The sequence below is a fragment of the Abramis brama genome (genome assembly GCF_963993115.1).
Source record: "Abramis brama genome assembly, chromosome: 20".
Lineage (NCBI taxonomy): Eukaryota > Metazoa > Chordata > Actinopteri > Cypriniformes > Leuciscidae > Abramis > Abramis brama.
Window position 1 is genome coordinate 23,450,135 of NC_139982.1, and position 61,430 is coordinate 23,511,564.

The 61,430-nt window shown below is 37.6% G+C and overlaps 3 protein-coding genes across 5 annotated transcripts; 1 reads left to right on the plus strand and 2 right to left on the minus strand.

The window, feature by feature from the left end:
* Window positions 1-373: 373 nt before the first annotated feature.
* On the minus strand, window positions 374-38,071 carry hipk3a (homeodomain interacting protein kinase 3a). 2 transcript variants are annotated; one of them, XM_084095535.1, is made up of 16 exons: window positions 37,674-38,071; window positions 33,367-34,549; window positions 15,335-15,458; window positions 11,897-12,016; window positions 11,714-11,800; window positions 11,092-11,273; window positions 10,842-11,001; window positions 10,623-10,746; window positions 10,070-10,191; window positions 9,806-9,924; window positions 9,553-9,714; window positions 8,943-9,239; window positions 8,340-8,486; window positions 7,989-8,245; window positions 5,739-5,869; window positions 374-4,920 (listed from the first exon to the last, which is right to left on the minus strand). In XM_084095535.1, the coding sequence occupies exons 2-16, from the start codon at window positions 34,545-34,547 to the stop codon at window positions 4,492-4,494; spliced, it is 3,642 nt and encodes a 1,213-aa protein (XP_083951661.1). In that variant the 5' UTR covers window positions 34,548-34,549; window positions 37,674-38,071; the 3' UTR covers window positions 374-4,491. The 2 variants fall into 2 exon arrangements, with proteins under 2 accessions (XP_083951661.1, XP_083951662.1); XM_084095536.1 differs by having other exon boundaries at window positions 9,806-9,921; window positions 37,674-38,023.
* Window positions 38,072-39,260: 1,189 nt separating this feature from the next.
* On the minus strand, window positions 39,261-45,144 carry tcp11l1 (t-complex 11, testis-specific-like 1). Of its 2 annotated transcripts, none has more exons than XM_084095919.1 (10): window positions 45,001-45,144; window positions 44,435-44,585; window positions 44,219-44,351; window positions 43,886-44,006; window positions 42,339-42,559; window positions 42,123-42,259; window positions 41,841-42,004; window positions 40,705-40,886; window positions 40,376-40,548; window positions 39,261-40,289 (listed from the first exon to the last, which is right to left on the minus strand). In XM_084095919.1, exons 2-10 carry the CDS (start codon window positions 44,580-44,582, stop codon window positions 40,072-40,074), a joined length of 1,497 nt encoding a protein of 498 aa, XP_083952045.1. In that variant the 5' UTR covers window positions 44,583-44,585; window positions 45,001-45,144; the 3' UTR covers window positions 39,261-40,071. The 2 variants fall into 2 exon arrangements, with proteins under 2 accessions (XP_083952045.1, XP_083952044.1); XM_084095918.1 differs by having other exon boundaries at window positions 44,435-44,588; window positions 45,001-45,140.
* A 2,275-nt stretch (window positions 45,145-47,419) lies between these two features.
* On the plus strand, window positions 47,420-57,340 carry ccdc73 (coiled-coil domain containing 73). Its single transcript, XM_084095223.1, has 18 exons — window positions 47,420-47,469; window positions 47,566-47,703; window positions 49,609-49,680; window positions 49,815-49,886; window positions 49,967-50,002; window positions 50,162-50,236; window positions 51,187-51,225; window positions 51,693-51,828; window positions 52,182-52,261; window positions 52,346-52,474; window positions 52,547-52,606; window positions 53,181-53,285; window positions 53,927-54,037; window positions 54,203-54,343; window positions 54,511-54,664; window positions 54,845-56,128; window positions 56,219-56,337; window positions 57,000-57,340. The coding sequence occupies exons 1-18, from the start codon at window positions 47,428-47,430 to the stop codon at window positions 57,264-57,266; spliced, it is 3,060 nt and encodes a 1,019-aa protein (XP_083951349.1). The 5' UTR covers window positions 47,420-47,427; the 3' UTR covers window positions 57,267-57,340.
* Window positions 57,341-61,430: the final 4,090 nt, after the last annotated feature.

Genomic DNA, 61,430 nt, shown 5'->3' on the forward strand with positions numbered 1-61,430 from the left:
ACCGGGTTTTAAAATACGTGTACTTATTAAAGAGATTTTAGCAGAATAAATGTCCTTGTATAGGCTACTTATAAGCATGTGTTACATAACAACCGGAAGCACCGATATAAAACGTCATAAAAAATTGTGATTCCATCCGCATGATGGCGCACTTTCGTCAGTTTCAAGTTTTTTGGCCTGGTACAAGATTAAATTTTTGTTTATAATATAATATAATGTAAATTTAAATATAATCTTCAGAAGATAATCTTATTTGTGATGAGAAATTTTAAACAAGTGTTTTCAACAAAAAAAGCATTCATCAAGCAAGAACATATCACATTCTTCATGTTCAGTTGTCTTCAAGTTTTCTTTAAATAAAGACAAACAAACATTGTGTGCCCGCAGCAATATATATTTTAATTCAAAGTGAATTTTGACAATACACCATAATTTCTTTAATTTGACACTCACCAATAGTCACCAGGAAAACCCGCTTTCTGTGACAAAGTACATAAGGCTTGGTCACATATAAATCACTGAGAACTAGAGAGAAATACGACCGCAAACTGTAAGAGACATTACATCAAAAAAAAAAAAAAAAAAAAAAGGTTCCCAGTCCTCATATAGTGAATATTGCACAGTGCAGTGGCTACATGGCAAACTAATGTAGCATAGAAATCAAAAGCAAACGGAAATCAGAAAGCCACAAAAAATTTACAAATATGAAAACAGTAACAGTTCAGATTTAGTCAATCAAGTCTGTTTGCTCTTAAGTCTAAATATTATCCGATAACTTGCAGTGAGATTTAACTTTTACTAAAATATAATCTGCAGAGGAGTTAAAAATAGATCTAAAGCAATCCAACCCAAATCCTACGGCAAGTGTTACACAGTAGCACATATGAAAAATACAAGGACCCTGAATTAACTGTACAAGAAGATCTAAAAGAAAAACATGAATCAAAGAAAACAAAAACTGTTTGGTTTGGGAGTTTCAAAGACATTTCGACTTTAGTTTCGTTTGCAGATCCCTCTGTCCTTCACGTTTACGCCAAGTTTCACTCTTATTAGGTTGGGGTTGGTAGACCTTGTTAGAAGTAAACCATTTCGGAAATGTTTACTTGCAGTGAATTAATGAAAAGAATTCATATAATGTGCGCATGAGTAGCAATTCGGTACTCATCTCTAGTGCTACATGCTGAATATAAAATATAGGGTCATAATGCGAGGTACGACACCATATTTTGGACTGTACCTCCATGAAGTCGGCTATGCTAAAGCAAAAATTCTGATCACGTCCTGTGAAACAAAGGGCAATGTTCTTTCTACTTTACAAATGGTGGTTTACATTCACAGTGTATCATGTAAAGCTTCCCAAATACAAGAAAACCGTGTCTTGGGCGTTTAGTCAGCATAATAATAATAATAATAATAATAACAACAATCCCTGATATCATTTCATTATTGTTTTGTTGTTGTTGTTGGTCATAAAAATATAAATTAATCAAGCATGATTGGATTTCCTTTCCACGATTTTGAGAAACAAACATCCATTTTTCACCTTTCAGGTGATTACTGCATTGCATGAGTATAAAGTTACACTCGCTATTGGTTATCAGGTTATCAACATCCAACAGGATTACGATCTACGAGCAACTGGTCGGTAACAGCACTTCAGTTATGACTATCAAACACTGCAGTTACGCTTTCATCCCTCGGTCAAGCATGAAAGCGAGGAAGAGGCTGGCAGGCAGTGTTTGAAAAAGGGATATAAAGGTCTGACGCACATTTCAAAGGCACTAAAGCAGTGTCGCTCGCTTTTAAGAGCAGGGACCGGTGCGAGAATGAACACACCCATGTAGAATCGCCCACAAAATGACAACGGGTGCCCTAATAACTCCTGCTTTTCAGAGTTAGCGAACAGTCCGCCTTAAAACATAAGCAAAACGTGCATTCTGCATCATTTGTTTTTTTCCATTTCTTAACACATGAATATACCTGATACACCTTTTTGTGTGCATTTCAATGTAAAATTATAATAAGGGGGGGAAATGAAATCAAATAAAAATTCTAAGCACTGTAGTTAGAGATGCCCAAATGAGTTTTTTTTGTTGTTGTTGCCCAACCCTAAATTTTGTCTAGCTTATCAAACGTATCAAGTGCTAATAGGATTACTAAAATTAAAATATTCTGAAATGGCGAGATGAGTGGGTCATTGAATACAGAATTTATACCGATACTTAAAACAAAAAAGTTAAATCTATCCTGCAAGCTATGCTTTAACAAAATGCAAATATACGTACTAAGATAGATATACACCAATATGCATCTAATACGTAAGATTAGCCCCAAGATAACAACAGATAAAACACTGATGCAAACAAAACGTAAAATACAAAACCCACGCACACAAAAACCCCAAAATCTCCATTACTTGCAATACAGTAGTTACAATGACACTTCAAAAAAAGAAAGCAAAACAGAAAGAGGCATTAAAATGCTTCTGATGCCAGTCAGTACGGTAAAACCCAAAAACAAACTAACGAAAAAGAAAAAAAACCATCTCACTTCTATTTCAAGGTAATTAGACATATATAAAAATAAGAAGGCTAAGAACAAAGTTAATCATCTAATTTCACAGCTATTATGAAGTGGCAATCAGTATATAGCAGCTTATCTATGATACATTCAAGAATAAATGAAACAAAGTCATAACTTGCCCGAAAAAGCTAAACATCAACCTCAACATTTTTACATAGATTTTTCTGTTAAATACGGCCTCAACTACACTACGTTCGAGGTCTACGCTAAAACAGTAGCTACTCTGCTTAAGAAATTAATTACTGTCTTTGGTGTAGCGAAAGCATAATTACGAAAGAATGCACCTAATGAAAAACTCCAATCTAAAAAAGAAAAGAAATTCACACAGAAAAAAAAAAAGCTATTTCTCCCTGACGGAATGTATGAAATAAAAACAGCCAGCGTCAAAAAAAGCAATTAAATGGTGAGAGAGGGAATACAAAATCCAATCTTTTCACATGCATCTATGAAGAAAATTGCACACGATCAACTCTCGTCTTATAAAGCACTGAATACTCCAGCAATGATAGACTTTACAGTTGGATACTCAATACTGAATAATTCTGCACAAAGCAAACATGAAACCATACAATATCATCAAAGAGCTATCTGCTGATACAAGTCCAACACCGATAACACTTCTAACTCTAAAAATAACAGAACTGATGGAAAGAAAACGAAAAACACACACCGAAAACTATGGATTGTATTGCAGTTTCATTAAACAGTGTAAATACTATTAGATTAGAAACAGATTATCAAATATGAAAGTACTCAAACGTTTCTATACATAGTTCATCGGCCTCTGCTACAGCGAAGCACGTTATACTCGAAAAATCAAACTCTGCTACCACTCAGCGTAATACATCCACCTGTAAATACCACACGCAAAAGGACTGTATCGCTTGCGAATAATGCGCAAATCATCTAAGGCGTTAAACACATTTCGCCCTGTACAAAAGGTCAAATCATGAGCCTGATCGTGCACTCGGCAGGCGTAAATAGCCAATCAGGTGAGATTTTACTGACACCTATTAGGGCGTGTTTGGTTCGACACCCAAGCCGCTTTCCGAACAAAAACTCCTGTCGAGACCCTAAGAGATTAATTAAATAATGATAAATGACACCGAAGTAGAGATTATGTAAGTCAACGAATACGCAAATGCATCAAGCTCGAGAGAGAGAAAAAAAAAAAGATCTATGAAACAGCCCTAATATAAAAATCACAAATAACGATTGAAAATGTTTCAAGTGCTGCAGTCCGGTACACGCATGACTGCACGTAGGACTCGGGGTAACTTGCAACAACATGTATTTTAAGGCACTGTTTATTGAACCCCAAGGATTCAATGCAGCAAGTCTTACAACATATACACAGAGGGTGAAAAGCGACGGTTTGCAGCCCCTCCCCCCCTCCCCCCTTTTGAAGTCCAACATTGGTTTTTGCCCATGCAGAGACATGCAGTGTGACAGAACCTTTTCAACACCGGTCTAAAAAAGAGAGACTTAACACTGAAGAGCATGGGGCTACTACGGAAAAATACAGACGGGTAACATCGGGTCACCACAAGGGGGACTCGCACGCACACTGGAGACAGGGATGGCTTGAACGAGTCACTGTGTCTAACACACACGTCAGAAGGCAATATCGAAAAATAGCATAGGGAAACTGCTGCGGCCCTCTGCCGAGGGTCTTACGACTAGGGATTTTGTTGTATCAAATGTGCAAAAACACATTAAAATTTAGTTTTTGTGTTCAATCCACTCACTCGCTCACGCATCCATTTGTTTGTTTTATTCTCCACGATATCTGTAAAGCTTGATTTGCATCATCATCATCATCGTCAAACTTTATAAGGAAAGGAAATGAAAAGAAAGTTGTCGCGGCTCAGTGCCGGCTGCGTGCGCGTGGCTGCCGCGGGCTCCAGCTCAGATGTATGGGTACTGACTGAGTTTGCTGGGGCTGAGGGGGAAGCCTGCGTAGACGGGCGACGCCACATAGGAGTGTGGGTGAAAGAGGGCTTTGAACTGGCCCTGCGGGAGCAGGGTGGGGGAGGGCAGCAGCCTGTGGTTGATGCCTACGCTGATGCCCTGGTGGTGCACCAGGCTGTAGGCGGGCTGCAAGACGGGCCGAGGGCCCGGTGGTGGGCACGGTGAAGGCAAGAGGTGGGCCACGGGGGCGGAAGGTGGATAGGAGAGGAGGGCGGGAGGTGGTGGGTGGCCGGCCGAGTGTGTGGGGCTGCCGTGGGGAAGCGGGAAGGTGTGGCCGTGCACCGTGGGTGGGATGAAGGCCTGCGGTCGGCGCGGCTGCCGGTAGTTGCCGTTCCACTCCTTGTGGCAAGAGCCGTAATGCTGGACCTGAGCGGGGACGAAACAAAACGATGTCAATTTTGTTCCAAAATTTTAAATATCAACTTAAAACTTCAAAACTTCCCAATTTGGACAATTCCTATTATTGTGGAGGCAGATCTGAATGAAAGCTTGAAGCTGATTGTAAGAAAAGCGGACTAAATTATTAGAGAAGTCTTGCATTTGTCACCAGAGAGAAGTTATTTTTACTGGAAGATTGTGTAGACATTTTGATTGAAAATTACAGTCAAAAAAGAAAACTAAATAAATATGCATGGACAAACATTCACAATAAACATGCATTTACAAAATATATAGGGTAACATTTCATGCTGACTTTAAAATAGGATGTTGGGTGGCTCATAATTTTTTTTAGATTTAATTAACCAATAGCTTTAGTTTACATCATTGTCACAACTATGATCTACTACTTGGTAGTCAATTGCAGGCACTATTAGTGGGTGGGACATGAATGGTGGTTGGAGTCATCAATATTTTTTGGTACATTTAGATATATAAAAATATGCTTTTTTGTTTGTTTAAAAAGTTAACAGACAAACTAAAAGGCACAAAACATCAATTTTGGATTTCATAAGGTCCTTAACTAAATCTTAAATAAAAAGCAAAACATTTGAATCCATGTGCTGTTTGGGAACTAAAAAATTGTTGTGGAACAGACTCAGCATATGGTTTCATTCAACATCAGCACTCACGATGTTTATTTTAATAAAAATAATTAATTTAGTATGATCTACAGAGCTTTTCTCTACGTTTTCAATTTGTACAGCATTACCGAGAGAAGTCAAAGAGAGTTAAACCCGACAGACCTGGCCAAAGCCTGGCGGCTGTGGCTGGAATGAAGAGCTCAGTTTCTGCTGGCGGGGCAGCGTGGGCGTGGAAAGGTGGCTCAGTCGTCCTGGGCCGCAGCGACCTCTGGACTGGCAGGAGGATTCGAAGACTGCAGAAAGCAGAAAAGACCAAAAAATGACTGATCAATAAATAAAAGGGATAAAATGAAAGAAGGATAACTAAACTTAAATGCAAAACTTCAGCTAATAGAAATGAACGCTTGCAGTTTGGCACAAGAACTGCAACTTGTACGAACTGAATTGGCTGACGTTCTGTTCACAAGGAAGTGATTTAAACATCAAAAACAACAAGTACAAACTTAAAATAAAAACTGACGACCTACCAACTTATAAACAAATTTAGATAGCAATGTATCTAAAACATAAACTCTCTTCAAACTTTCCATGGACACCCCAAAAGGGTAACATGCCATGAGAAGCCTTTGAAAGAGTTTACCGCTCCAGCAATATTTCTTTCATAGCATGCGTTGAAAACAAAGCATTGGCTCCATGTAGGAAGCAGGAAAGATATGCTTTGACACGAAAGGGGGAGGCCGGGAATTTCTTTTCCAAAAACAAGTAAAGAAATTTAGGGCAGTCAACACGCAGAGTAAAAATGAATACAGGAATGAAAAGATCACAGGTATGGGAGAGGAAGCTCAAACCGAAAGGGTCACTCAACACTGGGATGTCGCGCACAAGACACAGGGTCGCAGTGCACGTTATACCCATAATCACCTGCGATAGCCTCTGTGACAACTTCCTGTTTCTCTCCTATGACCTGTAAAGTAGACATTGGCTGTGACCACACTAAAAAAACTGGTTGTGCAGAAGGAACTTTGTATTAATAGCCCAACTTTAGACTGGAAAAAAGTCCATTCAGAGAAACCAGTCTGTATACCACACAAAAAAAAAACAATTTCACAAAACAGACACTGTTCAACAGTACGGAATGAAGCAAGTCGGTTTATATTTTTCCCACGCAGCTATGTAAAAATCTGAGCTGTGGATGTAAATGGGATGCAAATAGCACTTCAAGAAACAGCTGTACATTAACCTGCACAAGACAAAGCACCATTACAGGTTTGACAAAAGTTGATCTATTTAGACAGTTTCTTGAGGCATGATGGCACAGAAAATAATTTTGACCATCCTTAATTTAGTAAAAAACTTTTTTGTTGTAATGCACTTACACAACGGAAGGCTATTTAGCATAGCACTAGGATACAAGTTAAAAAAAAAGATATAGCCAGGACATTTAAACATTATCCCCAAGTTTCACAGACAAGGCTTAAGCTAGTCTTCGACTAAAATGCATGTTTGAGCTGTTTTGTCTCAAGATGCACACCAGTAATGTTTTTTTTTTTCCTAGGGCATGTATTTAAAAGCTACTTAAATACCCTAATTGAACTCCGGCCTAATCCTAGTTTAATCTAAGCCATGTCTGTGAAACCAGGCCATTATGTTTTATTACAAAAAATGGTAAGAAAGTGCTTGTCTGTGCAAAGTTATAATCCAATCCAAACTCACGTCATGCAAAGTAAACTTTCACACAATACACACACAAATAACACAAAGGGAGATGAGATACACTACCGTTAATGTTTTTTTTCTTTTTTTTACTCTTTAAATGTAACTTTTATTCAGCAAGGACACATTAAATTACAAAACACTGCTATTTTTTAAAAAATGCTGCTCTTTTGAACTTCCAATTCATTGAAAAATTCAAATTAAAAAAGTATCACGATTTCCACAAAAATATGAAGCTGCACAACTGTTTTCAACATTGACAATAAGAAATGTTTCTTGAGCAGCAAGTCAGCATATTAGAATGATTTCTGAAGGATCATGTGACACTGAAGGCTAGAGTAATAATGTTGAAAATACAGCTTTGCATCACAAAGAGAGAGAGAGAAGCAAACATTGTTTACATGAAGCAAACTCCCAACGGCAGGAATTAGTAGCACTTTAACAGCATGGAAAGATAAAAGGTTGATTTAGATAATGCTTCAGCTCAGATGAATTCAAAGCCCCATAAACTTCCATAGTAACAGTTAAATTTTGTGTTGCTTTTTACAATCTGAAGGACAAGTTGAAATTATTTTCTGTAATAATCGACAGCAAGTATCAAACCCAAAACATTATTTCAAGAAAACAGACAACTACCGTTTCACTTTCATAAAAACTTTATAAAAACTAGTTATTCTTCAACATATGGCCGGTCCATACCTGTGTGGTGCTCACTGTTGGGATGATGGTTATTGTTCAGCACTCTCATGGGCGGCACCACCACGGTCCTCACCGCAGGTTTATTCTGCCTTATGTCAGGGTGTCCACGCCTAGCCTGGGGTTCCTGGTTCTGGTTCTGATTGGTCAGGAAATGTCTTTCGGGGAAGGGGCTGTCATGGGGCCCTAGGGAGGAGTCTGAAGGGGGCGAGCCGTCTACCGTTTCACACCCACTTTCATGGCCGTCATCTTCTGATATACTGCAGTAGGGCAGAGGAGGGAAAGAACATCAAAATACATACAGACTCAACCTCACCTCACAGTTCTACTGGTGTTGAACATAAAATGCCATACCTGCTGGGTCTTTTGCATGGAGAAGGGCTGGATTGTGCCGAGGCTGAGGAGCTGGTGCTGAGACTGCTATCGGGACTGCTGAGGGAACACACTCGCTCCATGTTCAGAGAGCCTGTGCATGCTTCACACTCTGGACTGCCCTTACACCTGTCGAAGACACATGCCACTCAGTTTAGCAACAAGAGCTATATGTATGCAAGCTAAACAGAATTAAAGTCCACTACTGACAATATTTTCTAGTCGAGTTTTATTTAGTAGCATTTTATTTCCCTGAAATCTACTTACAATGTCAGTCAAGATGTTTTACACCAAAACAGTCATAAATTAGCTTTACATAACCATTTAAAACCTCTCACTGAATTAAAAAGGGTGTACTTGCTTATGCGGTTTTAAGAGTTCTAAATGCAAATGACTTATGCTATGATTGGTTAATCTATTTGCAAGTAAAATAAGTCACACCACGCCTGAATACTGAATATACACTACTTTTCTGTTGGAAAGAATTTAATTGTTTTATTTAGCATTAAATTGATTAAACATGACTTTTGGACAGTGATGTATGTTGATTTGTAAACGTAAGTGCATACTGAGGGATAAACTCACTTATTAAGAGAGCACCTCTGTGCTTGTTCCTCTTCATCTGTGCTGCTGCTTATACTAATAACGCTAACCACCGGACTGGGCGACTCTCTGATGATGATAGACTCTCGTTGCTGATTGGCCACTGCTGCCTTATAGCACCCCTCTTCCTCCACCTGCTCCGGTTCCTGCTTCACTTGGGCCTGCACTGTTCTGTCAGGAGAACTCTGCTGTTGCTCCACACTCGCCATCCTGTTCGCCATCTTTGGTGACGGACACACTGAGGGCTGTGTGTCCGTGTAGTGCGAGACATTCATACTCCTAAAAAGCAACAAGAATGAATATATTTATCTCAACTCTGCCTTTCAGCTAAATGTTATGGATCCTTTTCACCTTTCTGGGGTTCTCAGAAGCAGAAGTCACAATAGTAATATTACTAATTATTACTAATAGTCCACTGTAAAATGAATAAATAAAATAATGTTAATAGCTGCGGAAGTGCGTCACAGTCTGTGAAAAGGATCCATTGAATCAAAACCGAATTAAACTCGAATTAAGAGTATCATAAGTTTTGAATAGAGGCCAAGGCATCTCACTTTTGAGACCCTGCCAATGACTGTAGGCTTTTGCTCACCTGTTCTGGCTGGGTTTGTTCCTCTTGTTAGATGCAGGCTGAGGCCAGACCACATGAGCGATGCCAATGTTTATAGGCTGATGGGCTGACACAGCCATTTGGCTGGGAACAATAGCCTGGGTCATCACCGAACTGTAATGGTTGCTGTGTGGCCGCACTTTCCTTTAACAAAGAAAACAACGGTCACCGAAATGCTCAAGAGGTTACGTCAGCGCATGATATTTAAGGGGCAGCTCCTTCTTGATGATCTTACCCCCAGTCTCCTCTCCTCTGCGGTCCAACGACAGTATCGGATGCCAAGCTCGTAGCAGGTGGTGGGACCTGCTGCCAAGCTGGCACTAGGATCTGTGGAGTTCTGTTGGACCACGGCTGCTGAAAGGTCAAGAAAGGACAATGCTGAACCTTTGTAATGTATCTTGCTTCGTGTTAAATATCGAAACTGGTACGTCAAGATGGATAACAACCCTTGGCTGATTTCCATTATTTTTCCACAGTATCTTGTGAAATAGGCACTTACTTGTGCTATAACTCCTGGTCTCATGGGTAAGGGCTGAATAGCTGGGGCTTGGGTCACCAGAGGAAGAGTGTTCTCCATTCTAACCGAATATCCTCCTGGCTGATTTGGGTTTGAAGGGATTCCTGTAGAGTCAAACAACCAAATTAACGTCTCCATGTGGTTTCTGCCAAAATAAAATCCTGATGGTTTTAAAATGAAAAAATTAAGACAGCCATAAATATAAGAATTGACATTTTTATAGTTGTACTGTAAAACTTATTTATTATTATTGTTATTAAATTATATTTATTTTTATTCTACAGTGAAATATTTGTAATATTTCTTTTTACTAAATAATGGTAATTTTATTTTTTAGAGTACAATTATAATTCATCATTGTATAGTCATAATGATATATAAATCTTTTGCCCAAATTGTTGTGCCCTACAATCAAGCATTGTAAACCTTGACCTTTTTTTTTTAAAATACATTTTTTAAAGATCGTGTGCCCTCGTGCATCCCTAGTTCAAATTATTATGTGCATCCCACTAGAAGAATGTGAATATTCCAATACCTTGAAGAGCAGGAGGGCATAGAATGAGCGCCTGCTGAAAGGAGTCGTTACACCCAAACTGGGAACTTCCTGTCTGGATGGGAATTCCAGGATGCACTACAGGTGGAGCAGACGGCGGCAGAGTCTGTAAAGGTAAATAGATTAATCTCAGAAATAATCTGTCGTTGTCTTCTTGCTTGCACTTAAACCCTGAGAACTTTTCAGAGCATGCTGTTTTACCTGAGAGTGGACAGATGGCATTTTGTTGAAGGCGACAGTGATATTTGGAGCACTTGGAAGAGTCACAGGCTTCATGAGTGGGGGTGCTTTGTTGCGGTTGAGAGTATCGTAAATGCTTCTTGAGTGACACACATCCATGATGTGGAAACAGGACTGGACACTGTTGGAGACACGCAAACGATTTCTCGAGAATGACCACACAAATTAGACAACAATCAATGAAATTGCCATTAAAAATGTCAGGACATACTGGTTGCAATGGAAATCCATCAGGTGCTGCATAGTGACAAAAGGGTGAGTAAGTGCATCTGAAGGGGCGATTCTCTGATCGGCATCAATCATCAGCATCATCTTCAGCAGGTCCACGAATTCTCTCCTGTCAGCTTTCTCCGCCAACTGGTCACAGCCCTCCATGTTAAGCACAAGATTCACCTAATAAATACATTAAAACAATAAAAACAATAAAAACAATTATTATCATTACTTCTACCACATACAATCATTTTTATTGCTGTTATTATGCGATTAATAACTGTCATTATTATTATTATTATTGTATAAAATAAATATTATTATTAACAAAACTAATATTATTATTAAATTATTATTATATGCAATATTATATATTACAATACAAATATTATATAATTATGTATTATTTTATATAATTATTAGAACTAATTACTGTTGGTTATTATTGGTCAAAATTATCATTACAAACAGTATTAATCATAGTAATAATTATTGTTAATATCAATAACAACAATTATAAATCAATAACAATAATTCCAAGTTCTCAACACTTTTCTTGATTTCATATGCAAGCAAAAACTCCATAATTTTAAAGCTAAGCATGATTAATGAGGTCTTACATGTCCAATGTCATCCAGACAGCTAAAAATGTACTTCCTCGCCTCCTTGGACTTCAGTCCTGTTTCAGTCTCATGTTCTTCAGTCGTCTGCAGAAACAGGAAGTGTGTTTGAAGTCATTACATAAGAAATTCACATCAAAACTTTATGCGGAGCAGACAATAACTCAATCCATAGACCCTTGCCTTCAATCTCCAGGTGGCGTATGGTGACTCGGACTCCTTGCAGAAGAATCTGGCCGTCTTCGTCCCCACATTCAGAAGCTGCTCACCTGGCAACCCTTGAGTTTGAGAGATGTAACGAATCTGCAGAGATGTTTTCAATATTAGTGGATTTCTGATAAAACAAGTAACGCTAAATCCATCTGAAAATCCCTCATGACATAAATCCTTTGATTTACAAAGCATGACAAGATTGATGATGATGGTACTTTTCCACTATTCCAAGAGGAAGTAATTCAAGATAAGGCTGGTCAGGAATAGGCAGGTCCCTATGAGTGGTATGCAGCAGGGGAATTGTGTGCCAAAATACCAATGAACCATTCAGAATGGTATTTTGTCTTGACAAGTATATTTGTATCACAACCCTAGTGCTTACGAAAGATAAATATGGCTCAAATTTATTCAGAAGGAACAAATATTTTAGATATCACCCAACCATGCATGTTCAGGATGAAACAAGATGTTACAAAGCACAGGGCGATATCAATCGACAAGAACCAGCAAAACCAGCTCTGATATGCACAACAAAAGAGACAAATATAAGCAAATAACTTCTTCAGTTGTTATTTCAAGCTCAGTTTCATCAGCTTCATGAAGGCTAAGCTCGGCGAGCTCAGCGTTTAACTCTCAATACAGAGCGCAGTATGGGGTCTGCTGCTCCTCAGGGCTTTATTAAGATGCCAAGTCAAGATGCTGGCCACTCTTTCTGCCCACAACAGATGTCAAACCTCTCACACCGAACAGACTTAATGCAAGCCAACGCAGGGCAAAATGTGTTCTTTACCATTTGGTTGACGCTTTTAATCCTGATTAATTTATAGTACACCACCTGGCACCTACAGAATAGTACATGGACGGTTCCCATCAAGCAACTTGAGGGAAACGGAAAGTTTAATTGGAAGTGAATGACAACAGGGTCAGAAAATGAACCATGGGTCATCGTAAATGCCACTGGAGGTGATAAAATAATATCCTGAATGTGACAAAAATGCTTAAATTTACAATGTGAGTGTGAAAAGCCCCATATAGTGCATTTCACTGATATTTTGCTATCTAATATTTGATACATTTAATTTAATTCTAGGCGTAAGGTACGCGTTTAGTATTAGTTTAATGTTTCTGAAGTTTTCATTCAGCCTTTTGAACTTTCTAATGATCAAATAATCCTGAAAGGGTTTTAACAGTTTCAACAAAAATTAAGCAGCATAACAGTTTTCAAAATTTACAATAAGAAAAGTTTAATGAGCAGCAAATCAGAATGCTTTCTGAATAATCATGTGACACTGAAGAGTGGCGTAATGATGCAGAAAGTTCTGCTTTGCCATCACAGGAATAAATTACATTTGAAAATATATTAAAATAGAAAATATTTATTTTTAATTCAAATATTATTTCCCAATGCTACCATTTTACTGTGTTTTTAACCAATAAATGCAGCCTTGGTGAGCATTAGAGACTTATTTCAAAAACATAAAAGAAAAAGATCTAACAACCCCAAACCTTTGAAAGGTAGTGTATCTTGTGTATCATTAACAGCTACTTACTGTAATGTGGATGTTATTATGCATTCACTTACAATATTTCATTTAATTGTTCATGCAGAGAATTTGTTTCAAATAATTAATAGAAATTGAAGTATTTAAAATACACAGACAACACAGTGTGTGTTAACAGTTAAAACATTTTTTTTATTAAAGTGCTTGTGAAAATCAATTACAGGGGAAAATATTGCCCTCGGTATTGGTCATTCAGTCAACAAAGCACTGAAAATGCATTTCCAGACATGACCAATGACCTTAAGACAGCCTTGTTTTTCATTTGAATAGGTTTAAATAAGTTGTCTGACTAGACTTTGTAGTAATAGTCTCTTTGGTTTTCATCTTTAAACATTATACTACATCACTCCCTTTTAACTACCTAGATTTGTTTGCCAAAGCACGCTTTTATAAATCTATGACAGTAACGAGCGATGACTTCATAACGCAAATAACATCACAAAGGCATTAACGGTGTTTGGTTAACCATAGCGCTGTCTTCTTAGGGAAAGCAGGAGCAGTCCAACCCCACCAATGTATGAGTCTCTGTGTAACAACACCATTGTTCTTGTTGCCTTGGGAAACCGAGTATTACTGGTCAGCGAACTCTTCTGACGTTCGCCTTCAAGCGTGCATCTGTTGCTTCTCAGAAAGACTGTGTCATAGTGGGCCTCTACCAGTGAAAGCACAAGCCACCACAAAGCCCTCTTTGGCTGCTCGCTCTCATTCCTCTTAGTCTCTTCCTCTCTCGACTATGACGCCACCTCTCCTTTTACAAGCGCTGAGGCTCAACACCGCTGTGTTAAACAAGCAGTGTTTATGGCATCTTAGGGGTGTTATAGTGACATGATCGGGTTGCCAAAGCGCTGCACAAACACAGAGAGCGCGCTGAAGTGAGAACCTGCTGATAGTGCAGAGGGAGAGGGTGTGTGTGCGAGTGGGGCTTTTGGTTATAAATACATTCTGCTGTGTGGAGTGGAACTGGACCCATTGCTGGCACTGACAGGCGGCCCGAGGGTTTGTGGTCAGCAAACCCAGTCCAGCTTACTCTGACATAGCCGGATAGTTTTGCTACTGTCATATGTGACATTTACACCACCTCCGACAACTGGTTTATCGGCAGCACTGGTCCATGGTGACCATAAATGTGCTCACACATTTGAATGTGTGCAAATCATCTTTCAGGTTATGTGTCCATGACACAATCTGTAGACATTGGGTTTTCTGTACTTGTTTGTGGGAAAATTAGGAATTCTGCAGAATGGATTTGAATACTACATTCTCAGGATGATTAATTAAAAATATTTCATTAAATATATATATTTTTTTATTAGGGTAAGCTCAGGATGATTTCTTAAAATAAAAAATACTTCATTTGATTTTATTATAATAGGGTAAGCCCAGGATGATCTCTAAAATAAAAAAATATATCTTTGAGATCATCCTGGGCTTACCCTATTAAAATTACATTTACTTAAATTAAAGTTGTTTTTTGTGGCAGTTCCTAGGGGGCAAAAATCTAGATAAACTCAGTTTTCCAAAATCCACTATTGGTTAGTCTCTATCTAGCATGCTCAAACTGGTTTCACAGTTTGAGTTTTGCAACATGACTCTTACGACATTGAATTCAAGTTAAAATAGTCTAGGTTTTAAAAACATGTCAGGAGACCCATAGACCCCGTTCCATTATACTTGAATGTATAGTTTTGCACAACCCTGCTGCTAATTATTTTCTGTTTTGTGAAGAAAAGTTATCACAAAGACTTACACTGAGGATAAAAGCAAATGATGTCATACTCTACCACACATTAGCATGGCCCCAAAGCAACAAAGTGGGTCATTATCCGAGATCACTGCCTTATCTTACCTGGTCATACTCCAGTGCTCCAGGATAAAGTGGCCAGCCCAGGAAGAGCTCAGCGATGACGCAGCCAAGTGACCACATGTCTATGGCCTCACAGAAGGGTAAGCCCAGGATGATCTCTGGAGCCCTGGAACACATTATCAGAAAATAATAAGAATTAAAGGAGTTGTTACCTTGACAACAGGCTGTTGATTGAAAATAGTGGAACACGCAATTACAAAAGCTCCAGAGAAGGAAAAAGATGCATTTGTTTGGATGAGCAAAATTTAAATCATGCAAATCATTATGATAATGTCAAGATGATTTATACACATTTAAATGTTAAACGTAACATTTGACGTGATGCAATGACTCAGTTTTGGTTTGACACATCTATGCAAGTCACGTCTCGCGCTCTTTAAGCTCAAGAGTCATGTTTTCTGTCCATATTGATATAATCTTGAGTCTAATGACGCAGGGCTCCTGTTCTGATGCAGCGAGAGTCTGCTGTTGGATCGGGGTTTTGACGTCAATGGGCCCATACACATCTGCTACCGTGACAACCAGAGGGAAAGTGCTGGCTGCCTAGCGACAGATGAGGACGGACCTAAACACCTAAACTGGATGATGACAGAGTCGAGGAGTCTGATGACACAATTAACCCTGGTCACCATTAATAATCAACTACAGAGCAAACTCCTCATGCACAGTTGCTAACAAGCTATGCTGTTTGTCCGAGCCTGTTGCTCCTAGATCAAGCGTGTAGCACCTAAAGTTAAAGGGGACACAGTTAAAACAGTAACTTTTGCCACATCTATTGATACAGGAACACGTCATGCTAGGTCACTAGTAAGCGACTGCAACTACCAACAGGACACTACTTATGCGGTAACAAAAGCCGCTGTGAATAATTCACCGGTGGCTTGGCAATGTGAGACTACCTTTTTAAATTCGAAACTTTGAAATTAAGTTACAGTTAAGGTTTCCATTATTGCCTGTACATTTAGGCCATTCTTAACCAGCTCAGTCTTCATAGTCAATGGTGTTGCAGAAGCACATGCTGTGATTCATTTTAAGCTGCACAACCCATTATTTGCACACACATTATATGATGCATTATAAAAAAGGAATCACAGCGTGAAACAAACACGTTGCAACGCTAGATATATTTGGCCAGCTGTCAATGGACTGGACTGCTTTAAGTTATTCATATGCAAGACTAGAGGAAAAGGGGGAAAAAAAACGTCCGGCCATATAATCTTGTTAAGTGTGAAGCTACATTTAATTGTTTGCAGTTGAAAAATCCAATAAGCTTAAGTAACTTGTGTGTTCCTGGAATATCCAATCAATAAGCATGATAACATTTAATAATAATTATAATAATAATAATAATAATAGATAATGAATTATATATTATAATAAATAATTAAACTAATTTAATAGTATAGCTAAGCCCAGGCAGAATCTGCAGTTATGTTTTGTTATAAAACATTTAAGTAATAGCCTAAAACCAATAATAAAGTTATTTTTAAAATAGGATCTTGTTTTTATTTTAAAAAATGCATTGTAGGTATATTAAATGATTTATTATTAATAATAAATCATTTAATATAAGCTGCCTAGACAGAGTACACAGGGTTTTTCCTTCATATTTTCTCCACTGGTTATAAAAAAGAAATTTGCAGAACGGGTTTAAACATAATAAACTGTGGTAAATGGAGCTAACGGTAGAGCTACGGTTTGAGCTACGGCTTTCCCGTAGCTCAAACAGTAGAGCGTTGGCTTTCCCAACCGAACCCAAGGTCATGGGTTCAATTGCCAGGGAAAACAAGAACTGATAAGAATGTAAATGTGTACCTTAAAAATACAATGTAACTCGCTTTTTGAATAAAAGCGTCTGCCATGTAAATATAAGCCATTTTTCATAAAATGTCCAGCATAAACCATCTACGTCATTATATAATATGAAATTACCCATGCCATAAGATTATGGTCTTATGGCAACAAAATAAGAATACAGTTGTTGAATACAACTCTAGACAGACCAGACAGCTGATGTTTCAACAGAATAACTACAGTTTCAAGCACGAGAGGCTATTTTTTGCCCTGGTAACGGTATGGCTTAGCTGACAGTACAAACATGAGTTTGTTTGGCTCTGTGACAACAAATAGAGTGCTCTATATTCTGCACAAGATCTTATGGCCTAAATCCTAATAAACCTCCAGCATAGTGATGGGAAAAGTGACGAAATCCAGGGCCTAACATAAGTTAAACCTGATAATACCACACGCTCTGGCTACACAGGGGAGAAATCCAATAGCAAGGGGCAGTGAAGGACGAGAGGGTATTAGACCAGCTAACAGACCCTAAACCAGGGGCCGATCAGTAAGTTTGGCATCGGGCCAAAAAATAAAAAAAATAAATAATTTGCCACTAGCATGGCGGGCCAGACCATAGTCAAAGGATAATTTAAGAAATGAATTGATAAAAAATGCAACTAGAATTGCCTGTGACAGACTGTTACAGTGTCTTTTGTAACTGGTAGTGAGCTGTTACTCTGTGTTAAATCCTGTATTAGGACAGTCATTAACAAAAAGCAACATTTGTGTGGCGGTGTTTTGCACTGGATAAATTAATAAAGCAGCAGTAACATAACCTGGCAAGTATCTTCATTCACCAACTTGCAACACAGACCGCCTTGCTGAAACACACATATCAAATGAAAAGCTCTCAATTCATCTCAAAATAAAACATAGCTGCAAAAACGCTCTCGTACTTTTATTTTGAAGGCAAATTCACCAAAGATGAAGATATTGTGAGTAACCGTTGCTGCCATGACAGATCTATTTCAGAACCAGTCGCTATCAAAATAAACTGGCTGCGGGCGCGTGCCAGATTTTATTGCTGGCGGGCCTGTTGCCGACCCCTGCCCTAAACGCTAACATGGTAATATTTTATAAAGCCAAATTATATCGCAATTGGGTTATGTTCCAAAATAATTTCAAGGTTTTAAGACTACTTGGTTATCAATGTGGTTTTGCAGATCTTTAAAAAAAAAAAATTCCCAGCAGCCCACAGTCAGCAGGAAGTCACATTTCAGTTGAAAGAATCAGGGGAAGTTACAGAAATCAGGTCAAAAAGAATGATGACATAACAGAGCAGGTCTGGACTTCCCAACTCAAACAAAGAGAGTTACTGTTAAGACTATTTAGAGGATGCTTTTGCACCCGTCTTATGTTTGCATGAGTCCAGGCCAGTCTTCAAATGTTCAAGCTCTTTCCCCTGGAGTAAGATTAGATTTCATAGTGGTAATCTCAGAGCAAAGCTCCATTTTTGAACCGCAGCCAAGAACAGTGTGGACTAAAACCAAACCAACAAATAATGTAATGTTATTCTCAATCTTTGTTAATTTCACAACTACCACATACAAATATTTGCTAACATGAGCTGAGTAAATTGAGATGGTGACATGTCACTTCATTAAATACAGACATCCCTGGAAACACGACAATGATAAATGCTTGTTCCATATTACATAAAAGAACACTGTTCCATATCACACACCCAGAACTTGATTTGTCCTGGTTGACTACTTAACTAAAACGATCCCACACTGTACTTTTCCTTCCTGCCTTTTGTTTTGCTTTAAATTGTCCTGTTTGAAATTTCTCTCGGATCCGTTTTGCCTCCATTGCTGCTTAAACAAGTGGACCCTGCAACTGCTAGAGTCTGCAAATTAGTTCCTGATAAAAAAACATTAATATTTCCAACATAATGTTGAATAATTTCTGAAGGATCATGTGACACTGAAGACTGGAGTAATGCACAATAATAAATAGCATTTTAACATATATTAAAATAGAAAACCGTTATTTTAAATTGAAATAATTTCACAATATTATGTTTTTACTTTATCAAATAAAATGCAGCCTTGGTGACTCCAAACATTTGAGTGGTAGCGTGTTGTCTTTAATTTTTTTTTTTTTTTTTTTACTAAATCCAAAAATATTACTGGGTAAACAAATCAGATTCTTTAAGACAAAAACAAGGTTACAACCAAAATATCACATAAAAAAAAAAGGATACCAAGATGAAAACAATAGCACCATGAGAATTTTCACCATTACTGTCTCAAATTTCCCAAAAGTGTTTTTAACAGGAGGTGCAGTGCATCAATCCGCCCGCTGTTCCCCGCCGTGCAACCTGATTCCACAAGGATCATGTTTTAAAGACCAAAAGAAAGACTAAAACATGGAATTTACCATGGTGGCCACATGCTAAAAAAGGACCATTTTCTGAGTCAGTACAAACCAGTAAGTCAGTGTTCGTCAAGCAAAGCCATGCTAAATTTGAACCCCTCTCCAGCTCAGTTATTTCCTGTGAGGTCAATGCGGTGGAAGGAGGGGGGGTCCGAGTCATCTGGTTCAAGCTGCAGCCGGAAAGCCTGGAGCGACCACAGTCTAAAGCAGCTACTGGGACAGAGAGCCCTGACCACACAATAACCTCTCTGAAGGCCAACGGAGCTCTGCAGCTGTTCAGAAAACAAGCTTACGGCACGTCGTCTAGAGAGAGCGCCGATCGGGGTGGGATTTCAGTCGGGGGATGCTCAAAAAAACAGAAAGGCAGTGAAACGTGTCAGGGGACGTGAGATTAGGGAGATCAGCTGTGTCAAAACCGCTGTCAACAGTCTCTCACCGCAAACAGGCAGAGTGCGAGAGGGTGTGGGAGTTTCAGAAATCCACCCCCAGCTGATCGTCAAAGCGTAACCCCTGGGTTTCAACGTCTTGTGTTGCTCACAAAAGGGGCGAGGACATCAGACTCTCTCTGGCATGCAGTCAACCGCCCGCAGAGAGTCGAATATGAACACGTAGCTGAAGCAGATGATCCACACGTGCCTGCCAGGAGCGAAACAACATTAAAGCCTTGCATTAACAGCAGCTTCTGTGAACGAGAATGAGAAGACGTGGCTCACTGGGTTTTTTCCTCCCCTCCTGCTCAGCGTCCAGTCAGAGAGATCTCTGTAAACAAATCCCACCCAAACACTGCTTATCTAATCTCCTACAGCAGAGAGCAGCTATTCGGACTTCCCCTTCAAGTCATCCAAAACTTTTCCGTGAGCACCACGGGTCCCTTTGCATAAAGGAACATATCACTGGGTTTTCTCTCCTAATCTGAAAGGAAATTTAAGTTGAGTAACACAACCCGAGCCATTATGACATCCTGCACCAGACTGAACTTTCAATAGCACGCACGGTAACACGAAACAAAAACAGAATCCCGTAAGAAGGTTTAGGTTAGAAATGAGAACGGGTGAATGTGAAGCTCAAATAGGAGGACATTGCTGTTTATTACTACATTTAGTTGAAAAACGTATCAAAGCATGCAAAATGTTGACAAACAAATAGATGAATCAGTTTTTTTAACTGATTCAATGGAGAAAAAAAGAAGAAGAAAAAAAACCAAATAAAACTGAAATAAAACTTAAAAATAGTTTGTTTCACCACTCCTATATTCATGAATTATGACAAACAGCAGGCATGAAACTAATCTACTGACATGGTTTGAGGGAAACTTAGACAATTAGGCTGTTATTAAGTGTTAGCAGTCATAATACTGGTTAAATTTTATATTGTCCCCAAAAAATGAAGGGACTGTCCCTTCAAGTCATCCAAAACTTTTCTGTGAGAGCCACGGGTCCCTTTGCATAAAGGAACATGTACCACAGGGTTTTATCTCCAAAACTGATAGGAAATAGAGTGGTGCAGGTATGACCTCACTTTGTAGGCCAAAACGTGGAAACGAGCTAGCATTTTAGCACTTCGGTTCCATCGTCCCGAAGTCAATGGGTTTTGTGAATGGGATTTTGGTTAAATGGCTAAAATAAGGTCTGTGGTGTGAACACAAGCTCAAGACACTTTCAGTTTTCAGTATCAGTATTACCCCACTCACTGTTACGTGTCTTGAATAGTGTTGCACGGTGTACCGATACTTCAAAAGTATCGCGATACTCGGAAATTAAAAACGTCACGATACCTAAATTTATCAGTATCGATACTTAAAAAAAAAAAAAAAAAAACGCCTCCCTATGGACGTCTGTGTTTTTTTCCTGACGCACGCAGCAAAGAACCTGCCGCTGTCAGTGTCATGTGACAAAATACTACAGCGAGATGGCTGCATGTGCGAGCACAAGTGGTCCACGACTCGTAGAAAAAGATGACGCGAGGAGTGACATATGGAAGTACGTTGCCTACCTTGCTCTGTTGCACGGTGCACCGATACTTCAAAAGTAAATCGGAAATTAAAAACGTCACGATTCCTTAATTTATTAGTATCGATACTTCTAAGAATGACCGCGTTCCAGATTTGTAAGGCCGGCGACACACTGGCTGCGTGTCGTGTCCGTTTTTATTTCGGCTCCCATGTTAACTGCCTGCGTGACACGCGTCTGGGTGCAGCTCGAGACGCGCGGAAAATGCGTGCATGCTAGAAATAGAACCGACGCCCATTTTTCACACGACACGCAAGCGTGTTGGAAGCGTTTCCAGGCAAAATAGAATAGGAAAAGATGTTTCTATGTCATTTTGACACGAATACATATTAATAAATGACATTTTGATGTTTGAAAGTTTTGACATAAATACAATATAAATGTCATTTAAAAAAATATTATAGATTTTCAAATATTGCACCTCTCAATACAGAACGAATTATTCTGTAGCCTATTTTGCCGTCAACACTGCCGACGTTGTCTTTGCTGCTATATATTTGTTTAACATGAAGTATAGGCCTTCCACAACTCTCTCCCCACATGTCAAATATATCACCAGGCTTATCATGCGTTACCAATATTAAACATTGTTTAATATAATCGCTGTTCATATTTTTATTCAAAGTTCAGAATCAAGATAAAGCTCTTATGTTTCTTATGATAAATGAGATAATGTTGCTAAATTCATAAAAAAATTTACCTTGAATGTCATTGCTCTAATTAATTTTTTATATTTTGATATTTCATATTTTGTTCAAATGTTTAATATATCTGCTGTTCATATGTTCATTTATTAGTGTGTTATATGATTAGAATGTTGTCCCGGTTTTAAAATAAAGCACAGCAATGATATTTGAGAGTGTTTCTCCCTTTTCAGGAAAAGTATCGAAAAAGTATCGAAATCGCAATACTTGACTTGGTATCGGTATCGAAACAATAATTTTGGTATCGTGACAACACTAGTCTTGAAAAAGGCGGTTGCTAACATGTGGCTGAATGGGACTACAGAGGCTGTCGAGGACATTAAACGTCATCACTCTGAACAGGTAAACTCAGTCTGCTTTTACAGCCTCGTTATGCTTATAAACCATAGACATCAGTGTTTGAATCTGAACTACAAACATTTATCCCAGTACCTCTGTGATAATTTGATCACGTGGGTGCTTGAATCAAGATTGCGATCTTTTAACGATTAATCATGCAGCTCTAGCTACTTGTTTTTCTGTAACGAAAGTGGCTAGCAATAAAACAATTCCCTCTATTCCCATTTCCAACCATAACACAAGTATTGCAAAACATACAGACAAGCTAATGTTTTTCTCCAGCTAACGCCCAAAGGTTAAAGCATACCACTCATAGCTGAAGCCTGGCTCGTGAGCCGTCCCGTAGTTTTAGAAGCAGAGCATACAAATGAGAACACACTGGCTACAAAATCACATTCTGTGCGACCTCTCAACAAGGGCTATTCTAGAAATGAGTTTAGGGCTTAGGGTACCAACCAAACCTTTTTTTAATGGCTAGGCATTCCTGAGGTCACGACAAAACAGATTCCCATCAGAGGGGTTAGGTTAGAAATGAGCATGAGGAAAACTTAAGACAATTAAAAGTGATATCAGTCATAATATAGAGTGCTGCCGGTATGATGTATTTTTGTAGGCCAAAACCCAGAAATGAGTTTTAGCATTTTAGCACTTCCGGTTCCATTGTCCTGAAGTAAATGGGCTCTTTTTTTTTTTTTAATGGGTTTTTGGTTAAATTCTTAAAATAAGGACTGTGGTTAATGTAAGCTTTAGATATTTTTGCTTCATAAGGCTTGCACACTCAACTGAATGCAGAAAATGAAGTATACCTGGGCCTTTAGTGATGTTGATGAAATCATGATGTGACCGTAGTGTAGTTTGTTTATAGATTACGTTTAGCTTTTTGATCCTGCCGATTGCATTTAGGCTTCAAAATTCATAAAAGTTGTTAACTTGTGAAGATTATCATGTTTAACAAAATATGTAAGAATAATAAACTTTTTTTGGTCACAGAGCTTATTTTCTGCAATACTCCAGAAGCCAATTGGAAAAATTCTATTGGATTTTTGTCGAGGGAATCGGGGTGATGCCAACTAGGGCTGTCAATATAAAATTAGTAAAATTTTGAATATTCAACGCAGAATATTCATTGCAGAAATAGAGCAGCTCAATGCAGAGAAGATCTTCATTGCATAAAAACCATAACCGAGCAGTTCACACAGAAAGCATTTTCTGCGGCGCTTTTCCATTGTGCGCTAGACGGATGTTGCTAGGTAAACAAACCAGAGTTTTTAATAAGAAAAAAATAACCGACATTTAACCCAGTTTCTTCAAGCTCTTCAGAGACGGAAGTGTTGTTTGCATGGGATGTTATGAGGCAGAGGCCCCAGAGCATTAAACATAGCCTTTTCAACGCTGCATCATTTCAGCTCCCGTCGGAAATGCGAAGAAACGCAGACAGTCTGGCCGGCCTCAATGGAATCAATTAGATGGAGCTGGAAATAATCCTCTATAAAGGCCTGATGATCTCAGGAAGCAATAGCATGAACAGCTATATTATGAGGTATTGATTTGGTTTAGATGTTCTTGAGAAGACTGAGTTAAGGAATGAGTCTACATTAAGGTTAACATCTAGGCTAATGATTCAGCAAAGAATCTGTAGAGTTTTTTGAGAGAGCTGGAGATTTTTTTAGGAGCTGAAAGCATTTTCAAATTAAAAATATTCAATAAGAGAACATAAAAGGAGGGCTTTTATGAACATAAAAATCCGCAGGGCTTTAAAGTCAAGATGAAACAGAAGTAGTGAAATCTTTTTGTCTGTATTGTGACGTACATCCAAGTGTAACGGATTATCGGGAAATTTTGAGATGTGGGTGGTTGCATTAAAAAAATGAATGCAAGCTTGTAATCGAGTGTGGAGGGGTGGGGTTTAAACGCACTTAAAAATAGAGGTTCTTTATTGGCATCTTTGGTTCCATGAAGAACCTAACATCCATGGAATCTTTCCATTACACAAGGTTCTTTATAGTGGATAAAGGTTTGACAGAAAACAGCTATTCATATGAAGGTTGAGTAGTACTGGGTGTAGAAGTGACTAAGATGATCTTAGACTGTGCAGTCACTCACATAAACACTTGATGTCAGGTGCCGTAAGCCCTAAAGTTTGGGAAGCAAGCCAGAAGCTTATACAGATGAAATAGGAACCTTATACCAGATGGCATGTAAAACAAACTCCAGGTTCTAAGGAAGGTATAAGGCTTCTCACCTGTAACCTACCCTGTCCCAATTCAAAATGTCGAACAGCAATGGCGAGCTGTTACAGGAAGCTGCGCGTGATCAGGTTTCATTCTCAAGATGATATACAGATTACAGACCATGACATATCAAGATGGACTGACAAATGGAGCAAAGTGCAGAAACTGATACCAGGTTCTTAAAACACAGCTGACAACCACTGAACATAAAGCTTCTTGATCTGATTTCAATTTCAACCCCATTTGCTGCTGACCTAAACATAACCAGCCGTTTCTGGACAATTTGCATGACGTACCACTGTGTGCATGGATCAAAAATCAAAACTGATGTTACATGCATCTTGATGCATTGAGTTTGACACAATGTTCAAGGCATACCATGCTATTCAGATAAAAATGATGCATGGCAGAAATACAGTCTAGATGGGACTACCTTATAAAATCTCTAGAGGTGCACAATATATCGCTACCATGTCAGTTACTGGCCGATTTTAGAGATGTTTTCATTTATAATGACCGATTTTGGATCTTTAATTATGCATTTTCCAATTTTTACATGTAGATTACCTTCTCATTCATTCAACGTTCAATTAATCTTCAAAAAGAAAAAAATAACTAAATTTAATAACGCTGTTAAATGTAATTTTTAGCAAATCTCCAAATAATATCCATTATTCATATTGTAAATTATAACGTCCCAAATAAAAGCTTTTATTTTGATATTTTTAATTTAGATAAAATGAATTTAATTTAATATTGGCCATAACATGAAAATAATTGTATATTAATCTGTGCATAAAAAAAAAATAATGCTCCAAAGTTATGCTATCTGCAACGCTTGTCATGTGGAGGTCAAAGTGGCAGATGACGCTTGTTTTGAGGGCTGTACTGAAGTCCTGTTGCAAGTAATGCGAAAGGGTCAAGATCGGGCTAACAAGCTCTCTGCAAGAGACTACACAACTTGAATGAACACCAAGGCTGAAAACGCTCAGTCTGCATGGTGCATCTATTCATGACGGACACGTTAGGGTTCAGTGCCTACAATCTGGTTGGAGGTCAAATAGCATTCTAAACCTAGTCAACGAAGCCTGACTGACCCAGTAACGCTGCAAGGAGTTTGCGATGCAAGAACACTGCATCAAAGGGCATGGGATGCACAAACAACTAGATTTGTCCTCTCTTTCCAAGTGAATCATACCACCAAACCCTTCAGGCTGCTCATTAGTCCAGGAATCTGGCCAATTAGGTCTTCTTCATCTGCAGAGAGAGCAAGTCCACACCAAATGAGGGTCAGGCATTCACATCTAAAACACACCGACAGAAAACAGACGTTCACACTTACAGTCATTCCTCGGGCCACAGATGAACGCAGGGCTCGGTCAAGGTTTATTATACATATGAACGCATGAAGACTGTAGAATTATGGAAAAAATAATCACAGCTGCTAGTGATGCTACAGTACATTGGCCCACTTATGCTTTTAGATGCTGGTCAGGAGGTTGCACTTAGTTGTCCATTATTTGCGAACCATTAGGCTTGTTTACTGGGTGTGCATTGTAGAGGGTTCAAGCAAGCTAAGTGGAAAATGTGCACACACAAAAAAAGTGATGACCAGAATAAATGGTTGACATTGGGCAAAGTCAAGGTCTCAATTTTGATCATTCTTCACGGTTTTGCAAAACACACTTTGTGAATTAATGAATGTTTTACTCCACATCTTCCTGAAGCCAAAACAGATTTATTAAAGCAGAGTGTTAGGACTTTAAACTTTATGACCCATAAGAAGAAGAAAAAAAAGAAAGAAAGAAAAAAAACAGAAGAGTTGCATAATGCTTATTATGGGCTGGTGGCAAAACCTGTCATTTGGTTTCTATGGGTGTGCCTGCACAGATATGATCGTGTCTGCATTTTAAAATAAGGCTGATCTCTTTCACACTTGTCTAGGTATGAAATAAACTGCTAAGACGCACATTACAGGATATGAAAAAACTCTAAAAATGGCTAAAATTAGGCTCAGCTACTGTTTTATTTATGTTGCAGTTTTATTTAAACTAAAGGCAGCAGATCCAGGAAAAACAATTTGACATTTACAGGCTGTACCAAAAATGTTACCGTTGCACATTAAAAAGGTACCAAGAGGAAAATAAGTATTTGAGAATTGTGCAAATTCAGCAAAGCCATAACCCTGAAAATGCATGGAGGGACTCTTTCGCCTGCGTAACTTTAGGGTTTACAGTGCAGGACTCAGAGTACAGACTGCTGGTTATTTGAACAGCATACACACAATCCATTGAGGCCAGCCAGACTCAAGTCCCGTCACTTGGCCTTCTCTTTAATGCAAGCGGCTTGTTATGCAACTGTCCTGTGTATATCAGCTTTCCTGGGGTTTTAACACTGTTTCCAATGTTCTGATACCTTTATCCTTCTGGTGGTTAAGTAGCCAATTTCAAAACCCAAAGCTGAATGAGGAAACCTGGAGCTGATTTGAGCACAATCAATATTGCAACACTACAAATTTATTTTCGTTACTCAAAGTGGCTTCATTAACTGTGTTAGTTCACTTAAGGCTGTATAAAATTAAGGGCTTTCTCTGAGCATCACAAAAGTGCATTGCCTCCTCCAGGTCATGATTTGAGACAATCTCCTACAATCTGTGAGAGAAAGAGAAAAGTTAGGCTAACCAGAAAACGGAAATTTACAATTAGATATGGAAAGGATGAACATTTAAGTGGCCAGTATTGGACACTTCAAACCACCATTGAGTTGAGGAGAAAGAATCCCATGATTCTGCAGAACAAAGGCAGTATGAGTGTCAAGGAAACAACAGGACGAGTCACTTCAGGAGGCCATAAGAAACAATAAACCATGGCACCTAATGACCCATTCCTGTAGCAACTTGAAACTCAAGCAAGTACCTCACTTTGTGGAACCCAACACACGCTGATCTAAGCAACACAATGAATTATTAATAGGGCCACAGTGATTATTTTAGCAAAGAGCCACTAGTACCAGTTACCAGACTTGGCATACCACTATTACAACTATTAATTCAAGACATTTTCAGCAACATTATCCAGTAGTGATGCGACAAAATGTTCGCAACAAAAAAAGCTTCTGTTGAACTAAAATAAGAATTTTAGTTCCTCTTTTTACTGGCAAATTTTTTTACTGGCGGTGGCGAATGCAAGCAGGAAAACAGCCATAGGGGAACATTAGGTCTCGGGGAAACCACCCTAAGTTCCTAGAACTACCCAGTGTAAGCCCCTATTATTATACCATGCATATTTTTACTTTTTTTTTTTTTATTTAAAGAAGAAATCAAATCAATGTATAGTTGACATTTGAGGCTTAATGTTATAGAAAAGCAATAAAAGCTTTTCAGGAAGAATGTTTTCAGCTTGTTTTTTATTTCTATACAAAAATATGGCATGCAGTTGCTTCAAACAATGGTATAAAGCTATTCAAAACGTCATCACCCGTTCAAACCCGGTTCCTTGATGCGCATGCATGCATGCATGCACTGAGCGCATGCTGTTGCGCCTCCTCTTTATTAAAGCGCTGAGACACACACACACTCGCATTGCGCGTGGCAAGCGCGCTCATAATGTAAGAGACGCCGGCGCAACCACAACATTGCCCAACATCAAATGGCAAACGTAATGCAAGCGGAACGAAACTGCTCGTTATTGTGTGGTTGAAGGACCGTTTATCAGTTTGGACCAGTGCAGCGCGAGCCGATCGTGATCATGCGACACTGTTACTACACAGCGCTAAGAGATCCAGTAAAGAAAGCATTTGAATTCGCCACAGAAGTAATAACATCGCTGCGAGATCTAGTGAGAAACATTCACATTTCTCCGTTATTAACGGATCAAACAGCGCTGATGTGGAAACCAGGAAGAAACATTGTGCCATGAATGAACTATCCAGTGTCCACAGATCAGCAACATTCACCATGGATTTACTGTAGTAACACTAACTGCAACCATGGAAGTTTGGCAGGAATAGTAGGCATAATGCCTTCAAGTAACATTACATCAGTTTTATTTTGACATTATGAATACAATTGATGCCCTCAAATGTTAATCTGAACTAAAATAAACCTTTGTTTATAACTACTACAATATTACATTTCATTTTTTCCAAGGAGCCGTTTTGTTTTATATGCTCCTAAGAAGAGTCAATTATAGCTCTAGAATTGCTCAAAGTAAAAAAAAATCATACTTTATGATTTTAGTTTTAATAAAATTAAATCAAGGAAATTTCCCTGGCATTTCTTTCTTTTTGCTGTATCAAAAACGTACCGAACCGAACCGTGACACAAGTGTATCATATATATCGAACCAAACCGTGAATTTTGTGAACCATTACACCCCTAGTAATCATGCAAATTTCCTGCACCTGTCATAGACGTCCAAATGACGTCCAAAAAATTACCCAGTTCAAAGGTCCAATGTTGAACGTCAATATGACGTCCAAGTTGGGTCATGGTTGGACGTCCAAATAGTGGACCTAGTTTGGACGTCGAATAGATGTCCAGAATTGGTCATGGACCGACGGACCCAATATAGACATGATCTGCACGTCTATCCGACGTCCAATGTTTAGTGGGTAGTTCCATATAAGTTCATGGATAATTTGTTGTTTTGTCGTTAGTGAAAATCAATATTGACCTTGTATTTGAAAAAGGATCCTCATACTGTATAAAAACAATACTAATTCAGACTAAGTTCATTCGCATTCAGAGATTGACTATTTTTGAAACGGTGCGAACTGCGCTCTCCATGATGACGAGGAAGTATCAGCAAATAACTTATTGATTTCTAGCCCTTTGGTACCGAAATTGGTACCGAGAACCGTGGATTTTCACTGGTATTGGTACCGAATACTGACATTTTGGTACCGTGACAACACTAATCGTAATTAATAAATCGCAATAACAATTTCAAGGGAATTATCGACAATTATAATTTGTCATAATCTGCCTTATTATTATTGCCTTATACTGAAACTTTATTTTTATCGGTTAAAAAACTTTATTTCTATCGGTTTTAGTTTTCAGCTAAACTTTAATTTTGACTGGTTTAACTTGATCACCTTGACAAACTTAACTAATGTCTAGATACATTGACATTCTTTCAATAAGTAGGAAGAAAAGTGAGCCTTATTACAAACCAAAACAACTTAAATGGTTTAATGAGAATGCAAAAAGATACTTCTGTGCTACTGAACTGAAAACATAGGCCTAAGAATTGCATCATGGTACAAAAACAGTCTGAACTAAATTATTAAAAGATTCTCCTCAAAACATGACTCTTCTATTAATAAAAAATGGGTAAACTATCCCTTAAATGTGACAAACAAACCGGCACCAGTTCTGAAACTGCGTGAAATATAAAAACAGCTCTGCTATTTGACAACACCTGCAAAATGTCACTTCCTGGCACATGGGTATGTGCTCAACGCAGCCTGTTCCAAGTACAAAAAATAAATACTTGTCATGACGACCTCACATACCACAGTAGCAATGAACACAACAAGATCCGCCCTAAATTTAGGTGAGCCAGTTTTGCACTGGGAACAAGCTATGGATCCTTACAACATCGATCATGCCGACAGAAACAGGGGACAAATGGAAAACACAAGCACATGCTGCCCTTTCCCCCCACTTTGGGACACACACGTTCTGAACACAGATGTAGACCTATCCACAACATGGTGCTTTTATCAGGCATGCAAAGATTTCATAATACATAGTAATCTTTCAAATTTGATGAAATATCTAAAAGAAATTAGCAGTAACAAAATAGCCTTAAACACTGATTCAGTTAAAGTAATCATAAGCACTTCAAGTGTTTGTTTAAAAGAACAAAATGTGCACTTTATAAAACAAAAGCACAACAAAGAGAATGGTGAGATGTCAAAGTTAACACTTTATATTACAATGCTCATGTTAAAAATATGACTTGTTGTGACCAATTCATTACAACAGTAAAAATGTGCAATTATATACCACTCAAAATAATTGCACATTAAGTAGGCTACATTTTGTTCATTAGAATTACTCAGTACTTATGTAATGAATTAACACAAACACTATATAAAGAGTGACGTACAAATTCCCAGAAAAAAGAAAAACAAGCGTGAGTGAATGATTATTCATAACGTTCTATAAAAACATCTGTTACCACACTTCTTTTGAGCACAAAGACAGCACTACTAACAGACATGTCCTCAATGCATCTCATTCCCATGCAAAAGCGATACATTCACACGTACCACCTGCATGGGGCGGGAGTTCATGCAGTTGCAGGCATCAAACTGTGGCAGTGCCAAAGTACAAAGAGTTCAAATGCCCTATTTAAACTAGCACCTAGTTCCTCTATCTTGTTCGCTGATAGCTTCCCCACAAACCAAGCAAATATACAAAGACAGACTGTACTCCTCACCGCAATGTCACATTATGTTCGAAACTCATTTGTATACCTTTCAGTGGCACAACAATTCTTGAAGGGATAGATTACCCAAAAATAAAAATTATAAACCTGCAAAATACTTCAATTCTTCAAAATACTAACCATTCAAAAGTTTGGGGTCTGTACGATTTTACAGACATTTTTGAAAGAAGTTATATACTCAACAAGGCTGCATTTATTTGATCAAAAATACAGTAAAAATAAATGGAAATATGAATAGCAGCTTAAAATAACTTTTAATTTGAATATATTGTAAAATGTAATTTATTCCTGTGATGGCTGAATTTTCAGCATCATTACTCCAGTCTTCAGTCACAAAAGTCTTCAAAAACCATTATATGTTGATCTGCTGCTCAATAAACATGTATTAGTTGAAAACAGCTGTGCTGCTTAACATTTCTGTGGGAAAAGTGGCATTTTTCAGGATTCTTTAATGAATAAAAAGTTCAAAAGAACAGCATTTATTTGAAATTTTATGTAACTATGTCACTTTTGACCCATTTAACCCTCTGGTCCTCTTTGCATGTCGGTGTCGAATGACGAATGACAAAAAAAATGTTTTTAATTTCAATGAAATGAATGTACTAGCCTATACTTTAGATAATGTATTTTTAGGGGATTTTATGGTACTAAATTGTACGCTGTATTTATAATCCATTTATTCACTTTTTGAGCAAAGACCTGAAAATTTCATTTCCAACTTAAACTGTCGTAAATCTTGAATGCTTTTAAACACAGACTTAAGTTTGATCTCTTTTCAAAGATGACACTTGGCAGATTATTGCTGGAGTGAAAAAAGTCAACAGAAAAAAAGTTACAGAATTGTACGTTTATTGTAATGAAAAATATGCAAAAATAATAATAATTTTTATATGAAATATATATTTTCAAAAACATGTTTTACTCTAAAACCGCGAAAAAATTCAAAACCATAAATCTAAACAAGTTGTGTTAAAAATTTGAGCCTGATATCAAAAAAAAAAAATTTGCTTATTTTGCTCGGCCGCAGTACCGCAGTACGTTTTCACAAGGTGAAATTCCTCTCCCGTTCATTTCCTATGCGGTCTTTTTTGACCGCGAAGAGTACAAGTGTGACTATTTTTTTCAGGACCAATTAACCTGTTCGAATCATGTCCATGATTTTTTTTTTGTGTTCACACAGCAAGTGCCAAAACCTTTACCAAGTTTCGTACCATTCCGATGAAGAAAAAAATTCTAAATAAAAAACACATTTTTCGGTCAATAATGACCGAAGAGCACCAGAGGAATGCATCCTTGGTAAATAAAAGTATTTCTTTCAACATCAACAACAACAAAAATTGTACTGGCCCCAAAGCCCTAACTCTAAAAAGTAGTGTACTTTTGTGTTCTACAGAATGACATGACAAAATAAATGACAATTTTCATTTTGGGAGAACTATACATTTAAGTGGAAGGGATAATATTCTATAGATTAAGAGTAAAAAAAACTGATTTCTGGAGTAAAAACAAACAAACAATTAAGCTTGACATGGAACTTAAAACATAAACATCTGGAATGTTCTAATAAAAGAGTATTTCAATGTTCTTCCACATCCCATGAATCACTTAAGCAAACCACATTCTTCCTAAAGAACTGCCAACCACATGGAGACACAAAGTACAGCCACCACGGTCAGGACTGACCCCATTAGAGAAAATAGTGCGTTGTGTTATTTTGTGTGTGTTTTATGTTTTGAGTTACATAAAGTTAGCATGGGTGTAGCTCCATGGCAGTTAGTGCAGTTGTAATCGAACAAAGAATGCTTGCCCATCAGACTTTGACAAATGCTATAGATGGCATTACATAATTGTTCTGGCAGGAAGTGCAGCTTAAGTAAACGTTCCTCAGTTCAACTTCCTCAAAACGAATACCATAAATTATATCTTCATAATTGCCACAAATACAAACACGAGCTGAAACATTTACCAAAAGTCTATTTATGATTAAACGGAAACATGACAAGAAGTAGCAAGCCTACTAGAGAAAAAAAAGAAAAGAAAAAACACACTGCTTACCTGTAGTAGCGAGACTGCAGGTATGTCGAACACACAGCTTTGGAGACGTGGCTGGCAGAGCCAAAGTCAATCACTTTCACACGGAAGGGTTGTCTCACAGGATCTACCAGCATAATGTTCTCCGGTTTAAGATCGGCATGGATCAGGCCCAAGCTTCTGAGCTTCCTCAGCGCCGTGGCCACCTGTTGCAGCACGGGCCTAATCACCTTCAGCGGCAAGGGACTGAACTTGTTTTGTTTGAGGAAGTCGTACAGGTTCTGCTCCAGCATCTCGAACACCAGACAGGTGTGGCTTCTATGCTGGAAACACTCGAAAGCTCGCACCAGGTTATGCTCCTCTGCGTTCTCCCCGCTAAGTCGGGCCAGAATGCTCACCTCGATCTGGCCCTGACGGGCATATGAAGGGTGGTTCTTCAGTATCTTCACCGCCACGATCTCATTGGTGCCTCGTTTCCAACATTTGACCACCTGACCGAACGTACCACGACCCAAGAACTCCAACACTTCATAGGTGTGCTTCATGGAGCACAGCACTTCGTGTTGGACCAACTGATAGTCACCGTCACCTGTCCCGCTCACGGCTCCCGTCCCGGTTCTGTTCTGCTCGGGCGGGGCAACGCCTACTGCGTTCGTGCTCCCGACATTTGTTTGCAACATGGCAGGTAGAGTCGAATGCTCCTCTACTATCTGCATGATGCTCTTGCCGTTCTCAAGCTCCTCCCCTTTGCATTTAAACCCACATCTTTTGGTGCCGTCGACCAATTTCAAACCACCGTTTCTCTCAGTCCCTTCCGAAGCACCGCCACTTTTACTACTATTACTACTACTTTGGCTGTTTTGGACACCGTCTCCACTTTCTTCAACTGCCCCGGCCGCTCTAGCAAAATACTGAAGGTCACTCTCCGACGCCACACGCTTGTATGGCGAGGAAGCCCTTCTGTGGAGCTCCTGTGGAGCTGATTCAGTCTGTATTGAGTAGTTCTCGCTAGTCAAAGCTTCGAATCTCGATAAAGGTATAATATCCGTAGGGTGCGCAATGCCTAGATTCACACCAATCACGTAAGTGCGAGGGAACTTCTCATGGTAAACACAGCTGATGGGATCGATTTTCTTCGCTCTGCAAAAGGCACTTGTCTGGGGTTGATAAACATGTGGTGGGTAGACCGTAACCTGTGAGGCCATACCTATAAAGGACAGAGTGAAAGAAAACTGTTAGTCTAAGTCATTTCACAGATGCTGTTCACATGAACCAAAAACAAAACCTGCTATATTAAGAGGTTTATTAAGATTTTTAAAGAGCTTTAGGTTTGCTTGAGAGAGAGTGAGAGAGAGAGAGAGGCACGTTTCAGACAGCGCTCAAACAAAGAGAATTGATTCCTCTTTTGCGTTTATTTGTGCTTGAATGGACACACACACATTTATGTCAAAATACCCATCTCTGCAAGTTCTCTCTCGGTTATGTCATAAGAGAACAGTTAAGAAACCGGATGTGTCAGTATATTCGGTCTGTGCATTCGGTCTTAAAGTGACAACAGCCTAATATTCCTGCTGTTGTCTGTCATCAATGTTAATCAAATAATAAAAAATACAGCTTGAAGTTGAACCTATATTTAATTTCTACAGTGAACTAATAGCGTTACAGTGAGGAGAGGATAAGTGTGCCCTAGAGAACCAGACCAAAAAAGTTCTGTGCACCATTGATATATATTATATATAATAAATAAATAGTATAAATTACTTAAATTATTACTATAATTATAAATTACTCTAGTTAAATATGAAACAATAAGAAATATTACTTTAAAAAAAAAGATAATTTTTATACAGTGAGTTCAACTGTAAAATTATAATCCTAATATTTCTGCCTTAATTTCGTCCTTATTAAACATTAAACAACTGAGCTTTCATTCCGGGTACAAACTGCAGTTTCTCGTTTAGAAACTCTTCTCATTAAACAAATACACATCATAAGCGATGCAAACTTGCATCACTGGCAGAGATGGAGATTGTGTGAAGTAGCATTTACTGTGAACAGAGAAACTAAAAACACTTATCAGCTGCTACCGTGACAATGAACAATGCTGAGCTTCACTCTGAAACACGCGGATAAATTTAAGTAAATTGCAGTAAACGCAATTTGATTTAACAAAATAAGCCAAATTCCCTGAGCCGTAGTGTGCCATAGGGTGGGTAATATGTTAGCAGATCCAGACAGACAATTGACCAATGGGGATTAGCTGTCTTAGTTTCATGGGAGACAGGCTACTTATACTGGCACAACATATGGCACAAGTTCAGACACGAGGACAGGTGTGGCTCTAACACACCCACATACTAACTCTCTCACACACTTATAACCCAGCTAACACTGGCAGACTAGGTAGGATTTCATAATGGCAATATTGAGGTTAGAAAATATAAAAGGGATGCAAACATGTCACATTGTTTCTTGAGGAATGCATATCTGATGCATTTCGCTTTCAGAACCGTTATAAAAGGCCCTTTCATTCACACTACCATAGCAAAATCGAGGTTTAAATCATCCCTTTCTGTTTCGATTAAGTCTATACTGGTTCCTAATTGTGCAAACAACATTAGGTTTGCAAAGTAAGAGATTCAGTCAACAACTTTAAAAAGGACAGTCCCATCTGGAGGATTGTTTTTATGAGGTCTGTCCTATAGAAGGGGAAGCCTTGAGTAGATAGGAGTGGCCAAGGTTTTGGGTTACAGTCTCTCTACTGTTTTCAAACACGCTGCCTTCTGCTATAAGCAGGTGGAAACTGACCTTTTACCATGTCAAGACCTAATGGGGGTGGGCGAGAGATGGCACAAGGAAAACACCTGTTGATTCTGCAACTGCTCGGGCTATAAAAGTTTAATGACAGGAAATGATTGGGAAGTAAACTTTACTGAATTGACAGACAATTTTTTTTTTCAGTGAAGGAAAATGATAGTAATAACAATGAGGAACTTATAATCTATGACATAAAATGACAACAGACTTCATTATACTGTAATACACATTTAATAAAATGCAACAATGTTTTTATGGCCATGAATGTTCTATGTTTGTATAACGAAGAAGGAAATTAATTTCCATACTTCCCATCATTCTTCCAGTCATTTACAAGTAAAAAAAAAGGGTTACACTCACTGATCTATATAATGTCATTCTATATAGATCAGTGGTTACACTTTATTTTAAGGTGTCCTTGTTACAGTGTAATTCTACATTTAAGTACCGAGTAATACTAATTAACTATAGGGTTGTGGTTAGGATTAGGTTTGTTGTAGGGTTAGTTGCATGTAATTAAGCATAATTTATAGTTGTTATTATTACTATAGTAACTAGATGTAATGTGTAACAAGGACACTGTAAAATAAAGTATAACTCAAAAAATATAAAATAAAATAATATATTATGCACTGAAATAAAAAAAAAAATATATACGTGTGCACTAGAATAAAATGTTCAAACCAATAAAATATTTTACAGCTGATTAAATTCACTTCCAGCTCAATTCCCCTAAATTTCTATGTTTTCAACAACTGTGGGAACTCAATGAAGCACTGGAATGAACAAAACTTCCCCTGGCAAAAAAATTACATTAAATAAACAGTTAAGGTTAAATATCAAGTAATTGTTTAAAAAGTGTTACTGAGCAAATTTAGGAAATGCATGGTGGATTATCATCTTTCAAGGACAGGAAATGCAACTTTTGACATAAAAGTTTTTTTAGGTACAACTTTTGCCAAATCTTACCAGCATAGTGTCAATTTACAGAAAAAGAGAAGTCAGCTAACTTACTAACAGATTACCAGGCCTGTGCATTTTGGGAGGATTGAGCAACATGTAACATGATTATTGTACAAGATCAACAGCTGGTGAGTTTATACGGAAAACTAACCCACAATTCATATGCAGTGACGCTTGAATGTGTAATGTTTAAAGATTAAATACAGCAAATGAACATCTTTGCGTCATGGTTTTAAGCAGTAGGATTTAGGTAAACATTATGGGTTTGGCTGGTGACCAGAAAGTCTTCGCGAACGTTTAACGATTAAAAGTTATCAGGCAAACAAAAAAAAGTTTGTTTTTTTATTAAAACCAGAAACTTACCAGCTACCAAAACACATTAGCAAACCCTGCGAAACATTGCTTTCAAGTTTTTGGTGTGGCGTGGCAACTTTTTCGCAACAACTACGAGCTCGCGATCACTCCTCCGAAGTCAAGCCTGATTTAATATCTTCACTATCAAGTATCAGACAAGCATTTACGCCTTTACAACTCGTTAAAATCTCCCTTACCTTCACAGACAGCAGCTGTGGTCGAAACGCGTGTCTTTAGTGAACATGTTGGGGTTTATTTCGCACCCACTGCATGCTCGACGCGCTCGCGCTGCCATCTTGTCCTCTCGCTGGACGACGAGGGAGAAAAAAATACAAGCTCCCTCATTTCAACTGCGCACAACTCGCATACTAAGCCATCCACGGGAACCGAACAGGGTCCAGCATAGAGTTAAGGATATCCGTTTCGGTCAGGGCAGGTTTTTGTCGTCATGTCGAGGACGTTTAAGCCCCCCTGGTTTGTTTCCTCCTGACGGCGACGGACAAACTCTGTCAGCTCAACTCGCTCGAGCTCTCTCAGCTGAGTGAGCGCTCGAGAACACTCTCGCGCTGCTTCTTCGTGCGCGTGTCAGTGAGGTGATTCAGAACTGGTGTGAAGCGTTACTGCCATGGACAGGGCTGGAGAGTCAACACACACACACACACACAACATGAAACGCCCACGGAAGTGAGAAGGGAGGACACAGTTCTGCTGCATAGTGGCCCCGTCTGGTGGGATCTGAAAGGTGTTCTAAAATGTAAATATTATATTGTGAAGTATAATCAAATAAGGCATAATACACATACAATAATTCAAAAACATAATTCACATATTTTATATATAATATATTTTATATATAATAAATATTTTTGATAAATTATATCTGAAACAGTGTGTGTGTGGGGGGGGGGGGTGGGGGGGTTGGGGGAATGAAATGAAAACGTTCAATTTAACTTAAAACTGCTAAAAATGAATCTAATAGTACAATACTAATTGATGATATAAACATGATATATTATAAAATAAAACAATGTAACAATAAACCTAGTAATGTAAATACAATATATAGATAAAACGAAATATTATAGCCTATGTAATATGTAGCATATATATTATATATGGAAATATTTTCTATATTTTACATAATTCAGTATTTTGATAGTATATCTTCAAGTGGTGTTTTCACATTTCATTTCATTTAAAACAGCTAACAAATAAAACTGCTGAAATACATCTAATATTTTAATAATAATTGATCATTTAAAGGTAGTGGTGGTAACACTTTACAATAGGGTCACATAAGTTAATGCATTAACTGACAATTAGCTTTACAATTGTTACAGTATTTATTAATTTTTCATCTTTGTTAACATTAGTTAATAAAAATACAACTGTTCATTGTCCAATCATGTTGTGATCCACTAAATATGAACAGATAAAACTTTTGATTTTAATAATGTATTTATAAATGTTGATTAACTACATTTATTCAATTCTTTAGAAGAATTATTTAGCGTTATTTCATGTTAACTAATGGTAACAAATGTAACCTTATTGTTAAGCGTTACCAAAATACAGTAGTCAACATTTGAAGTGAATCAAAACCTTTCATCAAAGTTATACATGAATTTTGAACAATACCCGTTCATCTTAGGACGACTTTGATGAACTTTTTTGATCCACTTCAAATGTTGACTACTGTTGTATAAAACAATGTAATAAATGAACCTTTAATATAATAAAATATCATGTGAATTAGATAAATGGTAGAAGAAAAAAACAGGAAATCCAGTCAACAATGTTTTCTACACACCTCGTATTTTTATTGACAGCCAGCATTCAGTTTCAAATAACCATTAGTAATACTGCATTAATAAGACACACCATAGAAGTTTATGAAAGTAGAACATAGAGAAGTGCAGAGGGGAATACATTTGCTTGTGAGAAGGTGTCTTCTGTAAAACATGCTCAATGTTGATAGAAACATTGTTCTTTAAAAAATAAATAAATCAGGAATTCTTTAAAAAGAACATGCTCGGTATTCCAGGTTTCTCATGACTGTCGGAACAACATGGGGATAATCTGAAGGTTCAAATGAGCATTAAAGAAAAAAATGTGCACATAAACATAGGTGGCACTTCACAAACTAAGGCACCAGTCAAATATACATCCTTTACCTCAAATGTATCCAAAACGAGCCAGAAACCTCAATAACACCTTTGCCGAAGGGTTCGGGCTACAACAGCAAATGTGTGAAAACAGCTAATCTTTTGTAAAATGCAAGTATTTTTTATATTTTGTGGCACACTAACAGTATTCACAAGGTTCTCCTCTCTTACATTTCAGTACACTATTCTATCAGTCATCAGCCACTGCCTAAAGTAATCCAAGCTTTAGGCAAATCAACTATCTTGATACATTCACAAATATTCCCTGATATACAATGCAATGAGAGGACCTTAGGAGTGCTAATTCTTAAATATCCATTAGTGCTAGCATGTGAGTAAATTAGCAAGTTTATAGACACTATAATCCATATATATAGCTACAGAATGTGAAAGCCAGGATGACTAGTGGCAAGTATTTCATGTGTTTTGTTCACACATCTAAACCTTCACTTTGTTTCAGAATGTCTTGGAGGATCTTCTGATAGAACGGAGAGTATACTAGCTTGTTGAAGGTCACCAAACGTTCCAGTTTGACGGCAGTCTCCTCTAACTCTTTGCTGATGGGCGTCAGACCTCCAGGGAGAGCTGGGGCGCTTCGGTGGGCGCTTGACTCCAGGAAGCCAAGAAGGTACGCCTGGATCCGGGAGTCTAATAGAAAAAATACAGTTTTAGATAAGACTTCACTGCTTTTTGGGTTGTCAAAGCACAAGTTCTCCATAGTGGGCTGCGCTTACCAATGACCTTGCGGATGGGGTTGTCCGCAGACTTTGCCGCTACAATTTGGCCTTTCAATGTGTTCTCTCTGTCTGAGGGAAATGGGGAAAAGCCATGCTGAGACAAGCATCCTCTGAGCTCTAAACACATTTTCTCTGCAACAGCAGCAAAGGTTTCATCCGCTTTGAAGGACCTATGAGAGAAAAGTACAACAGTTTGGCTTATATAAGTGTGAAGCATTAGCCCTACATTTTCCTTGTTGGAGGAGCCGTTTCACTTGGACATACACGTCACAATAGGGAAGAAAAGACTATCGCAACTTCCACTTCCATGCCAACCTCAAACTTACGGCGTGTGCATCTCTGCTAACAGAATCTTAATGGTTTTCTTCAGTCTTTCAATGAGTCCCGGGAGTCCAGAAATGGCCTCCCCAGCACTGTTAAACAGTATGAGCAGGATTGATGCCACCAGTGCCAGCTGCTCCAGCTCCTGTTGCATCTCCTGAAATCTGCACTGATCCAAGAGAAGAGTCTGTTCGATCGCAGGAGGGAGAAAAGGGAGGAAAAGAACAGCAACAAGTTTTGGTTTCAATGACAAATAAGAGTGTACACAATGTAGAAAGATTGTTTAAAACACATGTGCCAAATTCTTAAACATGTACATTTTGTGTTTTTGCATTAGTTTCATATCATTTTGTAAAATCATTTTTAACAAAAGTTTACATTTAATGATTTTGAAATGTCATGTGGTGTAAAAAATACATTTTCCATGCATATTGAATGCTTGCGAACATACACATTATATATATTTTTAATATATAAAATATAGAATTAATATATAAATATATATAATATGTTCAAAAGTTTGGAATTTGTGAGATTTTTTTATTTTGTTTTTGAAAGATGTCTCTTATGCTCATCAAGGCTACAAATTATTTGATCAAAAATAAAGTAAAAACAGTAATATTGTGAAATATTATTGCAAATTAAAATAACTGTTTTTAATTTTAATATAATATAAAATGTAATTTATTCCTGTGATGGCAAAGCTAAATTTTCAGCATCATTACTCCAGTCTTCAGTGTCACATGATCCTTCAGAAATAATTCTAATATTATGATTTGCTGCTCAATAAACATCTTATTATCATCAATGTTGAAAACATGTTATTTTTGTTAGGATTCTTTGATAAATAGAAATTTTGTAACATAACATTATAAATGTATTTATTGTCACTACCTTATTGTAATACATCCTTGCTGAACACAAGTATTAATTTCTTTAAAACAAAAAAAAGAAAAAAAGACCCCAGACTTTTGAGGAGTATGTATTTTGCAAGCTAAAAAGCATTTTTGTATAAATATTATGAATTATTACAATTCTCCATTATGATATCAGGACAGTTGTATGATCCAAATAGCATCCAAAAAAACTAGCATCCAAACTACAGACAAACTACTATCAGTGATCTCCAATAACACATTACCTCTGGGAAAGACTCAGCATCATGGTCCCACTTTAACAGGCGTAAATAGGCAAGATTGTGGAGTTGAGCAGAAATTGTTGTAGATGTTGCTCCACCCTCCGTTTCTCCACCGGTTGAATAATCTGATGTGTCTTGGAGCCACTTCTTCGTGAAATCCAAAGCATCTGCAAACATGAATACACAACTGAATTAAAGAGATCAGCATTTACTAAATGTAGGCTACTTATGTAAGCATAACATTCATTGAATATGTATATCATACAAGTAATTGAATTTCCTTACTGGGTTGTTTTTCAAGGAACTCGTGAAACTTCTTCCGCTCGTATTCCACCGACTGCTGTAAGAGGTGAGGTCGCAGGCTGCTCACAGCGAAGTTGGCCATGTCGATCTTCATTTTGTCTAGCACTGCAAATATTGACCTGCAGATGTGTATAAATAAACATGATTATATGATTTGGAGTCATGTGACCTTCAACTTGATCTGTTTAAGTGACTTACTTAAAAAGGGGCACGATGTCAGGGATTTTACGCAGCTGTCTGATGTCGTCATCACGGCAGGGTGCGCAAAAGGTGCCCATCATGTCAATTATAAAGCGGGCTACTTTACTGATGTCTAGAGCTTCGTTTTCCGCCTCCTGCTGGATTAATGAGAGGTCCAGAGTCTCTTCAATTTGCCCTCTCAGTCGGCTCTGTCCTGGCAACAGAAAAGACAGCAGGGTCTGGAAAAACAGGGAGACAGGGAACTAATGAACACCTTGTTGCTTAATGTTCACAGATATTTTGAGAAAGTATACAACAGTTGGTAATATATTTGCAGTCTGTCTGTTTCCCTCTGCAAACATTTGTGTAGAATTCATTGATTCGCACCATCGCGCAGAGATAAATATTAAAAAAGTATTTAGTATTAATACTGAGTACTGAGTACCCACCGGCAGAAACATAAGTCAATGCCTATGAGATATATACAGTCATGGTCAAAAGTTTACACACACCTTGCAGAATTTGCAAAATGTTAATACATTTTACAAAATAAGAGGGATCATACAAAATGCATGTTATTTTTTTATTTAATACTGTCCTAAATAAGATATTTAACATAAAATATGTTTACATATAGTCCACAAGAGTTGAATTTATAAAAATGGCCCAGTTCAAAAGTTTACATACGCTTGATTCGTAATACTGTGTCATTACCTGGATGATCCACGACTGTTTTTTGTTTTGTGACGGTTGTTCATGAATCCCTTCCTTGTTTGTCCTGAGCAGTTAAACTGCCCAATGTTCTTCAGAAAAACCCTCCAGGTCCCACAAATGATTTGGTTCTCCAGCATCTTTTGTATATTTGAACCCTTTCCAGCAGTGACTGTATGATTTTGAGATCCATCTTTTCACACTGAGGGCAATTGAGGGACTCAAATACAACTATTAAAAAAGGTGGAAAAATTCTGTAATGCTCTAGATTGTCTAGAAGCTTCCAATTTTGTTGAGCACGTGCGAATTGTAGCCTCAGTTTCCTGTTCTTATCTGATAGTGACACCGGTGTGTCTTCTGCTGCTGTTCATCTGCTTCAAAGTTTGACGTGTTGTGTGTTCAGAGATGCTCTTCTGCAGACCTCGGTTGGAACGAGTGGATATTTGAGTTACTTCGAGTTATTTGAGTGGCATCAACAAGGCATTTTCACTCACAGAACTGCCACTCACTGCATATTTTCTCTTTTTCATATTCTCACCATTCTCTGTAAATCCTAGAGATCAGCAGTTTCTGAAATACTCAGACCAGACCGTCTGGCACCAACAACCAAACCACGTTTAAAGTCACTTAAATCAACTTTCTTCCCCATTTTGATGCTCAGTTTGAACTTCAGCAGATCGTCTTGTCCATGTCTACATGCATTGAGTTGCTGCCATGTGATTGGCTGATTATATATTTGCGTTAATGAGCAGTTGAACAAGTGTCCCTAATAAAGTGGCCGGTGATTATATATATATAATTTAATGAATTTCATGTACTATATCATGATATGTAAGCCTGGATTCTTTCCTTACCTCTTTAATTTCACCAACCAGTGTGACAGCATGACTGTAAGAAGGTGGGTCCTCTTTCAGCTGTGACTCAAGGCAATCCCAGAATGCTTTGTGCATAATTTCCTTGACTTGTTTCTCCAAACTGAGTATACAGGAAAGATATGTTCAAAATGTTAAAAAACACTCTCAAAAAAATTCTCAAATCAAAGTAATGTGAATATTGAACCGCAATATGTATCCCTTTAGAATAATTGCATTGTAATGATAATGACAAATGAAAGTGCTAACATTTCAACTAGGCTATATCATTAGCACAATGAGAACACTGTGATGTTATGATAACAAGTCCATTACCTTCCCTCTTCTGGCTCATAAGGCTTGACTTGGAAAGCACTGTTCATCACTATCTCATGGGCCAGTGCCAGATTAGTGACTCCTTTGGCTGTCTCCATAAGCTCTTCCACTGAGACAAATCTGGGTGGACTGGCTGTGAGTGTTTGAATGCAATATTAACATTGTTAAAGGGTGATTTGCCACATTTTTTAAGTTAATAAACATTTCTCTCCTTACACTGTGGGGTGAGTCTGTGAGGACTGGGAGTATTTCTTCTGATCCTCTTCCGGATCATCTCTTCTGATGGTTCCACAGTGTTCTCTTTCTCATCCATGTCAATCTTGCTCTGCTCCTCTTTGGAGGACTCATCAGATTCCTTTGGCATCTTCTGCTGAAAACAAAGAAGCTGAGAAATTAAACAGATCTTTACATAGAATATAACATCAGCTGCTCTATCCAATTCCACACTAAAATGACAACACTGTTTTTTTTTCTGGCAACAGTGTGACAGCGAGCTGAGTGTGAAGTTGTTTTGTTTTTATTATAAAACAGAAGGAAAAGACTAGAATGCCTTTCAAATCAATAAACAATTGCTCTCTAGTACCCTCATCCCTCTACTAGTCACATTAAAATATTTTTCTAACATTTCTATAAACTCGCTAGTGATTTGGTTTACTGCGTTGTGACAAACAACCAGCCTGATCCCATTACTAAAAATCTCTGAGATGCAATGTCGCATCTGTCTGAGCTCTAACATCCGGTTCATTCGTCATTCACATTTATCTTTTACAGTTTAACCTTACCTGGATTCGTTAAAGCACCTAGCGCCCGCTTAAACTTTATTTTTACTAAGCTGAAATTCGCCACATATAATCAAAGTAGCAGCCCGAGCGTTTTCTTCTGGATGAATCAAATGCGTGTATTTACGGAAGTACGATTCGGAAGGTTCCTTTGTAGTTTTTGAGTTGTGATTTTGAATGGGAATAAAACTGTGTAAATGTAACATAGAACTACATTTCCCAGTAGTAACAAAAACGTCGGCCTCCCCCTAGCGCGTGTGCTTCGAACAGGGAGGATTGTATAAAAATAGTTAATTTAAATTCTTGAGTATTTTAATATCGAAGGCTATAAAATCATGATTCTGATTAAAAAATAATAAAATTCATTTTAGCTTTCGTCTAGTAATTCTACATTAAATCCAACTCAAATCAAGATATTTATATATTACATATAAACAAATTAAATACTGGGCCCTGTTCGAATATTTTGCTATATTTCGCTTTTTTTATTCTTATGCCATAAACTAAAAATATACAAATACAAAAGTTTCATCAAAAATGGTATGTACAAGTCAACGGGACAAAAGAAAGATCTGCTCTTGTGAGATTCAGTGGGAAGAGCTTTCTCCCGTCGTCACACACTGTACACTAGGTGGCAGCAAAGGCACCTTTTCTTTTACCGCCTGAATTGATGACGACACAGGTAGGGTGAAGTGATTTAAAACAATTCGGGAAAATAATTAATAAATCCGCATTATTTGCTGTTTAACATCTTTAATGATGATGTTTGAGAGGAAAGTGTACAGAAATCGCATGATTTATTAGTATTTTGTTAGATATATCGTTATCCTTGACTAAACCTCAACACCACACCAAATCCAGTCAGTGCGGCTAACATTAACGGAGTCGCCGAGGTCTGTTTAAAGTATTATTTTTTTCTTCAAAATTATGCTTAAGTTATTATGCTTATTAAACAACCATTCATTTTCGTTAACTATTTGCAGCCCTTCTCATTACGTTAACTGTTTAAGTTAGTCACTTATGAGGAGAAATAACTAATAAATAAATGTTGTGATAGTTTAGCTTGTGCTTAGCTTACCAAAACATTTGTAAAGTGCACAAATAGCAATTTAGCATTTCAAGAATATGCTATTTTTATGTTCTATAGGCATCTATTCAGACTATAACATTAATTTGCCATGGCAGCGTTAATTAAGATAGGTTATGGTGAAATGCTAGTTACCGCGGTCGAAATTAAAATGTAATTTATATGTATAAAAATATGAATACTCTTAATAAAATGACTTAAAAATCACGAAAAGCTGCTTACACTATTTGAAGTAGATCTATTTCAATTTACTATAATAAATTAAAATATAAATTTTCCCCAAACTGTGCTAACCATGGTTATTTCTTGTTTACCATGGCAGAATATTGCTTAATAACTCAGAACAATGTTATTCTGGGTTAAAAGTCTTCTCAGACATTAAATCCAGATTTCTCTCTTGTAAATTTGATCAGCTGAGGTCAAAGGTTAAATCTGACCTGCAGATTTCCACATGAAGTCTCGACCACTGCCATTCACTTTTACGCATCAGTGGTTATGTGAGTCAGTTTACAAACAGTAATATGGACATCACACCGCAGACAGGGAATTATCCCATTTTATGGATGGTGTCCTTTTAATTTTGCCTTTCATGGCTTATAAAGTTGTTTAATATCTGCTGAGGTGAATCAGCGGAGGAAGCGAATAAAGACATTGGCCCTCCAGGTCATTTGTGATAGTAGCAAATTCTAACGGGATCATTTAATTCCTGCACATGATTGATATGTCAGCAGCGACTAAATGGACGAAAGCCTTTCTTCTATTAAAACACCAGGCAGAATGAAGCCCTCCCACTTTCCAAGTCAGTCATGATGATGGCGATACAGTGGACCAAGCACAGATCAAATTAAATATCTTATATAATTCCTTCTGAATGACAGAGCCATCTGTCCATCCGGTGTTATGGCCCTGACCCCTATTAGCCTACACTCTTACCATGGCACCATTTTCACCTTGATAGGTTCGAGATGGGATTTAAAAAGCTTATTTTGATGCAATTGCATGATCTTTGTCTACAGTAGCGCTTTTTATATTCTTATGAGGCAAAATTTATGTAGTGGCAGTTGTTTTTGTCATATGCCATACTATAAAACCAATAGTTCCTGCTCTAAATTCTGATTGGATGATCCCTGTTAAGAGTGCAGTTGATTCCCAACAGAAAACGCCCTACAGTTGAGCTAAAATACTGTATTATTGGGCAGACGAAAGTTTATTTTGATCATTTTTATGTCATTTTTTATTGAACACTGGTTTATTTAACCATATTGTTGCTGTTTTAAAAAGCAAAAACACCAGATTTGATCTGTAGGTTCTGTTTAGGTGCTTAAAGTCTTTCCCCAAGTGCAATGGAGTTGAGCGTAGAGTCCGGAACAGAGCTTTTCTCCTTGGTAAGTGGAAATATTCCAAAGCAGAATGATGTGTTTTAAATTATACACAAATAAAGCTCCAAGATTTACACACACTCTTGCTGTTTTTGCCTGTAGATGGAAGATGAAGGTGCACTCTGTCAACCGAAGACCTCAAACATTGCCGTAGAGAATGATGGCCGTACCATCTCAGTGCAAGTACTGGAATTTAAAACAAGTCTCCTGGAGGCGGTTGAGGAGTTGTATATTCACAGGGTATGGTGTCTTACTTTCACCTCTGTTTTCTGATTAGATAAAATGTGTGGTCACACTTTAGTTTAGGGTCCAATTCTCACTATTAACTACGACTTTTGCTTCAGCTGTTAAGTTGAGGTATTGGGTAGGATTAAGGAATATATAGAATATGATCATGCAGAATAAGACCACAGATTAATATATGCTTTATAAGTACTAATAAACAGCCAATATCCTAGTAATATGCATGCTAATATGCAACTATTTAATAGTGAGAATTGGACCCTAAACTAAAGTGTTTCTAAATGTGTAAAACTGGAAAAGTGGCAGTTTTGCTAGATAAGACAAAGTTAGGGATGCAAGGTTGAAGGTAACAATGATGTTTATTGCATTGTTGTTGTTTTTTTAAAGGTTTTTGTTGTTGTATTACCATTAGTACCCTGCTAGGCTCAGCAATTAAAGACAATTCTTTTAATTGATTATCTAATGAGATAAAGACAAAAATAATAAAACCTCAGTGTTACCTTTGATTGGCCCCCACTGCTTCCCACCCTGTTTATTTATTTAGTTAGTTGGTATTTATCTCATTTATCTTTACTTATAATATTAATACATATTTTCTTCTTTGTTTTTATTAACATTTAAATAGTGCAATAACTATGATAGAAAGCAATGAAATAATACACTCTAAATAATATTTAAAATGACTGAGCTAACCTAACTACACTGAGTAATTTTATAAGCATCAGATCAGGTAGAAACTAATTACATAACATAATTTGCGTACAAATTATTCTCTTGGCTGGGAAATTTTCGTAATAGTCTTAACCTAGACGAGCACATACTTATTGAGCTTGTGCAATCTTAAACAAATATCATCCCTCTAAAAGGCTGCTAAATGACATCTCAGTGTATTAGGAGTCAGCCTATTAGTATCCCAATGACATCAAGGTTCTCGTGAGGAACTGAGGAATGTAATTTTGTGTGAGGAGGAGTGCCATGAGCGTTCAGAAGAACTTAAAGCGAGCAGCACTTTCTGTCCATCTGGACATAAGCCAGCAGAAGTTACACTTACATTAGAATGGGGTCATGCAGCAGGACCTGACAAATTCACATATTTGCTTGCATGACTGGTACCCTCGAGCAAAGCACTTAAAACCCGACGCTGGACATGTTTAAAGGTTGTACGAGCAAAAATAAACAATTGTATCTCTCATGTTTTACTGTTATTATGATGTTGGTGAGGAACAAAGGCATTAAATCAATGTGATCCTCAGGCATGCCATTAAACTAACACTTTGTAGTTCTCTGGTTTATAGGGCCGGGGTTAAGATGGAGGATTTCCTGCCAGACAAACGCGCTCAGCTGAATGCAGTCACTTCTTGTGTTCTTTTAAGAGAGTGCAAAGCGTGTTCCATTAAAATGACTGTATTAGCTTGGGATGTTGTCAGTCGTTTTGCCAGACACAGGAAATTCGTTCAGATGCTGAAAGCGAATTGTCCTGATGCATTACACATGTTTTTTCGCTCTCATTGTTTTATTAGATTTAATGCATCTAATCACATATGTGATCAGTCTCTGTCCTGAAAGATTAATATGACCCATCAATTTTAGTGCTCTTTTTTATTTTTTTTACCTGCAAACCACATTTATTCAATTTATTGTCCGTCTGCGAAACGTTAACAGCTTTGCAAGTAGCACACTTTATTAGGAAAATGTAAATAAACTCCTACACGCACATAAAAGCCACTATGTCGAAAACCATTGACCGAAACCTGCAGTACTGGATGACAATGATGGCTTTATATGCTAAAATCTCCTCTCTTATGTTCAGATACCTGCACATAATGTAACTATTCTTTTCTTGTGAATTTATTCATTATTGATGATGAATAAAATGGTGTTTTGTCGACATTTTGGATACAGGATGCTGAAACAAGATATGAGGAGCAGATCTGTAAACTTGTACTGGAGAAACAGGAGTTAGAATGGCAAAAGGTTTGTTAGGAATGACTTCCCAAGATTCCACTGTTAAACATTTTTAGGAACTGACTGAGCATTTATAGAAACAAAACTATTTATATTGATAAAGTTTATGTCCATATTAATGGTTTATTCTTATATTTTTGCAGGAGACCTTACAAAGTCAGAATTCTAAAATGTCAACTGAAAATTCTGAATCACTTGCTGCTGTAAAAAAACAGGTATGATATCACACTCAGTCTATGTATGCAAGATTTTATATACACACACAAATATAGAAATTATTTTGTCTAATTTAAAGTTTCAGGCCCAAATCCAAAGAATTGAGGGAGAAAAGGTTAGTTGCTTTATATTTCTATTTCAATCTGTGCTATGATTTATGTTCTTATCAATACTTTTATTTATTCTTTAACAGTTACTATTAAAAAAACTATTAAAAATACTTAATTAAAATAAATTAATCATCACTTGACTAAATATTAATGACCTCTTTAAGGGTAAAAACCAGCTGGCTGCTGAACTGAAAGACAAAGAGATCATCAGCCTCAAGGAAGAACTAAAACTGCTGCAGGTACACATAATCAATACAATAACAACACATGACAAGATCTTCTGTACCTTGCTTTAGGGACATATATCTAAAACAGTGGGAAAATCCATCTCATCGCTGACCTTTTGAGTGGGGGTCTGTGTAGGTCTATTTGGTGTTGTCAGATAAATGATGTCACATGGGTGATGTATGCTTTCTCCTACGGTTCATCACACCCTCGGTTCAACCATACGATTAGCCAATAAAGGCCCTTGTTACCCTTTTATTTGGTAATGGAAATCTGAGCAATTTGATTCGTATATAAACAGCAATTATTGTGATGTATTCTTGAACACCGCATCACTTGTCAAAGACATTTGATTTACAGAATTATGGAAGTTGTTAAAGTCCCCCTGTGGTGAAAATCAAGCTTTTAATGTTGTTTAAATGTCATGTGGTGTTTTTAATGTGCTTTAAGACAAACCATGTGCAAATTTATAAGTCAACAACATTGCTGAGTATTTCTCCTTAAAACTGCAGTGAACCAAAGACAGTCTCAAAAACACGGTTTGAAATCGCTGGTGTTTCTGACGTCACAAACTACCTTGTAAACCAGTCAACGTGTGATCGTCAGTGACTGTGAGTGGAGGCAGGGCTAATTTGCATATTCGTAGATCCGAGAGTCTATGAGTTACATGTAACTATGTAGAGTTACATTCAAGCAATTTTAAGGCATGAAGATTTAAAAAATAAATCAATTTTTTAAGGAGATTAAATTATTGACTACAGGGGGACTTTAAATTATTAACATAGTCTGAGGTAAAAAGCAATACAATTAGTATAATATTATACTAGATTATTCTAGTCTTTGCTCTTAATAATGTGCCTTTTCCTTTCATTTTTATTCATATGATTTAATATAGTATTAAAATAATAATAAAATGACAACAAAAAAAACACTGAAACCACTTTCTTTTACTACTGTCTTGCAGTTGCTCAGGTACAGTTTGGAGAAGAAATTAAGCGAGCTGGTAAGGATTTCCAATTATATAAATTGTTGACAGAGGCAAGTGGGAGTGGGAAGAATTAAAGAGGAGGAACTGAGAGGGAGAGCGGATCATCAGGAGTAACGGATAGGGAGGGCGTGACACGTGAACCGCCAGCGCCGCTGTGAAAATACCACTATTAAAATATTTTATATCAGAGCCTCGCTCTGTTTAACCTTTCAATGGCGGAGAGGGGAATCAGTTTGATACAGACAATCAAACAGTAACGGGCTGCGCTTCGCATAAAAGCCCCTCAGGCATGTTTGGAAGTTGACTCCTTATCTAGCAGAAAGGAGCACTCAGCCGAGATGTTAAACAAAGGTCTTCAAACTCTCCGATGCAGTATATATTCATGGTCTGCCCTTGCCGAGAAGAGGAACTGTTATTACTTGTACATGCGAATTGGGATATTCCTCTTCGAAGGGAGGACAATGTGTTTTTAAACTTTACAGGAGCAAAAGTTGCAGCTGCAGACACAAACGAAAGACAGCCACCTGAATCAGTTGGGAGAAGCTGAGAGGCGTTTCGCCGCCCTCTCCAGACAGTGTGCCATGGTCAAACAGGCCCATCAGAAACTTGAACAAAATGGTATGACTGTTATAACTGACAAACATCGTCCTAGTGAAACATTTAATTAAAATGAAACTTCAGTTTATGTTGAGTCACGGTTTAAACCTGATTATCTTTTGCCTTTTATCGCTATTTATGCAAAGCAATGATAGTCACTGCTAAAAACATTGGGCTTGTATGTATTCACAATCTTTCTTCATTCACTCTGGACAGATTTGATGTTAAAAAAAACTCCTTTGCTTTGCATCAGTGAATTGATTTGTCATTCTGTGGACATTAATTATTTGGCCTTTGTAGGTGAATGCTAAATGAAAGCCTGTGTAGCAATGCCAAGCTTTTTAAATCTTTTTTTTTTTTTTTTTTTTTTTTAGTTGAAGAGGCCATGCGAATTAATAAAAAACTCACATCCATCAATGAGAAACAAGAATCTACGATTAAAGCCTTAAAAGAGGTAAAAGAAAGATTTGCTTTGAAGTTAGGAGAAGTGCTCCATCACTGCATCACAAATTGTTGCCCCTTTTTACTTCACATTTAGGATCTGGCGAGACTCAACAAAGAGTTGGTTACATTCAAAGTGTCATCGGTCTGCAGACCTGGAGAGGAACATTTACAGAATGTTCTAAAAGAACAAGAGTTTCAACAACTTCAGCAGAGACTCTTTGTGGTAGAATCTCTTTACATTTGTTAATAGCAAAAGATGACACCAGGATGTTTTTAAATGTAATATTTTTTTTAGGAAACAGAACATAACAAAAAACTGAGAAATGAGACCGCCACAGAGAGGGCAGAGAAGCAGGTAAGCCCCTCAGAAAAAAATCTGGACCTTTTTGTGTGCTTTTTTGTTTTGTTTGTTTACAATCGCTAGGACACATTTCTTGATACTTGGGTCACTTTTTCAAAACTCTTCACATAGTGAGCACAAAAGCAGTCTCTGTGGGCTAAACTGTGGATCATTTATCATTGCTTTGGTACAAAATGCATTTAATGACTTCTTTCAATATACTTGATTTGAGACATGTATGAAGTGTTTTGGTAGTTTCAGTGCATTTTGAATGTGAAATGAATTGCTTTGCCAAGATAAAAGTTGGTTTGGAGAACTGTGAAGAGTCTTGAAAAAGTGCCGTATGTGTGTGTGCGTGTGTGTGGTGCTTGTAAACCCTACGTTATGGGGACATTTTTGGTCCACATGAGAAAAACAGCTTACAAATCATACACAATATTTTTTGAAAATGAAAAAATGCAGCCAGTTTTCTATGATGGGTAGGGTTAGGGGATAGAATATACAGTTTGTACAGTATAAAAATCATTATGTCTATGGAAAGTCCCCATAAAATGTTTAAACCCAATGTGTGTGTGTGTGTGTGTGTCAGGAGGTATTGAGATCCCTCCAGCACAATCAGAGATTGCTGCAGACACAGACAGAAGCTCTGTGCCGAGCAGAGCAGGAGCTCTGCAGACTCCATGTGGAATATCAGGTCAGGCTTCCCAAACCCAACTCCACCTGCAAAATCACCTTCAGCTTAGATAACACAAAAATCTGCAACTATTTTTAAATGTTTTTATTTTTATTTTTTTGTACAAATTATAGTTTTTTTCCCCCTGTAGACACCGACATTTTTTGTACTATCTGTATTTACACACTACATTTTTTTTTTTTAATTATCATTAACATTTCATTTAATAATAAAATAAATAACTGTATCCAGTAGATAAACACATCTAGTATACACAAAATAAAAATGCAAAATCTGATTAATCTGAAAATGATAATCTTAATAAGGTATAAATATGCAGAAGTAAACAATGGTCACCTAGTACTCATAAACTTGATTGAGTGAACTGAAAATCACTTTTGCACATTAACAACACACAAAGTGCAACTCAATAATAGTAAGTGTGTTTAATGACCGTTTACAGCCTCCTTCTCTTTTATTCCCTCCATTCCTCTATTTAATTCACTTAGTCATTCACTGATTAAAACCATTATTAACATGACAAAAGCCAACTGATTTGTATTGGCCTCTCCATCTGTTTGGAATTTTCTGTCCAGGTTAAATAAACACATAAAAATTTATTATTGCATTAAAAATTTTCTGGGTGATTAATTTCATTGCAGATCCTTAAAACAGAACATGAATTGAACCAAGAGAGGACTAAAGAAAGAGACAACAGCATTGCTCGTCTGAGAGATGAATACCAAAATTCTAAACTAACTTGGAAAAAAGAGGTGATGGCAAGTTCTACAAATCATCACTGTTCTGCTAAAGAAAGAACTGTGATTTCTTTTTTGAAAACCATTTGTTGTTGTTGTTAAATTTATATATACATTTTTTTATAATTTTTTTTAAAAAATGGAATGGAATAAAGAAAATGAATATTGGTGTTCTCACAGATTTTGCAATTGCAAATGTCAACGGAGACTAATCAAGAAGAGTTGAAAGTGGTAAAACAGGCATATAATCAACTCCAGGAACAGCACAAAGCGCTGTCTATTTCTGCAGTCCATAAGGTCAAAGACCTTCATAACTCTGAGGTGGGATGATTACATATAAATTCAGAACCAGTGATTGTTTAATAAGCATGTAGATTAGGTATTGTACATGGATAAATAGGTCTAAACCTCAACATTTTTGAAGAGGCATTTGACAATATTTGTGTTTAATGATTGAATTATAATCTGACTGTGATCTTTTATTACAGATTGCCCTAAAAGATCAAGAAAATTCTCTTGGTACAACATCTAACGAGATTAACCTTGTGAAGGAGAGCAGTCTCCATAAAGATCTTGAGGACAGTCTTATTAGTCCTCATGATAACCGTGAACCAAGAAGTCACCCTGATAAAGACATACCAGGTAAGAAAGAATGCAAAGTTGTCTTCTCCAGCCAAGCTTGGCGCCACTATAACTAATAGTTTTATACAGAATGATGTGAAGTGCAGGGAGGTGGTTACTGGAGTCTCTTTATCAAGAAAGCTTACATGTACTTCTCATTTTTCTCTCATAATGATGCATGCATTTAATTTCCTTACACAGATGAAAGTATTGAGTCTCAGAAGGATAGAAAAGATGGCCACTCTGATAACAACAAGGAACTTGACATTTTCATGCAGGTAGATAGAATAGTACCTGTACTCTCACCATCGGTTTCAACCGATGGGTCTGATAACATCTCAAGACCTGAGGACGTTAATCTCAAGACGAATCAACTGTCAAAGTTGTGTGATGAAACAAAAACGGGTGTCAGTGAAAGTGAGCCAGTCTGCAATACAGTTGATAAAGGATGCCCCTCAAACCCAGCCCAAAGTGACACAGACAGTCCTCTCGCTGAGCTATCAGGGCCTGAAACCAGGTCTGTTTATGGCGTAGACGGAGACCCTCTGGCTTTGGAACCGAAAGATAGACCGCTGGAGCAGAATCTGTGTATTTCTGAAGTGACTGAATCCCAGACATCAGATAAACACATGGACAGCCAGGGATATGCTACATCTCTGTCTAAAGAATACAAAGACCACCAGACTGCCATACCTGAATTTATCCACAGTGTTTCACAAAAGGAAAGTCAAACAACTGCAGAGAGACTTTCAGAAGAAAAAACTGCAAATTCAAATACTCAAGACACAGTTGTCTTTTACGACAAAACGAACATTACAGAAGGTTTGATTGTCGCCCAGCCAAGTCTATGCCACAAACCTGTATATGAGGAGCCTGAAACCACTTTTGATAGTGCAAGTGCCACAACATCTTTAGATACACACCTTGATGAGTCCAAAGATCAGTTCTCACCAACTGAATTGATCTGTGAACCTTTGCAAAGCCGGGTTTCCCAAGCTGATGACTCGACTGAAACAAGCCTCTATAATGTGGTCAGTGAAGTGGAATCTAAACAGTTTCCTCTTGTTGATCAGACCACTTCAGTGACTGCAACTGACACAGTGGAGGTCATATCAGAAAATAATGCTCAAAAAGAGGATGGGACTTGTCTTTCGCAACCATTGAAAGCGCAACATATTGAACTGGGTGTTTCTTCTGAAGAAGCCAAGATCACAAACCCTGACCAAGATGCTTCTTCTCCTGGGTCTACATCAGCAAATGACCAATCAGATGTTGACCAGGAGAGCATTTCAATGGGAGATACTTCAAACCATTCTGGAAATAGTATATATCAGTCGTCCTTTGCATGGGAGACTTTCATAAAAGGGAAAAAGAAGCCACATCCAACATCAACCTCAAGAACTGAGCCATGGTCCTCTGGATTTCAAGAGCTTGTTTCTCCATTATGTGCTCCCCTTTTTCTGAAGGATAAATTGGCAAAAAGAGGCATGTCTTGTAATGTTAATAGAGTATGTTCAATAATAAGAATCAATATCTGACCACAATAAATGTAAAATTCAAATCCCATTTTCACAGCCGTAATGAAGACACCTGAAAGATTGGAAACTCCAAGCAATCGTCCCCACCAAAAGAACGACTGTCAAGGAGAGTGGAATGCAATCAGGCAGTCTTTTTCTCAAATGTTACTGGAGAAAGTAAGTTTACAAACACAGGCCAGTGAAGAATCTAGTGAGTTAACGCTGTAGAACACGCTGAGTGCCCAAAGACAACTTCCATTCCCAGAAGTATTTCAGCAGGGTGAAATGGCAGCATTTTTCTCAATTAAATGTTGATTGAAAACAGCAGGACAAAAGTCTGCGAGTATAAATCACAGAAATGAAGCCCAACTCCAAAGGGAGCTAAGATGCTAATAGGGAATAAACCAGAGATCGTTTTGCAGTCTGTTGTTTTCAGTAACATGGTTATCTGGTTTCAACTATGTTTTAATGAAATCAATCAAAATGGATGTTTTTACTTTTTTACATGTTTTTTACAAATGGAGTTTTGCCTCCATGAGTTGCGAAGCAAAATAAAGTTTTGAAGTATATATTTTAAATAAAATAAGAAATACATAAAATACATGCAAACACTATATGAGAACATCAGTAATTTTTAAACTATTTAAATGTATTAATTTATGTAAGTTTGAGACACACTCAATGTGCTCGTTTCTCTTTTTTTTTTTCTTAAAAAACTTAACATGATGGTAGTAGACCAAATTTGGTGGATTTCACTTTTCATTGCTATTAATACGTCCATAAGAATTAAATCAAGGTAGTGTCATGGCACTTTTATGACCCACTTTATTTTCCCGCAGGAGAATCAAGTTCTTATCTCCTACAGCTCGCCCCTGAGTGGCAGTCCAGTCTCTTCTTCTGTGGGTAATGGGCTGCGACAAGACTGCACTCCTACAGTTCCTCCTCCCCAACTCCAGAGCCTGGAGAAACAGACCCGGCCTATGGCATCTAGTTCTGAAGAAAAAGAGGAACGGAAACAATCTGACATAATGGCCCAAATTGCAAAAATCGAGGAATTTATGTCATCTGAAGGTTTAACGCCTCAAAAAAGACGCAAAATTGATTGATATGGATTAGAAAGGAATACGTTGGTAATGTTGCTGTTGTATTCAAATGTTTCAAATGTGTTTGCTTAGATATATTTCTTACCCTCCATCTGATTTAATACAGTAAATATGATATTTGTGTTCATTGTTAATATATTTCCAAATAATTTAACTGAATAAATGTTCATTATTACAAACATCTTTACTTTTTGCAGACTTTCTTAAAATAGTAAAGCATCATGTTAACCCATCGCTAAACAATGTAAGTGTTCCACATAAAACCTGTTAATTATGCTGCACAAGCTAATTAACACTCATTACTCCCAGGCTAGCATGCTCATTCCTCAGAGGGCATTTAATGACCAAACATTGCTAATTTACATTTGGTACACAAACTGTGGCCAACTATAACTTGGGATAATTAAAATACACAAGTAAGAAGAATCAATTAGCACATATCAAGCCAAATTAACAAATGCAAATGAGTCTGCCATTAAGTTTATGTCCTTGGTAAATAGGCTGTGGGGACCGTGTGGACACATGTTAGGGCAATAAGATGACAAAATAAAATGTGTTGCATATGGCGGCACTGGTCACAATGAAAGTGGATACTTTGGTTGATCCACATGAGCTGTTTTTAAAGCAAGGTTTTTTTTAATTATTATTTTTAAGAAAAATACGACAGATGTTGTCATCTGCAGAGCTTATTTTGTTTATTTTTTTAGCGTTAACATGGTTTATGCTATAATGCGACTTATACTAGCCCATCCGGTAATATTTAATAAGCTATATTTTAGGAAAATAAACCAGATGAGTTTCCATCTCAAATTAACATGCCTCACAAAAACAGTTCGCCTAGTACTAAAATCATCCAGCAGAAAGCAAATGCGCACCTCCTGATGAAATCGCAAGGTCCCTCAGAGGTTCACCTTAATACACTTACTCATTATTAATATGTCAAAATGTTAATGTCCTCGTAAAGAAATCTTATGCGTTTCAGCCACTGTGCCAGCAGTACTGACCCTTATCCTTAGAAGGAGTGGGCAATATGGAGAGCGTAATTTTAATACACACACTGGATTATGAAGTGGCAGTCCTTTGAAACAGTCAATTACACTTGAGCGCGGGAGGGCCCTAGTGTTAATTACTAGTCGGTTTTATATAGTGTGTAAATACAGAGCCTGCTGACATTCACATTCCATCACCATGTCCTGACTGCCACAGCAAATTAGCCTGACCCGTCTGTATGCGCACTGCTAGGCCGCTGTGTGTTTAACTTTAGAACAACATTCAGCGCAAACAAGTTCACTTCTGTTTATAGGGGTTGCTGTCGCTTCATGTTAAGGCCACTGTGCTTTGCTTAATTTCTGCACCCTGATTTAGAAATGATAAAGAATTTAATGGTGCTGGGTCAGTACCTCTTAATAATCTTCCATTTCTGAACATTCCATTGCCAGATGATGAGATAATTTCAATAATTAAATTTATAACAATTCTTGCAAATTACTACTGACAAAATGCTTAATGTTTATCTTAAACTACACACTGTCATATTAAAAACAAGCCAGTAATACCCTGATTTAAGTATCACAGACATTTACGGTGCATATGTTTCAATTAACTAAAAATAACCAACTCATTTGAATCATTTCGGGAATGAAACACTAGTTGCGTTATATTTTACTAAAAAGAACTGACTCACTAAAATCATTCATTCAGAAGTTGGCCTACACTGAGTTTAGTTTATGTTTTTGATTCACCAAAATTAACCAACTCATTGGAATAATTTGTTTGGTAATCTGACTAAACTGGTTGCACTGTATTTGCTTAGTTCACTAAAAAGAACTAACTCGTTAGAATCATTAATTCAGGAGTCATCCTACTCTGGTTGTGCTGTGTTTGATTCACTAAAAAGAACAGACTCATTACAGTCCCTTGTTGTTAAAATTGTCCTGCCACAATTTTCTCTTTCAGTTGTAATTACATTAGGGTTTTTAAAGCCCTAAAGGTGACAAAAGTGTGCAGCAAACCAAGTACGCATATATATTTACATTTAACTTTTTGCAAGCCCAAGACCCTCCTTTAAAAAAAAAAAAAAAAAAAGGCAATGCAGTCTTGTTCTCCCTCTACAGCTGTGAATCACCTACACTCTTGCCTTCTCATCTTACCTCAAATTGAGAGACGAGCAGATAATCTTCGCCTTCCCACTACTGTCAAAGGTCAGCAGAGTTTAAAGTTCACCATCCACATCATTTATATGGCCTTAAATTAGCCCAAACCCAAAGTTCTGACTGCTCCTCTCTCTTTCAACCAGTTGTTAATCTTCTCGTCGTACTACGAATCCAGTGAGAAATAGGAATGCTCAGCGGACGGCTGTTTTGATTGAATTATACCCCTCAAGGACCACCATGGCAGGCCCATACGTTTTTAATTCTGAAGAGACAAGAAGCGATCACATGGGTACACGGTACTCCCCATACGTGGAGTATTTTATCCCCACCTATATATCTGTTCAGCCGGCAATGTGCACCTCTTAAAGGATGAGCCATTTCGGGCTGTGATGGGTGGGGGGTGGTGGGGCGATCAGGAGCCCTATCTTAACCCACATGCCGTCCTGCATTAGCCGTGTCCCTATTGAGGTGTCAGCCCATAAGTCTTACTCAGTGGGATGTCACAGCCAGATGATGGAGAGCGCTTCTTCACTCCAGGGAATCTTGTAAAACTTGCATGCCCCCAGTCTCTACTCCCAGTCCGGCCTCCTCCTCGACACGGCCTCCCCTTGTGCTAAATCAGAACTAGTGAATGACACACTGAGATCCATTAAGCCACAAATGTATTTAGTTACTAACTTTTAAAGGGTTTTGCAAGGGTCTTGGTTGAAGTACTACACTCAGAAAACTCATAAAAGTTATGTAGTTAAGGTTTTTTTTCACAATATAGTGAAACAAAAACAAAAAAGATTTTAGTGTTTATAATCACAATTTATGGTTCTAAATATTTATGTACACATACAGAATTTTGACAAAGACTTAATATTCTTTTAGGTAGTCTTATTTGATATCCTAACTTAAAAAAGGCAAATAAGTTTAATTTGTAAGATATTTTTTGTCCATATTTTAAAAAGAAGTGCACAATGGCTGCATTTATTTGATTAAAAATACAGTAATATTGTGACATATTACAATTTAAAATAACTGCTGATTTTCAGTATCAATACTCCAGTCTTCAGTGTCACATGATCCTTGAGAAATCATTATAATATGCTAATTTGGTGCTCAAGTTTAAAGAGCATGTATTTGTCAACATTTAATAGTGGCCTAAAGCTTCAAACTTTTTTTTTTTTTTTCAGACTCATTTTGCTTTTGATTTTAAGTTGCAGAGTGTTTCTGTAACCAAGAGAGAAAATAGATATGGATACCTCCCCCTCAGTGAGGGTTCAATGATGTGCACCATTACGTTCAGTCAGCGACCCTTAACTGCTCCTCAGTGATGAGCTAAGCTTCTCAATTGCTCTCTCTCTCCCTCTGTCACATAGCGCATAAGACATGAATGGCATATCCTATACTGTTTTAGAAAACAGCCTTTCATTTAATTTTTCATAGATGTTTTTATAGTTCTATATAATCTTTATAAGGAATTTTTATAATTAAACTATCCATATGGTGCCGTATATGAGTTTAATTTGTGTTCCATTAGTGGTAGGTGGTTATAATCAAGGACCCTAAGAGACATTGTCGCTTGCCTATTAATTTATTAGACATCATGCTAACAATATATTCACATTTTTACATGGACCTCAGATTTGGCTGATCTCAGTGCAAAACTCTTCACAGTGTTTATGTTTGCGTGGCAGCTCCTTTGTCAAATAATAAGAACTGTTTTGTTCCCAAAGAATTTTTTTGGGCATTTGGCATTCCACATGTTGGATATCTTGTTTACTTTTCTAATAACCAAGCTCCCCCTCAAAAAAAAAAAAAGGCATATGAAGGAGTGATTTTTGCGTATATGTTTTTTAACTCTGTGATTTTAGCACAATATAATCTGTGAATCAATCTGTCAGATTTTCAGCGGGAAATAGAGATGTGTATTTATCCCCTACTGCTAGATTAATGACCACTGGTGCAACCTTACGACCTGTCAGATTACAGGAAAAATGAGCTCAGAGGTCAATAGATTCAGATCAGT

Coding starts and splice junctions, on each gene's coding strand:
- tcp11l1 (XM_084095919.1), bottom strand. CDS start 44,582: ATGCCAAAGGAATCTGATGAGTCCTCCAAAGAGGAGCAGAGCAAGATT. Junction 42,260..42,338: donor GACATCGTGCCCCTTTTTAA/GTAAGTCACTTA, acceptor ACACATCTGCAG/GTCAATATTTGCAGTGCTAG. Junction 40,290..40,375: donor CCCCATCCGCAAGGTCATTG/GTAAGCGCAGCC, acceptor TTTTTCTATTAG/ACTCCCGGATCCAGGCGTAC.
- ccdc73 (XM_084095223.1), top strand. CDS start 47,428: ATGGAGTTGAGCGTAGAGTCCGGAACAGAGCTTTTCTCCTTG. Junction 49,681..49,814: donor AGGAGTTAGAATGGCAAAAG/GTTTGTTAGGAA, acceptor ATATTTTTGCAG/GAGACCTTACAAAGTCAGAA. Junction 50,003..50,161: donor AAAGAATTGAGGGAGAAAAG/GTTAGTTGCTTT, acceptor GACCTCTTTAAG/GGTAAAAACCAGCTGGCTGC.
- hipk3a (XM_084095535.1), bottom strand. CDS start 34,547: ATGGCCTCACAGGTTACGGTCTACCCACCACATGTTTATCAACCCCAG. Junction 15,459..33,366: donor CTGCAGTCTCGCTACTACAG/GTAAGCAGTGTG, acceptor AATGTGTTCCAG/GGCTCCAGAGATCATCCTGG. Junction 4,921..5,738: donor AGCCGCCAGGCTTTGGCCAG/GTCTGTCGGGTT, acceptor GTCCCCGCTCAG/GTCCAGCATTACGGCTCTTG.